Here is a 72,089-nt window from a genome sequence, read left to right as displayed (position 1 = left end):
TAACAGAAGGTTACAGGGAAGAGACAGGACCCATAGAGCCAGCTGGGAAGAGCAGCACTGAGTGTGTTTATATATTTGACTTTGTGTGCATGTGGAGCTCCAACTGTGTTTGACTGCCAGGCACTCTTGTGCTTCTAAAACACCATAATGTAAAGTTCACTAGCAAAGAGAATACCACCAACAGGATAGGACAATTATTTATTGAGGATCTTAGAAAGACTCTTTCAAGCACTGATTGGAGACATTTCCTGCACTGGTTTGGGGACGTTAAGGGAATCCGCTGTAGCTCCTGGGCACAACTCCCTTTTAAGAGCCCAACTGATAGGAATGGGAATCAAGAACTGGTTCCAGTTAAGAACCGGTTCCAATTGGTTCAATCCATTGATATCATTTACGTCTAATCTTAATGATTCCCTTATCAATGCCTTACTTCCATGTGCTTTCGAAAAACCCAGTCTCAGGAGAAGCGGTCAGCAAAGCAAAAAAAAACCCCGCAAAGTTGAGGAAGTAATAAGAAGTAAACATGGCTGACAGTCACAAAAACAGACCAAAGTGATGAAAAGTGTGGCTTCATTTCTCAGAAAACGGCATGAACAGTGTAACGTGCAACATCTTTCATTCATCATGCCATCATCATTCATTCAAAGCATGCATCTTTTTGCAAAAGATTGTACAGGACCTCAATTTATCATTTTAAGTCCAGAGATTGAAGATCCAGAGGCTAGTTATCTATTTATTGCAAGGTTTGATCTTTTAAAGAAAATGAGCAGTAGTGTTGTATTCTAAATAAAGTTCAGAGATGGAGTTTGTTTTAACTGAGACATTTCAAACAAAAAAGAGATATCTAAAAGGTTTTAGCATGTTCTCCTCCCCAATACTTGATGTTAAACATTTTTAGTTATCAAAACTGTTTATTATAGCCACTTACTGAAGTGTGCTTGTCAGTGGCTCACACTGACAGTGGCATACATCTTGTTCAGTGATCAGAGAGATAGAGACTCAATAAAATTTAAGTTTTTAACAGTGAAAACCTCTAGAGTCCACCTCTTCCAAAAGTAGAATTCACAGGAAAGAATCGATAAAGAATTTAATCGATAAGAAAATTTGATAATGGCATTGATATCAATAAAATCGCATCAATTCCCATCCCTACCTATGGATAGGGTGAAGAAAGAAATAGCGGGAAGGGGCTAGAGGGAAGGTTATGGACTATGAGAGCGAGACGGGAGGAGATAGGCAGGTTTGAATTTATAGAAACGCAGGAAGAGGCGTGGTTGAGGTGTGGTCCTGCTCCTGAAACTTTGCTATTTAGCATCCCTGAAAGGATACCATTATTACACCAGACCATAATTAAAACATGTGTGCAAAACAGGGCAAAAAAACGGCAGCTGTGAACACAGGCATAACAGTAATATGACTATATTCAAATATACCATAAGTCAACCTATTTGAAAACTTTAGGCTGAATGGATATAATTTATCAATTTCATCAATAGTCTGTTTTGATGCTATTATTTATGTATATGAGGACATTGTGCAGCTGGCTGTTAATGAAAGTGCCTGAATGACATCTGACCCATGTGGAACTGACTTAAAACCTCATGAATACTGTGTACTACTACTCAGCTAAAGCACATCAAGATGGGATTTTTGGTAGCCTGCCTTAGTGTGTATGTGGAGCTCCAGCTGAGTGTTTACATGGCTTATTCTCTCGTTTTCCCACAACACCATTACCCGATATGAAATGCCACCAATATTAGTAACTACAGAATTAATATGTATGTGCAAAGGCATTATGAGGGCAGAGCTTTGTTACAAAGTGGTTGCAGAAATGCTCACTGAAAATAAAGTCTTCTCCCTGCACCCAGGAGGCTAAACATGAGGTTTGGTTTAAAATAATCAAATTTGTGCTTCTCAAAACACTGAGAAACTACTGTTAAAATAAACAAGGAACAGCTATAGAGAAATCAGTTGTCATACAAGAGCATTGTTTGTATTTTCTTCTTATGACTTACAAAATCAGTCAACAGCATTCCTTTGTAAAATCTGTTTTTTTTTTTTCTGTAGCATTCCAGGGTACTGTCTCTGTAAATCAGAGTAAAAAAGCCACATAAAATGGATAAAAACTTCAGGGTAGGGGGAAAACTACCCTGAAGTTGGGCATTGTAAGTCCAAGCATGACACCTGGATAACTCAATCATTCTGTACATTTCTCTGCCTTTTATCTGCATGTGTTGATATAATACCAGGTCGTTTCAAATTCAAATAGTCACAGTCTATGTTGTAGTTTTGGAATTTTGGTCTACAGCAAGAAGCATGATATACTGTGCTATTTTAAGTCAACACTAACTTCAAAAATGTCAGACTTAATCTATTTCTAAGAAGAGGCAGAGACTAAAGACAGCACCACGTACAGATAAAAATAAAAAGTGGAATACTAAGAGGTGGACAGAAGGAGACAAAATAATACAACAGACACTGTAAACTCCACCACTGTGACAGTCTCACCTGCTCCACCGTCTCCCCTTCAGGTGGAGTGAAGGTCTGAAGGGACTGACCAGCAGCTTTGGCCATGTCTTTTAAGTCCTGGACCCGTCCTCCCTCTGCAATCCCAAAGCTCTGAAAAATACCAAGTCAGAGACTGGATGACTCTGGTTTCTTTAGTGATGTATGTACATATATAACTCATGTTAATGTTTAGGTGAGAATATACTAAAAGTTATAATGTAACACATGGAATAATACTAACCTTCTCTTTGAGTAAAGGCTCACACACCATCTGGAGACCAGAACGACGACTGTTGTGTTTCATTATTGTTTCAGCAGTCTGAAAACACAATACACAACTATCATTTTAAAGACACAAAATCCAGAATAAACTACACAGATTTTTGATTTTAAAAGAAAAGAGGGTGATTTTAAAATCTCTGCTGTATCAGATACAGTTATAATACTATAATCTATAGCGCTGATTGGACTAAATAATAGGCATCATATGTTGAGATAATAAACCACACTGCAAGAACTACTGACTGGAGTGTCAGGTTAATGCAGCCCAGTGCTTATGATGTATTGTATTCCTGATTCCTCATTTAACTTTATTCTAACTCTTATATCCTACCAGCTGTATTTGTCTACTTTACAAAAAATCTTGTAACATTTAATATACATCACATTTCTTCATACAGCATCAATAAACATTTAATTTCAAGATATAAAAAGTAAAACATGAGGCCTGTGCTGCTGCAATGGGTAAAATGCCATCAGTTGAACAAGTAAACTTTACTTGTTATGTTTCTTATCCAACATCACTGTACATTTTTGCTAAATTAACAACTTTTTTCTTTGCTTAGTACAAGCAGATCAGGCCTTATTTTTCAGCTGAAAAGACTTAAAACAAGATCAGTTTAGGACTTTTTAGGCTAATGTGCTACAGTGTGAGTGTGCTAGACTCTGAGTGTATAAAACGAAGGCATGCACCTGCCGGGCCCGCAGCATGTCACTAACAAACACATTGCTGAACTTGACATCCTTCAGGTAGCGGCCTGCAGCTTCGGCCTGCTGCAGCCCGATATCAGACAGGGGACAGTCGATGGCCTGGCCTGTTTGGCGCAAGTGAGAATATGAAATGAAGAAACAGGGAAAGTGAAATCCTGAGATTTTTTACTGTATTTCTTATTGTATTTCTTTCTTTAATCAAACTATTACCTTGTAACAGGCCTTCCTTATTGTACTGTGTCTCCCCACTAAAGGACATAAATGGTTAGTTAATACACAGGAGCACCAAGCACAAACACACAACTAAAAGCATTTCTGAGGGGCCAAAGTTTAACATATAACCAATATAAACATAATCATATTGTATTGGGCACATCGCCTTATTGTTGTTACAACTCATACTCATCAGTTTTCACTGCCTGCCTAGTCATCATATGGCATTGGCAAATAGTTTTGCAACTGAAAGTTTTTTTTAATCAAAACTATAATCTATAGATTTCTTTCAAGTTGAAGTTCAGGTTTTATTCTAAAAAGTATCTCTGTTTTTACAATTGCTCTGAGATGCATAAAGTGGCCACTTTTTCTTGTAATTATTTTGTATGCTTTTACTAATTTCCCTTTTAAAATCTAAACACAATTATGGAATGAAAACTATATGAATAGCATGTAAAAATAACATGGTAAAACAATGTACATGACAGTGCCAAACTACAGACAAAAGACAATAAAAAGACACAAAGAAAAGCACAACATACAACAAAACTAGATGTCAGTTCCTATTCTCATAGGTCATATCATATGAACAGTACATGTTCTTTCAGTGCTGGGGATTAATATAGTTTCAATTTCAATTGTAATTTTTGGTTCCTTATGAAAACAATGTAGGCTACTGGAAATTAAATGATTTCTATGCTCTGTGTTGCACTTGTTTTGCCCACAAGTTTCCTTTTATGGTAAAAGTTGAAGTGTTGTTACATCTTTGCCACTTAACTGTATTTTTTGTGTTTAATCTCTCTTGCATTGTGTCCAATATACCAATATTCATATCTACATACTTTAATGAACATAAGATATACTGGTAACTGTAACTGATGTGCTTTCTTGTGCAGGTCTCCAAAAAAAGATGTTTATGTCAAAGGACATCCTTGTTGAATAAAAGTAAATAACACTTATTTTCCCTCTTTTTTTAATATTGCTTGCTTCTCAACGTGTTCAGAACATGAAGATCATCCACCATACCTAACAGATCTGATTTATTTCTCAGACAGATATTATCATACATGTTCCTCTGAGCAGTAACTGTTAAATGTTCTTCAAGTCTGGTCAGATGTGGAAACCCTGCTTTTTAAAATCCTGCTCCTGACTCTTGAAAGATACAAAGTCTCCTTGAGGCTAGTGTACTTTTACCTTCAGGACATTTCAGACCCTTGATTTCAAATTAGGGCTGAACCATTTGCAAAAATAATGTAATTGCAAGTCCCCCCCCAATACTGCAATTTAATATGTGATTATTCTTAGGTCAATCGTAAGTATTTTTCAACATATTCAAGCAAAAACTTCAGAAGCAATTAGTCCATAATAGCATGAATCTGAATATGGGGGTGCAACCAGCTTTAGGCTATAAAGGAGGTGGCTGGGGTGGAGGAAGTGAGGCTAGCTATCAGCTGATCACACTTTTGTGAAGTAACGCTAGGCTTCATCAGTTTTATCTAGAATGACCTAACTATTTTTGCTTGTATTGCAAATGTGATGTCATTTGCTTTGTTTAAGGACATTAGCATTTTCATGTCACTCATTTTGATTAAGAAAAACACATAATACACAAAAAGGAGGATTTTTGTAAACCATTATGAAAAAATGACACTTGAATGTTTGCATAATGTGCATAAAATCTCTGCAGCTGCAAAAAATGATTAATCAAACCGGTATTTTGACACATTTGAAGTTAAAGAAATATTGCAACTTTTGTGATTTGTAAATTGCAGCAGGCTGTATTGTGATTTAATCTACTTTGCAATTAATTGCCCAGCCCTGTTTTAAATCTCTTAACCTCTGTTTGTAACTGTCGTACATAACTATGTTCTATTTACTAAATTTATTTTACACACTAGTGTTGCTCCAGTAATCTAATCACAGTGATAATCACAGCATCAGGCTATGCAATTGCATAATTGTAGAAAAGGCTGCAATTATTTTCATATTAAGTGGTACTTGAAAGGTTTACAAAAAAGTCTGCAGAAAGGCTTTCAAGGTTACAATAGCACAATTTTTATTTTAAGCAAAATACTGTTAAGTAAATTTCAAAACTATCATTATTCCCTGGATTTCTTTTGATAACCAATCAAGTACTCATGATGCCATTTATGCATTAAATCATGACTGCAATTGCAGACAATATAATCTAGTATAATCACAGTTACACATAATGAGGAATCGTGCAGCAGTTCTAATTTACTCCGTAATGATTCGATGTCACTGTCAATTCAGGCTGCTCCTCAGTGATCATTTGAGTATAAACAAGAGTCAGAATACATGAATGAAGAGTGTTCAAGTCAGATAAATGTTTGTAATGCAGATGCTGTAAAATCAGTGAATAATCCTGTCTAATAACTGGGATTTCAATTACAGTTAAAATGATCTGTTTGATTATTATGTTTGCACTATAATACTCCTAAGCAGCCCTAAACTCCAATGGAATCAATGGTAAGCACATCATGTAGGATAGGCGGTTTTCCATATAATCCAACAAGGGTTGCCATACCTTGTAAAATGTTTTACTTTGATTTCCCAGGTGAGTCATTTTCTCTTAAGATGTCCAGTTTTTAATCATAGTATGCCAAAGTCATAAAGAAATTTTATTTTCATTTTGATGAGATTGAGGCTGAATGATTTGGGAAGATAATCTGATTGTGATTTATTTTCCCAATATTGTAGTCAGGATTAAATAAGAAATTATTTTTTAATTTCCTCATCTTATATATTTTTCAACAGACATGTAATAAATAAGTTCATATTCTTACAAACACAATATTAGAAAAATGCTTGATTGAATATGAATTATACTTTTGTATTGATCATCATGATAACATCATAAAGTTCTGCCAACGGAGTTGATGTGTTGATAAATGCTGACCTCTAGCGGCCGTCAGCAGGCTTTACCACTGAGCAGTACAAAACAGCATGAAATGGACTGGGACAGCTGAACCAGTGTCATGAATACTTGGTTACTGGTTACGAAACTGCCCCTTTTAACTCATACTGGGACTCTTCTGTTACCTTCCTGTGTATGGGAACTATACAGCAACAGCAAACCCTACATTTCCAAAGCTAATATTGCCCTGAAACGGAGAGATAGTATGCTAACTACCTGACAGTTAAGCGTAACGTCTACGGTTAGCTATGGCTAATGTTAACAGGTACACTGAGACACTCTGACGGTTCATTCAATTGAGTAGAAGCGGCACTGACCCAAAATATTGAAGATAAAAGTCAAATTCACTTACTGTCGAACAAGGGTAACCCCAAATGTTAGCTGTTTCATACTCCGGAAGCTTAGCACGGAGGTACGAAGCATTAACGGTTCGGGACTTTAAACCCCACTGCCCTGAAGACGACTACAGACAGCGTTTGGTGCCTCGAGGCGTTAAAGGGCAGGCATATGAAGCACCGAAGAGGTAAAAAGGAATTAAACAGGATTTTGAAATAGTTTTCCTGTGACTTTATTCAATCTTTTAATACACTATGCACGGACTTACTCAAACTTCGTCGAAACTATCAGAAAAGTGGTGACAATCCTGACACAAATTTAGATTCAGGCAGAGCAGCCGCCTGATTTGCATTCCCGTGATCTCAAAATAGTCGGAATATTAAGCGCCCGTTTAAAAGGTTCTCATAAAAAAGCCTTAAGTCGGAAAAAGCTGGATAGTTAGACACATTTTAGTACATAATCCTGAATAGTTTCAAGCTTTGTGATGATGGCTTTGCGTATTTTGCGCAGTCAAGTTATTTTACATCGCTTTTTTGCTCATTTAGAGTAATTCAAAGTTGTTTTCATTAAATACTAGGTTGTAGTTTTTACTTGTTGTAAACCACAGCGACTACGACTGATTATTGACATCAGTGTAAAAAATAACGTCTCTGTTGGGCCCATATTTTTAAATAGTTAACATATTTTGGAAGAATGACTTAATAAAATTAAAATTCCGACCCACTAAGGAGAACATGAATGCGTCCAACAGTAAGTGCAATTATTACTATCCAATCAGAGCTGAGCTGGGCTTAAAACACTACTACCATAGACAACACACCTGATCAATTAACAAATTAAGCAGAACCTACCAAGTCTTCTCTTCTCCATATTTCCTATCAACTGTTTTTCCTTTTTAGGACTTTATCTCAAATATTGCACTTCTTTGCCTTTACATTATAAAGGGTTTCCACCCACATGTAGATAAAGTAGCCCAGGCTTATTGTCTCATAGAATTCCTGCATTTGTTGGCCAAATCATGCATGAACCATGCATTTTGTGAATTATGTCATCATATGTTGAAAGCAATGTCAGAACAATTCCAGGAGGAGGCTAAAAAAACCTCACGTTTTGTGTTGATTTCTAACAAGGGTGGAAAGAGTACAAGAATATTATACATACAGTGCTGTGAAAAAGTATTTGCCCCCCTCCTGATTTCTTCCTTTTTTCCATATTTGTTACAATGTTACAATGTCATTTAGCAGATGCTTTTATCCAAAGCGACGTACATTTGAGAGCAAGAACAACACAAGTAAAGAAAGGTTAGAACTTGCCTGGCATTTGAACCATCAATCTCCCAGACTACAGTCAACGGGATAACCCATTAAGCTATCCAGCATCACACTTAAATGTTTCAGATCATCAAACAAACCTCAATATTAGACAAAGTTAGCCTGAGTGAATACACAGGACCACAAACTTATAAGGAGCACAGTGAAAACGACTTAAAAATTATCGTTTCACCATGGGTACAGGACATTTACATCAAGACTGCAGGAAAAAGCTATCACCTATCACACAGGACTCTATCCACCCAGCAGTCTCTCATACCTTCCCAAAGGCAGACTTCTGAGGTGCATGAGGGCATGTACTGGCCCACTCAGGGGCAGTTTCCATCCCCAAGCAATAGGACTACTGAACGGTGTGTGTGTGCAATCTTGTTTAAGGGTGTTTTAATAGCACGTTTTTATCTCTACAGTACTATTTATTAGTATTATTATGTCATTTATTTATTTGTCTTCTATTTATTATTGCTATTGGTTTTGGAAAGGTGATGATTTAGAATGCATTTCATTGCACTGACAGTACATCGTGCTTTTAATCCATGTGACAAATAAATTGATTGGAGATAGCAGGCACTAATGATTATGTGTTTTTCTTTGTGCTCTCTTTTTTCCATTTCCTTTATTCACGTAACTACCTTTTTCCATCCTCACCCCTCTTGGTTCTCCCCTTCTACTGTTAAAGTGACACACCCCTGTTTCTGAAGCCAATGAGCTTTCACTTCCAAGGGGAGTGATTCTCAGGCTCACCTGATCAGTCACCCCAGGTGTGCAAGCCACTGCTGGCAAAGCCAGCGGTTTGAATTTTTGTATTAACATTTTTTGGATTGAACTCCTTTTTTTGTGCATGCAACTACTGCTTCACAAGATGAACTTCAAAACCTAAAGTTTCCAAACAGGACCTATATCCCTATGATCCTATTCACCTTTTCTTCTTAACCCTTTATGACCTACCATAGAACAAGTCCGCCAGAGCCTATCTTTACATTTTTACACGCTGTAGTTTTGAGTATTTAAATTACCTGTACATCAATACAACCCTTAGAACCCAAATTTTAATGATATGTATGTGATAAGTCCATAGTATGAAATTAAATAGCTCAAAAGTGCAAAAAACACTAGAAAAATAAAAAAGGTTTTTATGTTTTTTACACATTTTCCTAAATATAGAGATGTCATAGCTGTATCCCTCAAAATTGTGATTGTAAAAAAATTGCACAAGATCATTTCGAACCACAAAAGAAAAAAAAAAATATTTTGAGTATGTTCATGACTTCATTTTTGAAATACACTCATCTTTATAAACTGTGGCAAAAACGAAAATAAAATGAAATTGTGCTCAATTTGTAAAAAGACAGCATCTTTTTTTTTAAATAAACTATTTACAGCAGGGCAATCAAACCTCTAAATGTGCCAGATACTTCTGAGCATACACATGTTTGCAGAAGACCAAGGTGAAACAATAACAAGTGCGACTCAGGACCTGCAAGAAAATAACACAATTATAGCCTGGATTATTTTATTTTGTTTTTAAATGTGTGCACTTCATACTACATTTCTTCAAAAGAAGGATCTTTGTAGAAGGAAACAGTACTCTGGAACACATTAAATGAGAGATATGTTACTCTGGTTTTATATGCAAAAAGAATTATTGCTTCATCTCATTTGGTTACAACTCTACCTGCGGTTACAAATAGACATGCAAATGGGAGTGCCAGCAATCCCGTAGGTTTTAAAGGGTTAAACTCGACGCTCATATTTTTAGCTTTAAGGTGATAAAGCTGCACATAAGTTTCTCCGTCATTGCTTCATCACTCATAATGAAATCGACTGATCATGAAATGATTAGAGCTTTAAAGAAGAAAAGACATGAGAACTCATGAGCTGATGTGTTGTCACACCCTTTAAAGCAGAAGTTTATTGAACAGAGGTTGTGCAACAGACATTTGAGGTACATGATATGAGTTATAGTGGAGGGGGCAACTTAAAGGGAAATCTGCACCACTGAAACTTCCAGATATCAGAATATGTGGCAGGTCAAACCCATCACTACAATATGCAGCAGTCACAATTGACATGATTTCAAACCAAAGTGTCTCTCTCACATACAGAACCCATATTTACTGACATTCAGAGTTTTAATGTTTGTGTAAAGCAAGAACTTTGGCCATCATGGAAATGCAGTTTCCCCTCAATCTCGCTCATAAATAAGATTAGGCTGGCTGCACAGTGGACGATTTTAGGATCTTTATTTCCAAAGCCTGCTGTTTTTGGTGATGAATTAGCTCACAGAAATGCGTGATCAAATGTGACTTCAGGAGAAACTGAATATGACAGATGATCAGCTGTTAAAGGCACTTGTGTTGACACCATAATTCAAGCAGGTCTTCTTTTTTAAAAATCCACATAGCTTGAGACAGCTGTATTTGTGTCACTGCCATGTTTATGAGCTGTAAAAGTGTGCAAAATCCAGTTGGTCCCAGCCTGCTCGCTCTCATTGGCATCCTCAGTAAGAGGTACTGTGATCATATTAACACAGCAAAAATCATAGTGACACAGCAAACATGAGGACAAATAATCGGGTGCAAAACATGCCTTGAATTAGGCCATGCACCCTGATTATTATCGGGTCAAATTGGGTCCAAAAATCCAGCCTAAAATCTTCACATGTTAAGCCAGCCTGAGTCAGATGAAGCACCAACATGAACAGAAATGAACATGCCTGAACTACCTGCAGAAAAACACACTCTTAAACGTTTCATGGTTGTCGTGCCCCCCCCTCCATTACAATTCAAGTCCAAGTGGAGGCCTTACACTGTATATCCTGTTTCCCATACGCACTAAAACAGTGGGAATCATCCACAAAAATGCTAACTCGTTGCTTCTTCCGCACCCCCACTGATCCTTCCTTTCTCCTCCAGTCCAGGCTCCCTAACTGCAGAGGTATAGCTGATGGATTTGTGTGTGTTGTGTTTTTTGTCCAGTAATCCTGAGGTATAGGAAATACCACTGATGCAGAATGTGACCAAAGAAGGAGAGCAAAATAGATAAAAAAGGGGGGAAGGAGATAATCTATCTAAGAAAACTGTCAAACTGTACAAAGAACATTTCCAGTCGAGTACTCATTTCATGTTCTTCTATCACCATCTACTTCGTTTTTCTGAAGGTATCTCTTAGACAGTAAAATAATTATATTATAATACAAACGTTTATAAAATAGCAGCACACTCAAGTGACACATCACAACTATGTAATGTTATTTTTTGTATAAATGAAACAAATTCATAGCTTTTAGCAGCGCAAAAAGACAACAATAATTCAATAAAAATATTGACATTTTTTTCTTGATGTCTTCACACCTCCTCCTCTGTCCTCTCTTCACTTTGGAATACAGTATCTCTAAATCTTAGAAAAACCCTTTTGAGGGTCTGGTCGCCCCATAAAATATATCAAACACAAATTGAAAGAGGTGGTCTCTATTGATAACACATGCAACGATACATTGCAGGAAAGAAAATCACAACCATGACGTTTGGGAGAGAGCTTACATGAGGCAAACAGAGGGGGTCAGATCAAATGTTCAAAATGGGGATGTTTGGGCAAATTAGCATCAAACTGCCCAGAAAAAAACATCACTAAAACATTAAATCCCCACATTTTTCTTCAGTCTGACAAACATACACTCAGCAAAGTCACATACCATCATGAAAAAACTCAAGCATAAAGTCAAAGACACCTCGCTGTGGCAAAGCAAAGTGTCCCCTTAAAACACAAAAAGATCCGTCTCTTTATTTTTTTGTGCCGATGTCTGCCTGGCAGGTGAGCCCTCCTTTTGCCAATGAATCGAAGCAGCAAAGCTCACAGAGGGACCGACATGTTCACAGGCAGACTATCAGCTTGAACTGCACAAGCCAGCACCATAGAAAACTGACCAACCACTCCGACACGGAAGCACCGAGCTGAGGTGGTTTTCGAACTAAAGCTCTGCTCTGTCTCCAAAATGCAAACCTCGTTGCCCTCTGTGCAAATATTGGATGTTACAACCACCCTTTCTTGTAGCTCGTCGCTGCTCTGTGTGACCGTCTGTGGCTGTGATGCAGATAAATATGAAGAAAATTCAAGTAAAAACAAATATTTAATTTCTTGACATTATAAAAGAAAATCAAACAGAACCCATGGATGAGTGTGCTCCAATTCGTGTTGTGACTCTTTCGTTTTATTCATCATCAGCTTGCACTTTGTTTGATTAGGAATGTTTTTCTGTTTTAATCGGAATGTCCTCTCGTCGTAAGTTGTGGAAAGCCTTTTTTAATTCGACTCTTGCTCGACAAGGGTATGTCTGATGATTGGGAAACCAGCCCTACAAAGTAAACCAAAGAAAAGGCTAACAAGGAAAAAAAAAAAAGAAAACATCCATTCACCTCTGATCACCACCGTTTCATTTGACTTATCTCCTGGGGAGCATGTTCTCAAAGTGCTTTGCCATTGAAATCATATAGGGGAGCTAAAACTACCCTATGTGGGACTCCAGATGCATTGACAGTATATCCTCATCCTCAAACACAGTTCATCCTCACATGATGTGGCAGCGTACAGTCTTAGTTCCTCTTTTAATTCCATAAAAATGGAAACCATGAATGCTTTTTTCACATAGCCGTGACATTGTAGACACTTATTCGAAGAAATTAATGTTCATCCCACCTAAAAATGCAGATATCAAGCTTTTAATGTGATACCTTTGGGCGTCTTTTGTTTTTTAGTCATCGTCTTACAGCCACCGGCTGTAAATCCTCCACGTCTCCTACACAGCAGCACGCTCCTGCATTACTACAATCCTCTCTGTCCATCAGTGAAGTCCAAAACTCTCACCCTCTTCTATGCAACACCTTGATCCCTCCATGCAAATGAATACAGAGAAGTCCAACACCTTTTATCCTTAAGCCTGGTTTATACTTCTGCACTGAATCTACACCATGTCTCTGGGCTTGGTACAGACCTCTGTACAAACACAGAGACCTACAAGCGTAGCTTGACATGCGCCACTGCAAAAAAACTACAGACATGATGCATGCTGCAAGCCTAGAAGAAATATCTACACTTACACTGTTTGAACCAGTGGTGTCATGGGGTCTGCAGAGGTGGATAAACTCCCCCATTTTTTGAAAGCACCCTGTGTGATTAACAAAGACAGCCAAGACCATCTTTTATGTGTAGTCCACCTGACTCCTGCTGCTTCAGACAGTAAGGTTCATCATGAAATTAACAGAATTTCACCATCACCTCTGACCCTAACGCAGCTACATGACGATGCATTTTGAGTGACCTATTCCATATTCCTCAGCTGTGTCGTAGTAATGCATTACAAAGTAATGCACTTGGGTACTTAAGATTACTTGGTCATCCTCAGAGGAGGGGTTTAGAAGTTGAAAACTCAATGGAGACTTTAAAAAAGTGGGTATACCTGCTTAAACACACTACACCTCTGGTGTGCACTCGAGAGCAGGGGTTCTCAACCTTTTCAGCCCACGACCCCCAAAATAAAGGTGCCAGAGACTGGGGACCCCTGCTGTACCTGAAGGTGTTTGGAGACAGCCTTGCACAGTTAAGAGTAGTCATTTGCAGACAAGGCTGCCCATGAGGGGGGATAAATGAGAGAGCTTTCTGGCACCCAGCCAAACTGTGGGCCCATGGAGATCAGCAAAATCATGGTCCATTGTAAAGTTAAGCTGTGGCATCCATAAATTATATTTAACCTGAAAAAATAATCACTCTTATCAAAGAAACAAATAGGGTTTAATCATTTGTGCAGTAAATTGCCTTCTTAAAAATGTAAATCCCTTTTGTTAAAAAATAAAAATGGATTAGAAATTGCTAAACTGGGTTAATAATGGCAAAATAGTTTTGAAGTAGCAAAAATGGGTTAGAAGTAGCAAAATTTAGATAAAAATGGCAACCCCCCCCCCCCTCAAAAAATGGCAAAAATGGGCAGAAATAGTGGTGAAAAGGAGTTAAAAAGTGTTTGATTTGGCTTTAACTGGGCAAAAATGGGTGGAAATTAGGAGAAATAGGATGAAAAATTGATATAAACTGGCAAAAAAGGGTTAACTGAGAAAGAAAAAATATATAGATATTGGCAGAAATTGGTTAAACTGGTAAAAATGGGCATATTAGATAGTGAAATGTGGTTAAAATGGGACAAATATAGAAGGTGTAGAAATTGGCAAAAAGGGGTTAACAGTGGCAATTATGGGCCAACAGAAGCAACATTAGGCTTAACCGGCAAGAATTGGTTTAGAAGTGGCAAAAACAGGCAGAAAAAAAGTGGTGGAAAGGGCTTAAAATGGACAAAAATAGGTGTTAAATGGTACAAATGTGTTAAAATTGGAGGGTAAAACGTTAAAAGGGTTTAAAATTTGGCAAAATTGGTGTAAAGTAAAAAAGTGTAATTTTAAAAATATTCGTAGTTTTTTCAGGGATTCTGGAGACCCCGTCTCAGTGTCTCATGACCCCCAAGGGGGTCCCGACCCCAAGCTTGAGCACAGGTAGGGGTCCAGAGATGCCTTCCAAAAAACAAAAAATCATGTTAAAATCATTTTAAAATGATGTGTTTTACCTTGCGTTGTAAAATAATATGTGTAAAATTAGTTCAATTGAGAATAAAAGCATTGCCATCAGGTGAGATTTATGCTAAAACCAAAGTTTTAAAAAACCCTCATAAGTCTGCATGTGCACAGCTGTGTGCAGCTTCTCGTAAAAGCCTGCTCTAGTTCTTAACTGCTCTAGCGTCAGGGCCCACTACTGCCTATTTGCAACCCTAATTTCTTACATTTTTTTTAGCATAACTAATTGTTTTTAATTGATGGAAGCATAACATAGGAGCATGCCCTTCAAAATAAAAGCATCATAAGCTTTTTGCTATCATATTTTTTCCAGCCACAAATCAGTGACTTACTAAAAACGGCTTTGCGACCCACCGTTGGGGCCTGAACAACTAGAAGAGAACCAAAGCTCTCAAGCACTGGATCTTGATGTGGAAGCCGGGGCGCCCAAGAGGGTCACAAAACTCCAGATTGGAGGTCAAGAGATGCTCTCCAAGAGATTAAAAAACCCACTTCAAATTATTTAAAATGATATATTCAGCCTATTGCTTCAAGGAAATATAGATAAAATGAGTTGAATTTCACATAAAACCAATTCATATGTAAGTTTGGCAGCAGTAATGTAGGTGTCTGCTGCTCTTTCAAGATGCACACAGACTTTATAACAATAAATAACTATATAGAGTAAAACTATCAGTCTGTTGCATCCGTTGTATTTCTGCAAGTGCTGAGAAAGGCCTGTTAGAGAGCATGCATGGCAATGGGCAACAGTATGCCATCCCCATTCTCTGGCATCATTATTTAGAGGGTTCTCTACACTGAGAAGGTGACCAGTTTGTAACATCAAATCCAAAAATGTCACATGTTGATGTGCATCTCCTCATCCATGTTTCTACGTGGCTGAATAAGTGCAAGCTGCATCAGCTGCATGATCCATCTCCACATCTGTCTCTTCTCCCTCTTCTTTGCATTGATTGCAATCTAATTAATTGCTGCTAAATATTTACCAGCTGCAGAATAATGCGTTTGGTTCCAGTGCTGATAGTCTCCTCTGCACATGCAAGCAAACAGAGCAGATAACTAGCACAGAAATCACCCTGCCTACTTGTGTTCAAGTTTTGCAGAAGTATAAACCAGGCTTAACTTTCTTCAAGACATCGCCCTCTCCTCTCCCATGCCACACGGACTGCACATGTAAGAGGTCATTACCACTCCATCCAGACTCAAAGCAGCCTTTCACAACTCAGGAAACACCACGCCATAACAAAGTGTGAAAGAATGAAGTATCTGTAATATTTCACGAACAGAATGGCAGTAATAAACACGCACCTGGCATCACGTTTGAGTCTGAGGCGTCCCACCGCAGGCTCTTAAAGGTAAAGGGCTCTGAGTGAGTATCCTCCTCCTCCTCTAAGTCTTTTCCTGTCTCTTGTACATGACTTGAACTGTGATGCTTTGTTAATGCAGGAAGGCAGTGATATAGCATAGATGCCGCATTATACTGATGGACAAAGTGTGTAGCCTCGGCTCGCTCCTTAGCCTCTCTGTAAAAGTCTACGGCTCGACTTTTCTCAAGTGCTCAACGCCGTAGAATGCACACTGCTTATAGATACAGGATCACGTACAGCATTCACACAATCACACACACATGAACGCACGCACTAGCATACAAACTGACACACAAGCAGCCTGACAAAAGGAGCTTATTGATCTTTTCTACTCATTTCCAAAATCTGTCCAATAATAAAATTAATAATAATAGTTATTACTAATACTACTTATAATTATTATCATTCTGACTTTCCCTGGAAATGGGTCCCATCGATTTTTAGCACAACAATCTCACGGCTTCCTCTGTCTGTCTCATTTTTGACACGAATGTGGACTTTTCCACGGTCGAACACCTCGACCATGCATTTAAAAGCGATAATACTCAAATCAAACAAAACAGAGAAAACATAACTGTGATCCATGTATGCAGTTTCTGACTGGACTCCACGTCTCCTACCATAACAGCCTCGTGATCAAGCTATGGTTAAAATATAACTTAAAGATCATACTATACAATCAAAGGCAGAATGCAAATATGATTGGCTTCCCTTCTGTATATCCAAGGCACCACAGAGCTTCTTCTTGTATCAAATTTGATGCTATTAGACGAGACCGTCTCAGAAAATCGATTTCATTCATGGCCTGGTGTTTTTTTTTAAACAGAAAATCTACAAAAAAACTAGCAAGCATTGTTCTTTTTCTTGTAAAGGGCTTGTGTTTTTAACATTTTTTGTTCTTTTGTTGTTTTTTTCTGCTTTTCAGCTAATTGAGTTTTTTTTTTCATTATGATTTTTTATCTTTTGTAAATCTTGTGCAATGATGCCCTCTAGTGGTTCACAAGTTGACATCGCGGACGTCTGTTGGGGTGGAGGACTGATCCAGCTCGTCCAGGCCTTTGCCGCTGGGGCCTCTCTGTGTCTGCTGTTGCTGCTGCTGCTGCCGGCCCTCGCGAAGGCTGCTCACCAACACGCGCTCGATCTGCTCCTGGCACTCTTTGAGAACATCCTGGAATGCAAAAACACAGGGAAGGACATGTAAGAATCTGAGGGCTTCAGTCTGGGAATAAGGGGGGAAAGTGCTGAAAATTTTAGGAAAATATTTTGCAGGCTGCCTCTAAAATCTTCATACATGAGCAGCAGGAGACTTCCCCTCCAGACAGATGTGATATAAGAGGGATGCAGAAAAGGTTGAAGAAGGTGTGCTATTATGATGATCTTTATATCAATGCACCGTCATTCAACATACCCTATCATCTAAAGCAGCGTTACTCAACTCTGCTCAACCACAGAGCCAAATTGTTCAAAAATACTTTCGCAAGAGCCAAAAATGAAAAAAAAAGTGAGAAATGGTCAAAAATGGGTTAAAGTGGCAATAAATTAAGTTAAAAGGTGGCAAAATGGTCAGAAAGCAGCAAAAAATGGTAAAAAGGAGCAAAGTAGGCATAAAATGCCCAAAAATTAGGTGAAAAGTGACAGAAAGTGGAGAAAAAGTGGCAAAATTTGGGCTATAAGTGACACAATAATGATTTACAGGTGGCATAAATGGTCAAAGAAGGGCAAAAACATGACAAAGAAATGAGTGAAAAATGACTAAAATGGGCAACAGGCAGCAAAAGGTGGGTGAAAAGTGGCAAAAATAGCAAAAAAAAACAAACAAACAAAAAAAACAGGATATAAGAGTCAAACACTGAGGAAAAAGAGGCAAAACCTGGACAAAAGTGGCAAAAAAAGCAGCGAGAAGGTGGGCTTAAGGCAATAAAATGGATTACAAGTGGCAAAAAATTGCAAATAAGGGCAATAAAAATATACAGACAAAAAATAAAGGTTGACAATTAAAGCCAACTGTAAAGGTGTGGGACGCAAACTGATTACCGCGACTTGCAATGGATAATTTCTGAGGTCAGAGTTTTCTTTTTTTAAGGGTTTCTTGGGGAGTAATATTTCAAATTAAGACATAAAAGACCCACAAATCATCACAAAAGAACCACGTTGAGTACCACTGATCTAAAGAGTGGCGAGGAGCATGCCTTTTCAAGAATATGGGAGAATAAATTTCTGTTTTTATTTCATTTTCTTAATTTTGCATCTCATAGTTATGACACCCAGTTACTGTTTTGACTTTTTATTTCATATTTTGACCTTTTCAATTCACAATTTTATCTTTTTTTATCTTATTTTTTTACCTTCTACATGCTCAATTTTACATTTTTAAATAATAGTTTGACCTTTTAAACTCACGATTTGGATTTTTTTTCTCATGTTTTGACCTTTTTAACTCCTTACTGTGACCTTTATCTCATAATTTGACCTTTTGTATCCTCAATTTTAAACTTCAACTTATACTTTCATCTTTAAACCTCAAAATCTTAATTTTTTTTCTCATGCTTTGGCATTTTAAACCGATGATTTTCACTTATTTGCCTTTATAAAACATTATCTTTACTTTAAATGCCATGTTTGGATCTTTTCAGCTAATAGGTTTGAATTCTTATCTCAGATTTTGAGCCTTTAAAGCTATTATTTTGATTTTTTTTTTTAAATCTCGGAATCATTTATCATCAGTGCTTAGGTTTTTCCCCCATAATTCATTGCTGGTGAGAGGTTGACAGTTAATAGTTCAATAGTGACCCCATTCGGCCCTCAGGTTGGACTGAAATTCAGGGTTCAGCACCTGCTGTGATTAAGTTTGACATACCTGCTCTAAGGGTAGAAGTAGCACCCGTTTCAGACTGGGTGCAAAACATGCACCCAGTCTGAAACGGGTGCTACTTTTTAGTACGCTTGTGATTTAACAAGTAACTTTTAAAAGTAATGCTTTCCAGCATTGATTTCAAATCACAATCTGAAAAACTCTGCTCAATCCATGAGAATCAGGGGCCCCTGGAGTAGCAGCACAGGGGCCCCTGGTGTTGCAGTACAGGGGCTCCTGAAGTAGCAGCACAGGGGCCCCTGGTGTTGCAGTACAGGGGCCCCTGGTGTTGCAGTACAGTGGCTCCTGGAGTAGCAGTACAGGGGCCCCTGGTGTTGAAGCACAGGGGCCCCCTGGGCAGCCTGGGTCAGAGGGTTTTAAATGACCAGTGATTCTCTAGCTACCCCTGTGTGGACACAGACCAGACCCCAGCATTACATCAGCCCACCAGGGTTGTGCACTGAACACCACCCCTATAGTGATTGTGCGCACACACACATGTGCACCACCACACACCACCTCACACACCTCCGCCATTCCCAAACACACACAAAACCCAAACAGAAGTCGCCTTGACAACAGCGGCTGAAAACACAGGTAGTACTAAAGCTATGTTAATTACATCCACCTCCTGTGGGAACACAAAGGTGGTGCTTTTTTAACGAGAGCCAGTCTGTGTGCCTGCCTGCCTGCCTGCGGGGGATCCATCTGAGACCGGGCCGGCTCGCCTTTCACCATCAAAGGCCGCCGCAGCAACCTGAGAATCCACCTGGGAGAGGAGCCTCTCAACAGCGCTGAGCCCTCATATCCTCCCCTGATGGAGGGTTGACAGAGGGGACAGAGCGGCTCACAGGGGAGGGGGGAGATGTGGGGGAGGAGAAGGGGAGGGGTGCTAAATGAGGTGTTAGCAAGAGCATCAGAGGGAGGTCAAACTGTTTTTTGGAGAGGAACAGTGTTGGAGATTCTTAGAAGTCAGAGCTACGGTGGCCTTGAAGGTCAAGTACAATAACTTTTCTCGAATGCATGTGTTACTTTGTTAGGGATGTTCTGTGTGTTTGAAGTTTAACTGAATGTTCTTGTGTTTCATTTAATATTTTGTGCCAGGTTTCATTATTTTTGAAGAAATATATTTTTTTTAAAGATTTCTGTGCCACAGGAAATGTTGGATGTAATGGGGAAGCTCTGATTGAGTCCCATTTCTATCCTTCAAGTTCCTGATTGGTATTAATGGCTTTCACATACTATGGGAGACAATACCAGATATTTCTACTACAAGCTTTTTTAAGTGCTTGTTATAAATCAAAAGTAAGAAAGAGGCCACTGAGATTAAAGTTAGGATTCTGAGATTATAGTCAGATTTTTTGGGATTTAAGTCAAAATTCTGAGGGAAAGAGAGTCTGAGTTCACAGATTTAAATTCAATGGATAAAAAGATAGAATTAGGGTTTTTATCTCAGAATTCAGAGATTAAAGCAGAAATTATGAGATTAAAGTTTAAATGCTGAGATTAGAGTCAGAATTTGGATGACAAGAAAGTCAAAACTCCAAAATTAAAGTCAAACTTCTGTGAAATAAAGTGAGAATTCTGTCAGAAGATAAATGTTAAATGTTATATTCAGAGGATCAAGAATTGGTAATTTGACTTAAATCTCAGAAATCTGAGATTAAAGTTGAAATTGTGAGATTAAAGTCAGATTTCAGAGGGGAGAAGGGTCATACTCCTAAGATTTCAATCAGAAAATGGAAAAGAAAGACAGAATTCTGAGATTAAACTCTGAATTCTGAGGGAAAGGAGTCAGAAGTCTGACTTTTTCCCCAAGATCTTACTTAAATAGCACATTTCTGACTTTTTTCAGAATCTCACCCTATGAAAAAAAGAAGTTGCCAAATATCTCTTTCAGTGGCCCTTCTTCCATGCAAAGGACAGTAATTGATTGAAACATTAATTCATGATATTAAATTGTTGTCATAAATGTCAAATCTTGCTGATGATACAGAAAGCATTCTCTGAGATTTCCCATCATTCATGGTTCTGAGAGTTCCTCTTTGTCACTGATGCCAATTAAAATGGGGTGAAGTGAAACTTTCCCATAAATGTGCTTAAGTAGAAGTTAAATACTGATTTTATAAACCACTCTTAAAAGAACAAGTGCACAAAACTCTCCTTAACGACAGTAACTGGAGTAAAAGTAAGTAGTTCCTTTCCGCCCTGAACAAAACAAACAAATGTGATAGTTCCTGTGTGAAGGGCCAGCGGAGGCCCCTCACTGCTCTCTGGTGGTGAAATATGACAACACAAGTGAAGCTGAACTTTCCTCCTTCAGCTCCACACACGCACGCACATGCTTAACCCCCCCTGCCTCTAAGCACCAGGCGTCTGTGGGAAACATGACTGAGAGCGCCCCATGGCCGGAGGGATGGGTGAAAGTGTAGCGCTTATGGAGCGGGGAAACATTCTTTAGAAATTTACAGCTAATTTAAACCTGATGGGCCACAGTTTGAGCCTGTGTTAGAGCTGCTGGTGCCGCTGGGCCTCGATGAAAAGAGAGCTGAGACCTCGCTGGCATCAGAATTGCTCTTCAGGAGCTGCACACGGGTGAGCGGCAAAAGGTCACGGTGTCAAAGGCCAAACAGCATGACATATTACAGGGTGAGACATGTACGTGTTGTCACAGGGAAAATACACGTTTCTGACATCCAACCCAGCTTTCCAGGCAGATAATTTGTTGAAAGTCTTTGCATGTGGACACTTTTATGGAGGATTTTTTTTTACAGGTGGAATCTCTTTTAAGAAATCCTTTGCAATAAAAGACACAGACAGAATAACTCCACCAGTCTGCAAGAAGTAACTCCTGCCTTAAAATCTCTTATTTAGACTTTAGAGAGTCGACCGATAATTAGCTCAGGGAGTTTGTTAGGTCACAATCCATAAAGATTGATTTGACGTTGACTGATCTGGGCTGGGTGCCTCTGGGAGAGCGTTTCCCCTCGACGTGGAGGAAACCCGACCAGCGTCTGTCCCTTAATCTCCTCCAGAGGTTTGCCGCGAACATGGGCGTGTGCACGCTCACAAACACAAAACGTTCCCACCAACATGTGCTCCATTGGTCATAAAATCTCAAATCCTGTGAGAAAATTAAGTAGAGCAAAGAACATGTAGAGGAACTGCCTGTGTCTTACCACAAGAATGCACGCCTTCACTTCTTAAAAGGCATGCTCCTCCCCCGACTCTGCTGCTCTAAAGAGCACTGATTCAGAGCCCATGCCAGGACCCACGGGCTTCATTCTAGAAACTTTAATGACTTCAATGTGTGACTACTGGAAACACCAACACTGCTTTCAGAGAAGCTTAAAGGTACTGGGATTCTGAGGGGGCCAACAATACTCAGGGCGCTCACATGCAGCTGGAAAAAGTTGCTGCTCAAAAGATGCTCCCTGACAAGCATGCTTTGGTTTTCAAGGGAGCGGATGACTAGAAACTCCCACATGGACAGATACATTCATGGCAATGCTTATTGAACACAATTAAAATAGTTCAAAGCAATAGCATGAGTCTGAATGAGGGTGCAACAATGCTATGAAGGAGGTGGCTGGGGTGGAGGAGGTTAAGCTTTGCAAACAGCAGCAGCATGGTACGTCAGCATTAATGCAAGCAGGGATTAGTGAGAAGTACGTCAACTTTAAATGGCCCATTGTGTTGAGAGAAAGAGCTGTGATTGGCTGTGGGAGCTAGGAGGCTCTGCCAACATCTCAGGTGACCACACAGATGACTAGCACGCTTACATTTGACAAAGGCTTTTATTTCTCTCTAGCGTCAGTTAGTTTTAGAGCTGAAAAATCTGCTCAGAGGAGAGATAGAACTTAACACCTTCAACAAGAAGCTGGTGGTGCAGGTGCAAGCAAGAGCACAGTGCTCAAAGGCTCTTAATAGAAACTGTGTGACAGTGAAGTGAAGTAGGCTAAAAGATCTGAAAAGCAACACATCATGGCACCAACCAAAAATAAAGCCAACAAAGACAATTCTGAGGCTTTGGGACCAGCTAACCATGGTTAGAGCCATTATCCACAGACAGGGAAAACTTGAGACAGTGGTGAACCTTCCCATAAGTGGCCTCGCAAACTTTGGACTTAAATCTGATTGAGATGCAAGACCTTAGACAGGCAGCTCACGCTCAAAAACTTTGCAATGTAGTGGAATTTGAACAATCCTGGAAAGAAGAGTGGGCCAAAACTCCTCCACAGTAGCCGTTTTTACACAGAGATTCCACAATAAAGGTGAAAAAGAATGCCCGTCTCTGTTCCGCAACGAGCAATTCACACAAAGGTGTAACAGAACCGTGCACGCCTGTGCTTACACACACACCCCGGCGTCCCGTAATCAGATGGCAGCCACTGCCTGGGCTGCTGCTTTCAATAAAACTTGAAACTCTGGTTTTGGTTCAAAACTGTATTTTCTAAATGATATACGAGGAAAATAACATGAACATTCATTTTGATCGATTAGATCCAAAAGACTTTTTTTACTCCATGTTTTTGAGTTGGAGGTCCGACTTTAAGCAGTGTCACAGCGCACGTATTTACGTCGGAGAGTACCAAACACACTTGAAAACACCATGGAACTTTTCAGACGCTGCTGTGAGCGGAGATGTGTCTCCTCTCCTGTACAGAGTGTGATCAGCTCTCTAACCCTGCAGTCACCAGTTAATCCAAATTATTCTTTGTTTTGTCTCCCTGTTGTTTTCTACAATGAAATGCCGCTCGATTAAACAGCGCTGGTTTTTAAATCTCCCATTTATGGAGACAGCAGAGCACACTTGCAGTTGCGGAGTGCCGTGACGCCCTTTCACACTCGTTGTGGTAAAGCCTGTTACGGCTCTGATACTACCTCTCGATCTGGATCAGAGGTGGGGCGAGATCAACCCCCCCATTGTGGAACGGTCGCTTTCATACAGAATGGCATTGCAGAACGAAGGTGTAACAGACACAGAAAAGAGAGGCAGAGTGAAAGTAGCTACAGATGCAAAAGACTTGTTGTCAGTCATAACAAATGCTTGCTTGCAGTTTTTTTTCTGCCAAGGCCAGAATACCAGTTAGTAGGTTTAGGGGGCAGGGCAGGGTTTTTTTCCCTTAATAAATGAATGGCATGTCGCCACCTAGTGTAGAAAAGCCCAATTTGAGTCAATAAATCAATCCTGTCCCAGTGCTTGTTTACTGGAGTAAGGGCATAGTCTGGTCAGAACATCCAGACAAGGCTATAACTGTGCCTCAGCTTAAATTTGCATGTGGCTATGACTGAAAAATGGATGATTAGAGATGGAGCACTACTGAAACGTCTACTTATGCAGCCTTAACTGACAAAAACACCATACTGCCTCCTTTCACCGCCTCAAACATGCACCGAACTGCAACAATCTGACTTTTCTGGCAAATCCTGGCATGCACATTTTGTGACACTGGCAGTAGGGGGGGAAGTCGTGCAGACAGACAAACCCAAAAGGAAGAAATGTGTGAAGCCATGGAATGCGTTTTAACTGCTGACTACACCACACAAGACTGTGTTAGCTACTTGGTGGTCAGACAGCTGAAACAAACACACATGGACAACACACACTTCTGATCCGAGGGAATCTTAACAGAAAATATCCGGAGGCTGGCACCGGAAATACAGGGTCACCACATGACTGAACTGTTCACAAGTTACAGTAAAAAAAAGACCATTTCGTCTCAGAGAGACACCACAAGGCTGCTAATAAACAGGACCTTTGCTGAAAGATGCATCTGTGTTTCAGCTTCTTTAACTACTATCAAAACCAAATATCACATTTCCATTCATACTGCAGCTCATGTGAGAACTTCTCAATGGAAACCAAAAAAAGAGGAATGAGAGCATTAAGAGAGGAAGAAAGGGGAAAATGTGTTTCCGTTGTCTCCGTGTTTGACCTGCGGTGAAAAAAAAAGGATGAATGAGAGACTGAGAGAGAGTCAAAACGATAAAATCTAGGAAGTGGTGGTCTTTAAGCTTTGCACTTCTCTAACCTCTGTTTCCTGATTTAATCGTTCAAAATTAAAGGGGAAGCTCTGAACACGTAGCCTTCATCTTCTCACTATTAGCCTGAATTTCATGTTTGTGCAAAGCTTCCTGCTTTCTTTCTCGACAAGAAGCTAAAGTAAAGACATGAATCATAATAAAACGGGGAAAGCAACAGGAGAGATGAAAACAGATATTAAGGCATGCAAAATCTAAAGAGAGAAATCAAGAAGTATTTATTCACATCTTTAATAGAATGCAGCTGTGAACAGGTGATTCTTCAGCCTTAACTTTAAAGGGATACTTCAAAATTTAGGCAAATTCGCCCATTGCCATAATCCCTATAGTCTTACTAATAGGTTCGTTACCTTTAGCTGTCCGTGCAAGCTATTTTTAGATTGGCAGTGCCGAGTTAGGAGCTGCTCTGCCAACGCAATGGATTCTTATGGTATCCCAGCTTTCCCTCATCAAACTCAACAAATACACAATCCAACAACTCCAAAACACTCTCGTGGACAAGTTGTGACCTGCACATTCACCGCGCTGTGAAATAATAACGTACAATTATGTAACATTACGACACATGAAGCAAATCCTCAGAACTATTTCTTGAGTAAACCACTGGGCAGAGCGACACAGTGCAGCAGCCATGTCTGGAGTGTAGTTCCGGCTTTGCGTTTAAAACATCTCAGTCTCGTAATGTTCCATGATTATTTCATTGCCAAAATGTTGAAGTATCACTTTAAAAAAGTCAACTTTTAGCAGACCTGCTTTTCTCTGGGAGTTGTTTCTGATCAGCTGTACTGAGTATGAAGCATTTCCTTTTTTACTGTAGCTACAACTGTGCAAATTTAGTTTTTATGCACTTTAAGATACGCTTGGGTAAGATGTGACCAAAATTATTATTTACAAAATTCAATCTTCATTTTTCATTCTATTTATTTTATTTTTATTCAAGAGAAAAAGACACTTCTACTACCTCAGGTTATGTTCAAATACAGCTCTCTTGTTGTGTTTTTATGCACTTTTTGATGTGTTTTTGTCATGTTGCCAAATTTAAAAAGCAGAATATGAATAAAAAGTGCATATTTGTCATCAAATTGATCTGTATTGGTTCCAAATTTGACATTATCAGCTGCCTACTGGGCGCAGAACACATCCGGCCTGGCTACTGAGTAATTGAGTAGCCCTGATTTAGATTATCCAAACCTTCACTCAATTATTGCCAGTGACTTTTAAAAATAAATTTACCTTGAAATGCACATCCTGACTGCTTATATCAGACTCCTCAGAGAAACAGCAGCTAAAAACACACTGTGGCAACTGTCAGCATAAATGCTGTGGCTTCATTGTTATCACTGCTTCTGTTTCGACATTTAGTCTTTCACACAAAAAGAGGAAACTCAGCTCATTGGCTGCGTCGTTCACCCCACCTTCTTTTCCCAAAAGCTGAACCACTTTATACGTCAATCCAACACCCAAGGGTCACCTCAACCTCAGCTCGGACTGCAGTCATCAGGGCGGTGGTATGAACCTGAGTCTACATGTGTACACACTGTGCTTGGTTTTGGCTGGCAGTGTAAAGGCCGAGCAATATGGTGGGGCAGCACCTCTCAGCCAGGCTGAGCGAAGAGCCAGGCAAAATATGAAGGCAAAACAAGCTTCACCAGCCTCTGCTGCTGCTGCTGCTGCCAACAGCACCATGGCCAACGCCACCCCCTGGCACCCTGCTGGCATCCATGGTATCCAGAAGCTGTGGTTTTCCAGTGGAAATGTGATAGGGCCAAGTCACCATGTTGGGCTGCTGGAAGAATGTGTGCAGCCTCACATTCACCTGGTGTGGCCAAGAGGGGCTGGATGTTAGGGACAGCAGACATGGCTGCATGGAGAGCTTGTGTTTACTTCAGTGTGGGTCACACTTTACTCAGTCTGGGTTCACAGTTTTTAAAACTTTTTAAAAATGAATTTATGGTCCGTGTTTGTTCTGCTTGCCATTTTTGATTTTATTTCTAAGGACTGTTTGACTGTCTTAAAATCATCACCCATCCCTAGTTAGAACTTGAGCGGCTTTATGAGGTTTTCTCTGGAGTACGAGAGTCTTTAGTCTTCCACCACAGCCTCTCATATATGTTGAATTAGGAAAGGTGCCCTGCTCCTGCCTCGTGTGTTTACTGCGAGCCATGGCTTGTCTGAATCCAGGAATGTGAGGAGTTGATCATAGAGACACAGAGCGACTTAATTCCCTCAAGTCTGAGACCTTGCAGCCTAAACACACTGAGGCCCTGTGCTGCTGAGGTCAGCTATTTGTTTTTCCTCAGCTGCTGAGCGAGACTTCACACTGCTCGCACCAGAGGGAGCCATGCTTTCCAGCAGCGAAGCATTATGGGCCATAGGAGGAGACGAGAGAGGGCCGATTGTCAGGAAGAAGCATGACACCGCCCCCGGTGTCCTTTTCACACTTTAACAGCTTTCTTCCAACTCCTCCTCCAAACGTCGCCTCCTTTTGGGACAGAATTCAACATTTCAGAGGCTCAGGAGGCTCCCTGCCTTGTTTGATCCGCTCCCTGTGCAGTGAGCACACATGAACTCTATATGTTCATGTTTGAATTAGGTCTGCCATTAAAATGTGTTTTAAACATGTTTGGTATCAGGGGAAGTGGAAGTGCACTGGGTTGCTCCAGCTCTGCAGAAGTTTAGCCGAAGCTTAGTTTGAATGTCTTATCTTTTTAGGATAGAGTTCAAGCTCTAGATCAGCAGTTCCCAGCTTTTTTTTCCCATTGAGCCTCCCTTCACATGTCTAGGAAGAGCTGACCCCCCACGACCCACACGAAAGAACAAAGTGACTTATCGTTTAAAAAAATTAACATCAATTTGAATCGTTTTCATCATTTAAAGCCACGTGCTATTACCAAAAGACTTTTGTATGAACCATTCATGTGTTTTATCATGATTTTAGATAGTTTGAAGGACCTTAGTTTTAACTACCTCAGGGCAGACAGACACTCGCGCCCCCCCCCCGAAATCTCTAGCGCCCCCCCAAGGGTGTCCCGGACCCCAGGTTGGGCACCAAGACTACACCTAGCTCCTAGTGCACTGATCATCAGATGGTGGCCCAAGGGCCAGATCAGGCTCCCAAAAGCTTCCTGTCTGGCCCCAAGAAGATCTTTAAACTCAGAGAAGGAGAAAAAGAAAATGTTCTAGTTTTAAGGTTATCTTTTGGCTTTAAATGTCTGCAGATTTTAAGATTAATTTAAAGATAGTTTTAAAATGACTTCACATTTGATCTGTTTTTACAGGGTTCACTTGTCAGCCATTATCAATAAATGTTAAAAAAGGGGTTAAGACTGGAAGAAATGTTGCAAAAATGGCCAGATAAAGTGGTGAAAAGGGGGTTAGAGAGAGAATGGGAGAAAAGTGTCAAAATGGGACGTGGAGTGGCACAAAGGGATAAAAATTGGCAGAAAAAGTGGTGAAAAGAGGTCAATATGTTGAAAAAATTGGTGAAAGAAAAAAAGGGGCAAAAAGTTTCAAAAATGGGTTAAAAGTGGCAAAAGTGGTGTGAAATAAAGAAATGAAAATTGATAAAAGAGTGGCAAAAAGGGGCTAAAACATGCAAGAAAAGTGGTTTATAAGGGGTTTAAGAATATCAAAAACTGGATTAATGAGGCAAAAAGGGGAAAAGGTATCCAAAATTGATTAAAAGCTTCAAAAATATAGCAAAAATGGCCTGGCAAAGTAGTGAAAAGGGCTTAGAGAGTGGCACAAAGGGGGAATAATTGGCAGGAAAATTGCAAAAAGGTGTTAAAGAGTGGCAAAAATTGCTGAAAGGTGGCAAAAATTGGTTTTAAAGTGGCAAAAATAAGTTAACATTGGTGTGACCCAGTCCTAAGGGTGGGCCTGTCTCCTTGTGGCCTGCTGCTTTGGAGATAATAGGGAATGATCTCAATTGCAATGCCAAAAAAATCCTGTGTTTTGAAAGAAAATAGAAATGATAGTACAATAATATGTTAATCAGAACTACATATTTATTTGAATTTTGTTTATTTGAAAGTTTGGCCCCCAGAGTCTTAGTCAAGATTAAATCTGGCCCTTGTGCAAATGTGCCTGATGACCCCTGTCCTAGTGGATGTGAAGTCCTCTGTAAAATATGGTAATGGTGATCAGTGGGACGACTGGGACAGAAGCAGAGGGTTTACCTGCTGTGTTCTCTGCCATATTTAATGCTTTAGAAACTTTGTGTAGTTCTCAAGCTTTTATTTTCCATGAAGGGAGACATTTTAACTTGGTTGACCACTGAAAAAAACTAGAAATGTGCTTCATGCTACCTGTAAACCATCTGCAATATCAGAGACTGATGCAGATTTCATCTAATGAAGACATTTCTGCTCTCAGTTTCAGGCTCATTTTTCATTTTCTAGATATTCTCATGACACATACTGCCTGTAAAAACCCACAAGTATGGCTCTGTGGTGAGCAAAATCCTAGATAGGAAGCCAAATTTAAGTGAGATATTTCGGTTTTTAGGTCTGCTGCAAACGAACAACCTCATAAAACATGTGGCACTTTTTACAAAGGACTTTTATGAGGAATATGTTCCTCACAGTAGCAACTCATGTATAAAAAAATCTGTTTGCAGTGACAGACAGTACAACAGCTTGTTTAACTAACAGATGAGTTAACTGGCATTTAACTGGAAATGCAAACTGACTAAAGACATGAAAAGCCTCTGACTTCAGCAGCAAATGTTTCAGCCTTGAATCACAGAAGAGTTGAAAAGATTACGCATGCATAAATACCACTTAAGTCCTATCTGCTGTTGACTAAGATACTAACATTTACTCCTACTCATTCACATATTACTCAGAAACATCCCCAGAAACTTTCCAGGCACAAGTGTGACGCTCTGAGGTGAATCCAGACCAAAAGGCCACGCTGGACTTTAACCAGTCTACAGAAATAAGTCAAATATAATAGAGTGTTGAGGGTGTGACGGAGGAATTTCAAACAAACTCACCACTTCTGTGTTTGTGATTTTGGCCAGCAGGTCTGTAAGGCTGTCGCCCCACTGTGACTGGTCAGCTGAGTCCAGCTGCAGGCCGCAGATCGCTGCCCCCACACTTCCTGTGGCGATCATGGAGGGAGGGTACATGGCGAATCTGAAATCTGTTGAAAAAAGATGAAAGTAGTTGAGTCACGGTGCTTTAACTTTCATTATTATAGCAGTGTTTTTGACCCCAAAGGGTTGCCATGGGGGAGGTCAGAGAGGAAACAGGTGCAAAAATATGGGTGTAAATGAAAAAATTACAGAATTCATTACAATGATATCAGATCATTTTTTATGCTATTTATCACTACATACCAAAATCTAAGCGTTCTTTCTGCTAACCCTTTATGTTTACTTTAGGAATGTCAAGCCCAGTGACTGACAGTGGCCTAAATGACTACCATATGAGCCATATATCTATCAGCTTAATCAAACAATACGACTTGTATTATTGGTAACGCACCACACACATTTTCCAAATTTCTGAAAGGCAGCAAATGGACAAAATTATCCTTTCTCCCATGGCTACAGGCAGTTTCTACCGGGTTTCTATCCATCGGCAAAGAAGTGGACTCCCATATGTTTGGCATTAGGAGGTATCATCTGAATATTTGGAGATATATGGACATCATTCACATACAATACTGTGCAGAGCTTTAAGGCGTGTTTTGGCCAAAATTTTGCAGCTGAATTAAGGTGTAGATGTGGCAAGTGAGCTGCCAGAGGGCAACATTGGGTAGGAGGGAGGATTGGCACCACCCTGGTCGTGCTCTGGATGTCCCAAGGGCCTGAAAACCACTGGTGGTCCCTGGGTGTATCACCGGGGGTCAAAAAGCCCGGACAAAGACATGCCGTCCAGCTTGACCTTGGCTGCTACGTGACTGGTGTGGTGCTAGACTCTCTTACATCAGTCATAATTGGATTTAGGGCTGGGCAATTCATCAAAAATTAGATTAAATCACAATACGGCCTCCTGCAATTTTCAAATCACACAAGTTGCAATGTTTTTTTAACCTGAAATTTGAGTCAAAATACTTGTTTAAAACTTAGTGTTTGCAGCAGAGATGTTATGCATAACATGTCATGCAAACACTGAAGATAGTCCACAAAAAAATCCTACTTTCTTCATTTATGTACATTTTTCTGATTAAATTAAGAGTCAAAATCATTACAATTTGATATTTTTTAAAATTATTCAGCGTTTGTTTAATCTAATATTGTGTTGTTTATAATATATAATTATTCATTGGTTGTGTTTGTTGGAAAGCAGATAAGATGAGGAACTTGAGGAATAATCACATATCAAATCACAATCTCAATTTTGAGGAAAAAAAATCGCAATCGGATTATTTCTCCAAATTGTTCAGCCCCAATTGGATTGAAGGGGTTAAGCTGCTTTTATGCAAGAAACTAGGACCATGTGGTTTAGATGATAAACCTTTCACTGTCCAGATACTTGCACATCTGTTAGGTCTAGTTTGGCATAAAAACAATTAATATAAAAATGGACGCAGTATGGACTTCCATGAATGAAGAGCATAAATGAGCCTTTAAAACAATAAAAAATTAAAGATTTATCGAGCTTTAAAAACTGCTGGGAATGTTTGAGGCTATACAAGTACAAAACCAAGAATGAAAGTAGAAATTTAGTTTCAAAATTCTACGTAATGAACCTTTAAGAGTCAGTGTCTGGATTTAACTAATCCAGTGATGTATTAAGATTTACACTTAATTTTTCCTTCACCAGGTAAAGTTTCTTAGCACATTACATAACTTTGGTGTAAAAAAAACCCAGAAGCATCTCTTGCAGAGATAATATGATTTGGTAATCTAGTAGTCAGCTAATACATAATCCCTCTATTGCAGCGGGCCTGAACGCAGCGCTCACTAATGACCAGGGGCCTGGATAATGAGGGTTCACTTGGCTTGTAAAGGAGCTGAAAAGCAACCACCCTCACCCGCTCCCCAGCCCAGCCCCCCTTCCCCCAGCCCGGCCCCTTTTCTTCCATCTCCTGAGTAAATCGTGTGCTTGCTGAAAAAAGCCCCATAGCGCTTGGAAAGGGAGGAATAAAGAGGCTCAGTGCCTCTGCCAATGCTCACTGCTGTAGGTCCTTTTTCCACGTGTGGTCACAGGCGTGCGTCTCAAAGACCAATAACCTTGTTAGCTCCCCTCACTGTCATTCATAATGCAAATGAGACAGCTTGTGAACGGGCCAGAAGCCCGAAAAGGCAAGGCAACTGGCATACAGGGACAGAGAGAGAGCGAGAGGCGAGGGAGAGTGAGGGAGACAGACAGACAGAGAGAGAGACACACACATACACAAGCTCACTCCTTTCTCTATTCTCTCTTTATGTCTTGCTCAACTTCTACCTTTCTTTTTGGACAACACATGGCCTGCTTAGATGGGGCCAGTGAATGGCACACATGCCCCACTCTTTGTTGCTACAACAGGCAGCGGTTTGCATTGGCGGCCCTCCTATCTTTTAGCATATTAATAGAGTGGCGGGCCTGCAAGAGGGAAGGCAGAAGAGTGTGACTCCATTGTCCAGAGTCATCACCTCATTTCACCCAATTGAGAGACACAGCATCCATCCCGTCTCTGCTGATACCAATTCAACCAGACAGGCTGGACAAAGAATGTGGCTGGACGGGGGGACGGGGGGTCAGTAGGGGGAGGAAGATGAGGAAGGAGGGATAGATGTAGGGCTGGGTGATAGGGACAGAAAGTCATATCAGGATCACCATTTGTAGCGCAGTGGTCCACAGCCTTTTATCCTTGGAGAGGGAAAAAAGCAGAGACCCCCAAAACCAACCCCTCTAGAAAAGTGATACATACAAACAGGTCTATGCATGTTTTCTGTACCAAAAGGACTTTGTCTACACCCTTGGTTCTCAACAATGGGTTGCAAAGCCATTTTCAGTAGGTTCCTGAAACAAATGTGACTAAATGTCTCTAATGTGCTTTTATTTTGAAGGCATGTCTCCATCACTTTGTTTCATCACATATTTTGCCCCACTTCCCCACTAAAACTTCTGGTTATGATCGAAAAACTAAAATAATTTGATTCACGATTTTTCGTTCAGGAGGTGGTGGTTCCTGATGCTAGGCCAGTTGAGAATCACTGGTGTAAACTATTTAATCAGTGTATTATCAACATTTTTAAACATATACGCCTAAATTTGACAACTCTGAGAATATAAAGCCTTGCCCCTTCTTGAGATCTTTGGGACCCCACCTATGAGGTCCTGGTCCAAAGGTTGGGAACAAATGTTTTGGCAAATTAACAACAAGAATAGAAGTCCTAGACACCCAAAATTGGGCTTCTTTTGGTCTAAATTGCACGAATACGATAACCTGACACGCCAGATGTATTTGTTTCACACATCCATCTGGGAAAGCTTCAACAGGAAATCAGGTGTCTAGGATGTCTATTGTTATTGCTGTGGTGTCATTTGATCTTAAGTTATAATTAGGGCTTTCAAAATATTACATAATATCAGCATTAATTTTTAAAATTCTGTAGTTAATTGCAATTCATTTTCCATTGTGTTTAATTTTGATTAGATTGTTTGGCATCTAAAACAGTTTCTCTGTTTTATTTCTGTTCTGTCTTATACTAAGAGGAACTGACTTCATGTTTGGATACATCTGTGCCTTTATTTTGAAGGGAAATAAGGAACTTCAGGTTGTAAGATCATAATATAACCTTACCCATGGAAAAAATGAACTTGTTATGGATTACAAAGGAAATAAAGGAGCAATTGAGAAAAAAGTGACCAGCAAAAATGTGATGAAAGAAACAACAAATCATGCAATAAATGCATAAAAAATTAAGCACCTTAATTGCATTGGGATTCATGCATTATTGTTGACAGCCCTGCTAGATTCTAAATGCTTCTAAATTACTTAAAATAAGTACAGTAATATTGTTATATTTGGACAACACATTTCAACAACATAATTATGTCCATATAAACTTTATACTTGAACTCAATATTCATCAGAAACTCTATCAATATATCTTAAAATGGGATGCATTGCCCAGCCCTAGATGGACGGTATGGCAACAAGGCAACAAGTAGAAAAGAAGGGGAAGGTGGTCGGCTCGCTGGGAGAGGAGAGGGGGTGGACAACTCCGCTGCACATCACTCTCAAGTCTGTGTCCAGACTCTTGTGAGGTTTTGGAAGAAGAAAAGAGTCGCCCTCCAGCGACCCTCACCTCCTGTCTCCAACCTCCCCCCTCCCACAAGTATGCCTCTGTTCCCGGGCCACCCTATGGGCTGGAGGAGTGGGCAGCGGGGGCATAGAAACAGCCTGCACATTAACATATTGCCATATTCAATTGCAAAGCAAACGATGGCTCTGAAGGAGATTTTTCTTCCTTCTTTTTTTTTATGTGGAATCAAAGAGGTAGGCCCTTTGATAGCTGTAAAGGCAGCCCCTCACTGCCTTTTTAACATGCACAGCCAGGCGCTTTCTCATCTTGTGGGCTCAGTGTTGACAAATAAATGAACTTATTATACACCCCTGTGTTAGCCGCTGGGCCTCTGCCAAGGGGCGATTTATTAAAGGCTACCTCGAGCCAAGAGGAAAGAGCACACAAAGCCCCTCAGCATTACATCACTGCTGTAAGAGCACAACTTTCTAAGGGGGGTAAAAGGACAAAGGCATACATGGATTTACTGTACGTGTGGAGTGAGCGCAGACTGACAGGCAAGGAGGCAGACACCAAGGAGACACAGGAGGGAAACAATGCACTGATGCCTGCATGCTTTAAGATGCAGACAGAGATGGGACACGGACGCACACACAGAATCACACAAACAGCACAGACGTAGGTTTGTGGGAGAGCTGAGTGGCGGGCAGTGGGCAGCAAGCTGATTTTTCGCACTCAAGACAAGACAGGTCTGTAGCAGAACAAGGACGCGCGCGTGCAGCCGATGCAGGCTGACACTCGGGCCTGGTGGCTGCTGCATGTGGGGGGAAGAATGGCCGTATTTTAGGAGCCCCTCATTGATATTCATGCTGAGGATAAACAGTGTATGTAGCTGAGTGGGGACGCCTGCGATGGAAAGCTCCCTGTGAGCAGCGGCTGGCTGGCCTGGCCCGCACGCCTCTCACCCCCTTCAATGGCCCTTTCTCCTCCCTGCGCCCCCTCATCTCCATTCCTCCGTGCTCCTACCCCCTGAAACTTCATCCTCAGGCCTCTGGTCACACAGTCTGCTGCCCTACACGGCCCACTCCTCCTGGGTGGCTGCAATGCACAGTATGCACATTAAACTTGTAAATTAATTAAAGTTGGAAAGTTGAACAACAGCCAACACAAGAGAGAAAAAACACCAAAAACTCTCCTTCTCACCCTCTCCTCTCTTTCCAGCGCAATAAATCAGGCTCTTGTATTCTATACATGTACCGCTTATTGACCTTGTTTATTAAGGGAGCAGCATTACGAGGAGCCGGGGCCTGTTGACTGATTAAGGCCATAAATAAACATCATTTTGGGATTGGCATGACAGTATGTTTCACCACTAATGCAACACAGTCTGGTAGTCAAAACAAGGTCTGTGGAGACTACCCAGACTGTACACGTTATGTAGAGACGGATACACTAAAACAACTGAACAGGAGGAGTTTTTCCACATGTAACACAGCAGGAAGTCACTGATTAAGGGCCCCAGTACCATGCCGATACACAGTAATCCCTCCTCTCCAGTGCCATTTAAATGCACTCACTGCTTTTGTTCCAGCTGAGTCTGAGCATGGCAACGTCACCTCAATGCATCGTAGAACAACTTACCTGTAGCTTTATTTACAAGAAGTACTGTGTCAGAGTCAATACAGTGGAGAACAGCAGAGGGAACAACAACTTGAAAGACTTTGTGGCCTTTTGAGTCGTTTTGGTCAATCCAACACTCAAGAGGAACGGTCAGTTATGCAATATGTTCATGTTGTCTGCGCAGGCTTGTGCTCATGCATGAGCAACTGCGCCATGCTGATGTCCATCTTTTCCAAACATACCAGGGTTAAGGACATGTTGAAGGAAAGGAGACAAGATGAGATGATAGGGTATGGTACTGTCCAGTACAATAACCTCCAATTTCCACATACAGCGACCATGCTGCGATCCGCCGGCGAATCACACTGCAGAGCACATCGCTCCCTCTCTGGTCTATCAGAGCATTTCCAAAGCCGGCGCTCCAGTCTAGTAGCGGCGTGTCCCTGAAGCGCCACTCTGCTGCGCTCATTCGAAATACGCTGCAGGTCTATTTTCAGCATAAGCTGCTGCCAAACTGTGTCGATCAGAAAGCTCCAAAAAAGGAAGTCACAAGCGTAGCATATCTGGTTTTTCAAAATAATGCACAGACTCCAGATCACAAATCATCACTATATCAACATTATGTCTCATCCTGCAGTGAGAGTAAAGGGTCACCGAGAGGTCAGAGGGTCAAGGCGTCATTGAAGGGGAAAAGTTCACTTTTGAAGCCAACGATTTTTACATAAAACCACAGATCCTTTAAGCAAACATTAACCTTTTAACTTCCTAATATAATCACCCAATGGAAAAGCAATAATACCATGGACTTATACCAGAAAGGATGATAAATCAACCCCAAAAGGTAAAATCGTCTGCTGTTGACATACTATTTCTGTGTGAACTCGCAGTTCTCCCAGGATTTCTGCCTGCCAATGAGGGCTGCACGCTGTGGCGCAGCGCTATAGACATGCTTCCAGTGGGCGAGGTTGCTCTCCTTCGGTCGGAGCAAACCTGCAGCGCTTCAAATGATCTAATATCATTGCATTCAATATGTGATATGATACAAAACCCTATGATCGACATGGTCAATACTTTACACAACATAACAACATTACTTTACATAACAACATTATTTGATATAATATGAAACTATACAATGGGGGGGGGGGGGGGTATTCCTGCCTCTGCTCAGACTAAATGCATCCTACTCTGGTGGTCTAATCTCAGCATTCACTTTGAGATTGAAACGTTGATGACCCACAACCAAAATTCGACATTTATGTGCTCAAACTACGGTCCGATTGTCACAATAAGAGTTCTCACACTGACGGGTGAAATCAGGATCTACCAGGCTCTGTGCAAGGATTACAACTTTGTCTGGGCCTATTATTACAGAAGTTTCAACCATTTCCCCTTATCATTAATATCTTAAATAAAATGCTGGAGATGTCTGAAACAATTAGCCTATGATAGAAATGATTTTATGTTTACATAACATTTAATCAGTCATATTAATTTATTAGCGCTTGTAAAGCATGCAGTAGTTATCGCCCAAACCAAAAATATGATGTGTATATGATCACTACTCTCTGACACTACTCAAACTGTCATATATGTTTGGGAAAGTATGCCTTACTTAGTGCCAGTGAGCCCTATGATAACCTAATACCACTATTTGTCATATTCCACTTGCTCTTCTTCCAGACCGTCACTCTGGAAACAAACAGAAAACAGAACCTGGAGAGGCTGAGTCATGCGCCCTCTCAGACACCAAGTAATTTTATCTTATTTGCCAAAAACAGAATTCCTCATTCATTATAGCATCCGGTGACATCCCTCTTACACCATCATCTCAGATGTAGCAGCTGCAGCCTCTCAGAGGGGGCGACATTAGCAATGAAATCCTCTCAGATTTGAGTCAGATAAAGGTAGGATCCAGAAAAATCCACTTCTTACCTACTAAAGAGCATGTATGGGCAGCTTTGCTTGTCCTTGCTTTAAGTTAAGAAAATCCCTTCTTGTTGTCTGTTCATGCTGATATGATTTAGACAAGAAAGGAGTCAAGCAGAAGCAATTACAGATTCTGATCAGGGCAAAAAAAGTTCAGGTCACATTCGCTTCGCCTAAAATCCAGCATCTTAGTCTTCGTGGTTAACGTGTCCTCCAAGGTAAGCGTGTAAGCTTAAAAACATTTTGCCTGCTGAATCAAATCTTTGTCTTTATGCGTCCGCTGTGACTCAGCTGGCCCCGGTATCTAAAGTGTGGTGCCGATTACACCGGCGAGGTGAGGAGGGGGAAAACTCAGGACATGCCACTTGATGATTCACTCAGTGTGTCACATTTTTGGGAGCATACTTTCAGGAAAACTTCCTCCTGCTTCCCATGTTGACGCTGCAGCCTGACCGGACATGACTCCTCACATCGAGAGGATAATTTGATGGAGGAGGTGGGCAATTTGTCGGAGTTCTGACTCATCAAACATGAAGGGGGTTTTCATGTAAACAAACACCAGTAAAGACCATCTCACTGACCACATCTGAGATGAATCATTCATCCCTAGTACGAGGAGTCGGGCCTGGAGGGGATACTCCATGCTGCAGTGAGGAGAGGAGATGAAGCTGCATGGAGCATTCCTGCCTCTGGTACTAGTGAGACTGAACAGCTTCAATGACATGAGTCATTTGAGGATTTTTGACTGCTGAATGAAAATGGGCAGGTTTGCATACAGCCTGTTTCTTCCTGTGTACACAAAAAGCCTCAAGAATTTGAGGCACAAAGCTTGGACACTGGTGGAGGAAACAGAGAAATCTCAGAACTGACCGGAGTCACTTGGGCTCTGGTACAGCTTTGCATAGTTTTGCCATTCATCTTCAATGTAAAAAGAGTAAAATATACCAAATAAATAGTATGAATGTATGATATTTTCCTCCATTAAGGGTCTAAAACAGCATAGAAACATTCCAGAAAGATGCACCTAAAAAGTGCTACAGACAAGAGGATTTTAGACCGTTTTTTGGGCCTCATTAACCCCCCAAGGACTGAAGATGCAGCCCAATCCAAGCCTTGTCACAGCTGATTATTTGTACAAATAATCCTTAAGTATGCATTGTCAAAACAATTATTTTACAGCCCCAGACTGAAATCAGATCCTGCTCGAGACTGAATCGTAAAAAACAAACATCTGTGATATTTATGATTCCATATCAGGCTTCCTGCTGCAGACACTGAGCCAATGAGACGAGCAGACCAAAAAGTATCACCAACTGGATGTTGCATACTTTTACAGCAAACATAGACACATATTTGCAACTGAGCAAGGCATGACCAATCAATCAGCCCAACCCGAGATGAAAGGAATATTCCAGTTCATTAAATTATGGTAACAACATGAGTGCCCTTTTAAAGTCTCATGCACATATCACTATAAGTTGTTTGAAGATGATGTCACGTCACAGCAAAGTGCACCAGATGGGGGGCAGGAAGTGATTTCTATATGACAGGAGTTATGTCCTCAACTCCTCATTGGACTCTCTATGATGGAGTTGTTTGGCTTTCATTGACCACTAATAGGTTAAACGGTGGCATATCCTTATTTATAAGGCTACACTCAATGTGCTCCCCTCATACCTGTGTGATTTCATTCATGTGAAAAGTGCTGGGAGCTACAGCCTTCACACTGAGACTCAGTCACAGGACATACTTCAGCTATCTGTCCCTTAAGTCTGGGTTAAAATGGCTGAAGGCGTTTCAGATGAGCTGCTCCTGCAGCCTGGAATCGGCTGCAAGTAGACTTTCCGTCTTAGGCCCCGCCCACAAGGAGACGAATTCAGGAAACTGCGTTTTGGGTGACTGTAAACGATACTTTTTGAAAACGGGTCCCAGAGTGCACAAATCCGTAAAGGACCACAGTTTCGTGTCCGTGTGGACGGCCAACAGCATCTTTCGTGAAACGATTACGTCACACACAGTATAGCTCTGTTAAGACGCCTGCAGGGGTCCAGCTAAACAACAATGGCAGATTACAGGGTTGTGTTCGTGCTGCAGAAGCTACTGAGCTTGTTATGGCTTTAACAGCAAAATCTGATGCTCCTCTACCACCACCGAGAACAGCATACACCAGATGGCAACTAGAAGAAAGTTCGTGTCAATTTTCTGGGATCTTCTTCTCTTTTGGTACATTTCCTCGGCAGCAGTACAGCACCACGTACAGGCTTGACATATGCACTACAGCGTTTTCAGTCGTTTTGTAGTGGTTTCATGCTTACTCGGATATTTCCTGTGGAAAACTTTCTCAAAACAAGCGGCAATATATCGTTTTCGTCTCCTTGTGTATGGGGCCTTAAATCTTTCTTGAGCAGGACTGAAGGCATTGAGGAAGATGCATCAGGTTGCAGATGCTTTGACTGATGATTTTCTGATCTGTGACCCAGGATTTGGTTGATCCATGATTGTAATTTCTCTGTTTTTATGTTTGCATCTTTGTTAAATGTGCTGCTGCCTGTCTTGGCCAAGAAACTCCTATAAAAAGATTCCTAGTCTCAGTGAGGTTTCCTGGTTAAATAAATTTAAATAATTGATCATAAAAAATAATGGAGCTGCAAATAACCTTTAGGGCCAACAGCCACCCCACGACTATTGTTCTCTGTTGCTTTTTTTTTCTTACAAAGTTAGGTTTGATCCCATGATTTTCCTTGTGATCTCATGTCTGTGGAACAATAGCCACTCTGAAATCTTTACAACAGATGGTAGGGGTGGTCTTCAATCATCTAGAGCAGCGGTTCTCAAATGGTGTGGCAAAGCACACTAGTGTGCATTAAGGCAAGTTGAGGTGTGCCGTGGGAGTTTGTACAATACGTTATTACTACAACTTTATGGCAAGTACTGTAACCAGGCCTGCGCACAGATCTGGACCCCTGAAAAACCCCCAAGAATGGGCCCTCCCCAGTTGGGATTTATTGGTAAAATCAGTGTATGTGAGTTGGATCAGTAGTGTTAGTGCTAGCATCCTGGCTAACAGTTACCTCATTAAGAGCTGAAAAGCATGACAAGCTATTATTGGGTTGAAATTGGTGTTGAAATCACTAATTTCATTCTATTTTTAACCAAGTTAAACAATTTTTCTACCCATTTTTGCCACTTCTTTTGCCAACTTAAACTAGTTTGCTGATTTTTTTTTTTATTTTTATTTTTTATTTTTTTTTATTTTTGCCACTTTTTGGTCACTTTTTGGCACATTTAACCCATTTTTGCTCACTTTTTGCCCAATTTCAAACTATGATTTGGCCATTTTTTGCCATTTTTCCCATCACTTTTAACCCTTTTTACCACCTTTTAGCAACTTTAACCCTTTTTTGCCACTTTTCTGCCACTTGTGATCTATTTTGCAACCTTTTTGACACTTTCAACCCATTTATGCCACCTTTATGCCAATTTTTGCCCACTTTTGCCTTTGTTTGACTACTTTTTTTGCCCAATTTTGCTTTTTTGATCACTTTTTACCAACTTTTAACATCATATAATTTTTTAAGGCCACTTGTAACACATTTTTGCCACCTTTAGTCCACTTCTGCCATCTCCCTGATTCCCCACTTGGCTGGGCCCCAGAAAGCTCTCCCCTTTATTTCCCCTTTTAGGCCACCTTGACTGTAACATTATTTAAAAAGTCTATTTTGTATCAATTTAAATATGGTGTGCCTTGAGTTGTTGGCTTAACCTTAGGTGTGCCTTGGGCGAAAAAGGTTTGAAAACCACTGATCTAGTGTATGCATAAGAAGGAATACAGTGTTAAAAATCAGTTAAAACTCTCCCTAAGTTTTAGAAATATGCTAAGATTATAGAATTGTTTAGTGAGTTTGTCTCATAAATTACTCCACATAGACATGAGGAACAAAAATAATCACATACTGATCTCAGATAGAAGAGCGAGCACTCCAACACTTAAAGCTCCGGTTATTTACATCCAGACTTGTAGCAAAGTCGTCATTGTGTCCTCCAGGACAATTGACTCTTTCTTGGACAGCAGCGCTGGCCCTGGTCCAGAATTTTCTTTTGATCGACTTCTATGACTATTGTCACCATTTCATCCATACCATTACAGAGAGGGCTATTGGAGTTGGTATAAAAAAATAGACCATAATCCCTGCCAATATGGCGAGAAGACGGAGCTCAATAACTGCAGCAGACAGGTTGGGGTGCATCTGTCTGCCCCATGCACCCCGTCCATTCTCCCACTTTACCTCAATTGAATAAGAATAGAAGAGGAAGCTCGGAGTGCTTGGTGTCTGTGTGCAGGAATGGAGGTTCATAATCTCCCTTAATGAGCTTGTTTCTGGGCTATTATCCGGCGGGCTGCCTGAGGGAAACGCTGGTGTTTCCTATCAAGTGGCCCCGCAGCGCTGACCCTCGCATGGCTCTGCATATGAAATGTAAGGGCCAAGCCTTTTGTCTCCTTTCTCCCAGCCTCTAGCTGAGCTCCCGAGCCATTTGCATAGTCCTGAAAGGACCAGCCAATGTTATTAATTAATACAGAGCCAGCCTGCGCCACCTGACAAAATCCCACCGAGTGGCCCGAACGGAACTGTTTCATCAAAAGAGAGGAGCCATTAGGAATGAGAGGCCTTATTCTCCACTTCTCCTCTTCTCTCTCTTGTTCCCTTGAAAACAGAGAGCCGTGGTTTTATGCATGTTTTCTTTTTCAGAATAGGGGCGGCAGCGGTGGGAGTAGTGGTGGGTGCTGGCTTGAATGAGACTGTATGAAATAGGAAGGCCACAGGTGACCCGTTGTCAACTGTCTTGCAAATGTAAATCCTCCTGAGAGACCTCCTCCTTCTGCTGCGTCTTTACCTTCTCAGCTCGGAGGATGTCTCGAGGAGGATTCTCACCAGATAACCCAAAGATTTACGGCTGGGAACGTTCCACAAATGGGGTTTCGAATTCCCAGAGATCTTCAGATGCACCAAATTGTTGACTCACTCTCGCTCGCTCTCTCTCTTTCTGTGTTGCCCTCTCTCTCTGTTTGCCTGGATACAAGTCTGAGGAGAACATACACAGATAAATGACCTGTTGCTAATCCAGAGCTATCTGCAGAAAGTCTCAGCCCTGAAACGCAACGCCAGGAGGACGACTCCAGGAGGCTCGTAAATTAAATTCCACTGCCTCACTGAAACAATTAAGGACAAAGTGCATGCTAGTCAGTCTTTCACAATGCTGCTTTGGGAGTTCTTCTGATCACTGACACATTCAGTGCTTTAACATGCAGAAAAAGTTGAGAAAGTCCAGCATGTGAATCTGACTAAAACTGAACTTTAAAATGTATGTAAACACGTCAGTCCAGCTGATTCATCTTGCATGCATACATCTCAATCAGAATCTGCCATCACAGTCTGAGCCTCTGTAGTGGGCTGATTTTTACAGCTGGCAGCGGTCACTCCGGTTTCAGAGCTGAAATGTCCATAAGGTCTGATTTAGGGTTAGGTAAGCATCCTTGGGTTTAAGCGTCCTTGGGTTTCTTGAAAGGCGCTATATAAATTCAAGATATTATTATTACTATTATTATTATTATTATTATTATTATTATTATTATTATTATTATTTAAATAGCTCTGTTCGCTTTATATTTTCTTTAATGTAGTAAAAAATAACTAGAAAGCACAAAAAATGTATAGGAGTCCTGTCCTGGCATTTGAAACAGCTGTAGTCCAGGAATTTACACCCTCAAAAAGAGACTGATATTTCCACTGCCACTGATGCAAAATCTCTGCTGTTGACAAAGCTGAAACCTGAAGTCCTGTCCATCTTGACTCTGATTGGTCAGCGAGAGTAAAGCGACACTGCTTTGGACACAGGCCCTTAGTGCTAACCTTAGTCATATTTGAACCAAAAGTATTTCTAATTAAAAGAAACAAATTGCACAAATTCATGCTAAAAGTTGGAAAAGTGGGTTGGAACTAGCAAGCAAAATGTAAAGCCTTGCCTTCACTATTATTTCCATGATCTCTGGTATCAAAAATGTCAAACTTGATGTCCTTCAGGGTTATTTTAAACCAAAAGGCAGTCTTAGCCAAGTTGCAGAAATATGTTGGCAACATTTAGGTTAGGGAAGATGGCTTTCCTCAATCCTCTATTATTCCATTGACCTGTGGTATCAAACGAGCAGAGACTGACAGATCTTCAGGTTATTTTTCACAAGAAGAGCATGCTAGGTAGAGATTTGCATTCAAAACTGCACAAATTTGTTGGCAACATTTGGAAAAGTGGGTTGGAACTGGAAAGTAAAGTAGAAAACCCTGTCTCCTCCTCCATGATCTGTGGTATCAAATAGTGACAAAAGTTAATGATTTTTAGTCATATTTTAGAAACAGAGCTGGTCAAATTGCACAAAAATGTTGGCAACATTTAGAAAAGTGGGTGAAATTGGTGAGAGAAATGAGAAACTCTTCACTCTACCATTATTTTTTATCATCTGTGGTATAAGAATGCTCAGAAACCTAATTATATTTAGGTTATTTTTGACAAAAACAGTCAGGATAAATTTTAAGTTGCATAAATATGTTGACAACATTTGGAAAAGTGGGTTGGAACTGGCAAGCAAAGTGGAAAACTCTGCCTCCTCCTTCATGATCTGTAGTATCAAAATATGACAAAAGTTAATGATCGTCAGTCATTTTTTTTTAACAGAAAGAGCAAGAGAACCGGTGAAATTGCAAAAAAATGTTGACAACATTTAGAAAAGTGGTGGAACTGGTGAGAAAGTGAGGAACTCTTTACATTATTCTAATCATCAGTGGTATAGAAATGCTCAGAACCTTAATGATATTTAGGTTATTTCTGACAAAAACAGTCAGGATATATTTCAAATTGCACAATTATGTTGGCAACATTTTGAAAAGTAGGTGAAACTGTCAAGAAAAAAAAGAAAAATCCTTGTCCTATTCTTTGGGTGGGCATATCGCCGCCTAACATGGTAGAGTCCACCTGCTTCAGCCAATAAGTGATTCATGCTTGTCTGCTAGGACAAAGACAGCAGTCCAGTTCTGCCGCTATAACCATAGCTTGACTTAACCATGCATGTAAACGTTCTGCCTGTCACTTCACACGTTAATCTATGAGCACAAAATAAAGGCTGACAGACGTAAGATCAGAGAGGGAGAGCGTGAAGGAAAGACTGACACAGAAAAATGTAGGAAAAAAACAGGCGTTTCCTTCCAAAACTTTGCAAACTTGTGTTGGAAACTTTTCTCCCCCTATCATATCCATTGCACAAACAGTGCGAGGAATTCCATCACTTTTTGTTGTAAATACCTGTCACCTCCCTTTGAATCTATTCATCTAAGCATACACACACTCCTCTGAATGATGTCAGCACAACGAGCTGTTTCCCATGAGGGGGTGTAGTTAGCATTCCTGTTTGAGGCCTGCAGAAAAGGAAGCCGCTGCTGTGGGGGTTACCCACAAAGTGAGAAAGAAAGGAGTGTCAAACAGCCTCTCAGTGGGTGAATTGTGTAATTTCCTTGTTTATGTTAAGGTAAATCCTTTGAGACGTTTAGGATAAGTATCCCTGTCCTGTTCAGGGTTGGGCAACACACTGAGTTTATATACTTTCCAATGAGACAGCATGAGACCATATATTATAATCAATAAACTTTATGTTGCATTTAAATCAATTTATATAGTTCTTATTCCATCTGGGAATTCATGAGGAAATGTTGAATGATTTGATATAAAAATTGATGCCAGGCCTAATACTCAATAAACAGACTTACATAAAGAACCACAAACAATAAAATGCTTACTGACCAAATAATCTATTTAAAATACTCTAAACCAGAAATTTCATTTTATCTAATTTATCTAATTCAAGAGCATTTATATTACTGGTAAAAATCAAACCATGTAGGTACAAATATAACTGTCTTAGACACCAGTTAGTGAGTATGTTATGGTTAAAATAATCAAATATTGAAGCCAAGCTCCTGCTGACTAAATTGCACGACATGTTGGCAACATTTTGGACCGTGGGTGGAACTGATAAAGAAGCAGGGAAACCATCACTCTTCTATTACATTCAGGATCAAAAAGTACAGAAACACAGTGGTCGTCAGGGAAATTTTCAACTAGAGGAAAGAAAGGCCATCTAAATTGCGCAAAAATGTTGGCAACAATTGAAAACTAGATGGAACTTGTGCAAAAAAGGGAATTTCTTGCTCTTTTGTAACTTTTGTGATATGATGTATCAAAAGTGTAGAAATTTAGTGATCTGCGCTCAATTTTTTTAACCTTAAGGGAGAGAAAGCACATCAAAGTTGCGCAAAAATGTTGGCAACATTTTGGAAAAGTGGTTTCATAACTGAGGGGAAAGAGGGGATTCCTCTCTCTTCTAATGCTTTGTGATCCATAGTATCAAAAAGTGCAGAAACTTCAAATTCTTCTTTCATATTTTTACCAAAAGAGAAAGTGAGCCGTATAAATTGCACAAATATGTTGGCAACATTTGAAAGTGCATGAAACTGGCAATAAGAGAGTTGAATTCTTCACTCTTCTATTGTGTTTAGTATCACAAAGTGCAACATTGCTTTTAACCAATACAGACAGAGTACCATCAAAATTGCAAATATGTTGGCAACATTGGGGGAAAAAAAAGTGGAACTGGTGACAAAATGAACCTTTGCCCTTGTATTATTACAACAGCCGTGGTATCAAGAAACAATGACTTAATGATCCTCACTCCTATTTTTTTTTTTCACCAAAACAGAGTTCCATCCAAATTGGTCAACAATGTCCTCACTTTTCTGTTATTTTAAGCAACAGCAGTTTTAAGAATCGCAAAATTTAAAGCCCTCTGTATTTTTCTTTTTTGGACCTATAGAGAGAAAGCACTGCCTAAATTACACAAAAATGTTGCAAACATGAGGAAAAGAAGTTGAAACTGGTGAGGAAAGAGAGGAAACCTTACTCAATTATGAGCTATGGTGTCAAAGATGTAAGAAACTTAATGACCATTGATTATAATCAGCCAATCAAGAAAGAGTACTGTCCAAATTGCACAAATATGTTGGCAACATTTGAAAAAGTTGTTGGTAGTAGCAAGGAAAGAGGGGAACTGTTGTTATTATTTATTATTTTGATAATCTGTGGTTTCAGAAAGTGCAGAAACTTAATGATCCTCAGCCATTTTACTTCAACCAAAGGAAGCAGAGGACTACCAAAATTGGTCAAATATGTTGGCAACATTTGGAAAAGTTGTTTGAAGAAATGTGGAAAGAGAGAAACCCTTGTTTTCCTTTATCATTTTAATTATCTGTCGTTTAAAAAGTGAATAATTTATCAATCAACAGATCTGAGTGAAAGAGCACTCTATAAATTGCACAAATATGTTGGCAACATTTGATAACCTGGGTGGAATGGGCAACGCAAGAGGGTAATACCACCAGTTAGGAGCCGAGGATTGAAATGTTTTTTTGTAACTTTAGCTTTGTTTTTTGCTATTTGGACAGTGTGTAGAAGTTCATCAGCTATTTTTATGATTAAAAATGAAAGACTGCCCAAAATTGGATGTCTAGGACTCTTTCTGTTGCAGCGGTATCAAAGAGATTTTACAGTTTGATTTTTAATAGAATCATATCAAGGTTTAAAACTGCAATGGTTACTTTTCCTTTCTTTCTATGGAGCCATACCACCTTTCACCTAAAAAAAAAAATATCCAGGTGTGATTTTATTTGTCCTGTTTGCAGCTCTGAACATGGAGTGTGGTGACTCAAACAGGAGAAACCTGCCTTGAAGAGAATCCCAACATGGGAAAGCTATCATGTCCTCCAGCTGTAGGGTGGGGAGGCGTGAGAAGTTAAGGGGGGAGAGAAAGAGGGAAGGAAGGCAGCGGGGAAAGAGATATGAAAACATGACATGCCTTAGAATTGGCAGTGCAAAAACAATACACTCCTCTGGCTTTCCCTCACTCCCCCGCTCCCTCCTGCATCTTCTCCTGTCTCGACTTCACTGTCTCTTCAGATCATGTTGAAGGCTCCCTGTCCCTCCCACCACTCAATGCATGTTTGATCTCAAGGGAACAATTCACCTCAAGAGCACAGAGACAATGGCCTGCATGCCTCCTCCCCTGTCCGTTCCTCTTCTCGACCCTGTGCGACATGGGAATGCCCCCTCAACCAGGCACAGTCTGCTTTGAAGTGTTACTGGATGCTCTGGAAGTTACTGATAGGCTTTTAAAAACATGACCACATACCATCCCAGGAGAAGACAAATGATGGATGTCAGACCTCAGAGTCCAATGCTGAAATGACTCTATTGACACATGCGTTCTTAAGATGGACCATTTTAGGCCCAAGTTTGGGCGATGTCGGGTCTATTGCTTGCTGTGACGGATTCTTTTTCTGAATCATCCTCAAACTTCTGGTGTCGATATGATACTTTCACTGCTCCTGATTTAGACACAGGCTCTCTAATCTTAAAATCAACCATGTTTGATATCCAGCATTCCAGACCGGGCTACCTTTGACACCTGCAGCAGCCACTGAGAGCAAGCAGAAGCACCACCGACTGAATGTGGTGTGCTTTCACACCTCACAAACATGGCGGCTCACGTAAACACATCAGTGCCACAAGCTGAGGGGAATACTGAAAAGAGGATCAGCTTTTGGACCCTTTTTGATGTCTCCTGCAAGACATACCACAAGAAGGCTGACAACAATCATCCTCCATGTTTGTTTTTCTCCTGAAGACACGTTTGACCATGCAAGTTTCTGTGACAATGTTGACACAAACAGCATCTGGTTGAGCCATCTAGTCAGGGCATTAATGTTAAAAACCAGTTGAAACTGTTGTTATTTCCCTTAAAAACAGATTAAGATGTTAAAATGGTCTCATGTGTCGCCAGCCAGGGGCAGAATATTTTCCCATTGGAGGTAATAAATCTCAGTTAAGTTCCAGCGGGCTGTGACTGGCCCACAGCACACCTTTGAACACAGAGCTGTTGCCGCATGTTATTGAAAGACAAGACAGAAATAAAGAGGAACATGCAGTCACAGATATTTTGCAATATGAGAAAGTATGTTGATGCAAGCTATTATTGCTTGGCAGCTTCTCCATGATGACTGTCACTTGCAACACCAAAAAGTAAAAGAGAGATACTGGTCGTAAAGTCCTGACATTGCTCTCTGCATGATCATGTTTGGATGCGCTTAATCATCGGGATATTGAATGGGTCGCTCCCATAGAGTCCTACCTGTGGCGCACAGGGCGATGAAGGTTTGGACATGTTTGCGTATAAGTGCCAGCTTATCCTTGGGCAGCGGCAGCCTCCTCACAATGTGCTCGATGAAGTCGTTCGGTGTAACTGCTGCCAAGTTCCACTTCAACTTCCCCAACACCACCAGTTCCCATTCCTGGAGAGAGAGAAAGAGATGAATATGAGACATTAAGACAGAATGCTTATGTACATGTTATAGCGCATTATGATTCCAGATTTCAACTTTGATGCAATGAAAGTAAAAATCAAATCAGAACCAGCTCTGACGCCACAGCGACATGGGGTGATGCTACGTGCTGACTTTGATATATTCCTGATATCTCAGCTGAAAATCACAGGATATTTAAACATGGCGGGTCCCGTGCTGTTTAGTATCTGTTGAGTGTTTACCCCACTTTTTGGCACAGATAGGAAGGATTGGGAACCCTACAGAAAGGTGTCAAAAAAGTGGGGCCGTACGGGTCAGTTCTTTCCAACTTTTGCAACACAGAAACACACAAAAAAAAGCGGCCGGGCCATACTGAACTGAACCAGACTGCTCGGTGGAAACCACCTATAAGTTCTAGGCACCTTATATTCAGAACTTTCTTGCTGGTAGTTTCCAATTTAGAAGGCAAACTATTTCCCATAGTCTAGATTGCATGCTGGCTGTGTTGTTTTCCTCTGCTGTTCATCTGCCCATCCCAAAAATGCCAAAAGGAACTAAAAGACATCAGGGTTTGCCAACCTGCAAATTTGAAAAAGGCCCACTCCTGTTTGTGGTAGCTCTAAAATAAAATAACTAGATCTTTAATTTTTCAAAAGCTTCTGCATGTTTCGATATTCTTAGTAAATGTAAAACAAGTACTGTGTCCTTTCAAAACAGTATCATAAAGCGAGCGTTTGGGAACTTTGATAAAAATTGAAGCCACGGCTTGTACAAAAAGATGGATATCAAAACAGCTAAACCGAAGCCAAAAGATTTGAAGCTCTCCCAATGATGGGCTGCACTTTCAGTCATAAGTCCGACCTCTTCCATGTTAACAGGTGGGATATATGTCCAACAGCGCAAACAAAATAAAGCCCAAAAAGTGTTTCTATAACCTGATGTCAGACATTTCAATCATTTCCTGTAGTCTGGATGTATTTCTTAGTGATCACTTCTCTGACAAATGGACATATCATTAGTTAATTGACACTATAAGAAGCAGGGTTGTTCCAATTCCGATACCGGTATCAGAAATACGTCTTATGGTATTGGCATCGGCGAGTACACAAGTTTTATGCACTGATTGGTTTAGCTTTATATTTTGCCTCGTTTAGCCATGCTAAATGTTACTATAAACTGGAAATCAATTCTTCTTTGCTGTTGGAAAACACTGCATGAATGGGCTACAGTCTATGGGGCTAGGAAAGGGGGAAAGGAGCAGAAAATGGTGTCTGTGTGACAGTATTTCTTTGAATGTGACCCTTAAAATGCCTACCAGACCTGCGCTGTCATACACGACAAGACTTGACACAGCTTATCAATAGTTAAATAACTTTTGAACCATAAATCGTTGCCTCTTACTTGTTTTTCCTGTTAAAACTAGCTATTGTGCTTTGACACTATTGGTGTCTATGATTCCCTTGCGGCAGCATTTTCAGCAAGCCTGGAACTCGTGTGACTTTTGGGGACTTCAATGATTAAATCCACACCAGTAAACCCGATATCGAACACCTTTCTATCCATTTTATTTGAGCTATGATCATCTATTACAGCTCGCTCACATGCTAAAGTGAATGCTAACAGTATTATTGGTCACCCTTTGTGAGGGTCTGTCAGCCAATTGCAGGCTGTTCTGTAATCATGTCCTGCTGCCTGAATAGAGCATAATGGGGAGACAGAGAGTCTGTGATGCAGCCCCCTGTTTTATTCTTATTTTAAAATTTTGCAGTAATCACTAATCAGGAAAACTACTTTAGGGTCACAGAGATGCTGTACATTATGATTCTATTTGCTGAGTCAAATATAGGTCTAAAATAATTTGCTAGTCTGCACAGTCAGTCCAGAAAGTTCATGCTGGTATCGGATCAGTACTCAGTACTCAACCCAACACCTTGGTATTGGGAAGGAAAAATGGTATCAGAACATCACTTATAAAAAGGCAAAAATGCCATGATGGATAGCTCAGGTGACAAATGTGGCTCCTGCAACGCTGTGTGCATCAGATTATTAGAGCAGTCTTCTGTGGACTGCATCCACCTGAGATCTTTAACATTATGCCAGTATGCACTGCATGTAAGTTCTACTTCTGGGGGCTCCCAATCAAAACAATAACAGAAGATGAAGTCCAGGGTAGTGGGGAATAGTTTCCTGCTCATCCACTGCACAAATGAACTCCAAACTGACCATGTAGTCAAGGTTAAAGGGGTAACCCAGGGCTATTTCATTGGTAAGTCCGTATGGAATCGAGCTAATACAGTGTGTTTTTCACTTCTTCTCTTTATCTTTTGCCCTTACCCTTGGGAGGCAGGGGTAGGGCTGGCCACCTAAGGGGAGGAGGGATGATAAATGTGTGTGCTGTTGTATTTTGTTGTACTATGTTCTGTTTAACTTGTTTTTCACAATATCAATGCACAAATTAATAAGCAGTGTTTAAAATAAAAGATGGAAGGGAAAAGCTTGGGTGCACTGAACATGAATGAGACACAGCAACAGAACGGCAGCTTCCAGGAGAAGTTCTCACTTCTTTATGAAGCTTTTTTGGATGAAATATCTCATGTGATAAACATGCAATACCTGGCATGGCCGACAAGACACGTCCAGTGGTTTTTAGTGCGGGCAGCACCCATAAATTCACTTTTAGAGCGCTTCAATACATACTAGGTTACAACAGACTTCAGTATCTCTCTGTAAAGGTGGTTTTTGATAGCTCCATGTGTGTTTTCCTTCCATTCTGCTGACACTACCAGCAGCTTTAGATTGGAAAACTTCACCCTTAAATAGAAAAATCAGATCTGTTTCTCTTCTGCCATTGCTAAATCATAAGTCCCGCCCTTCTTCATTTTGATTGGAAGTGATATTGACAAGCAAACGGTTCCAAATACTGAACTGTTTTCAAGAGAGAGTGTAAGTGCAGCAACAAAATAATGCTGCTATTGTGGGCGTTTTTGCACTCAGGATGTCAAAACATTAGGGCCTTCTTTGGCTTTGAAAACTGCCTGAAATGTCTGGGATAATGCAAGTATTTGATAAAAAAAACATTGCAAACAAAGATTTGGTCATTTTAGAAATTGATTTAGATAATAAACTGCAAAGAAAAAAGTTTGTCCTCTGCACAGATTCTTGCTCAAAATTGCGACATGTTAGCGCATGTCACTGACTTCATGTTTGTACACCCAGAAACATTTAGACGCGTTGTCCATCTTTACATTCAATCACTTGCTGCAGCAGGCTACGCACTTGCTTCATTTGAACTGTTCAGCCAGCGACGGTGCAGCTTAAAGCGATCTCCTGTGCAGGCCCCTGGCCCCGTACATTAGCATGTGTGGAGGTTAAGCATTATTGTTATTGCATTAGTCTCTGCTTCGCTGAGCCTGGGACGGAGAAACACCAGCAGCACCACCAGGTGACCTCACAGCACTGTCTCCCTCCCCGTCTGCCTGTCTGGCATCTGGGGACTTTCCTAAAGAGGCCCACCAGAGGTTCAGCTCTGTGTGTGAGCATGTGTGTGTGTGTGTGAGAGAGAGATTGTGGAGTGAAAATGGATCAGAGGGCTGTTCCTGTTGGACGTAATCAGCCATAAATCTGTTTTACATTAAAACTTTAACAGATGTCATTACTTAATCTTATTTCTCCACTTATTATGTAAACTAGAAAAAGTCTTTTCTGTGTGTTGCAACAGGTAATGGGATTATTTCTTAGCTGCCAAATCAATTAAAGCCCTTTGATTTTATATTAAATCTGATTGGCAAAGATGTGATTTTAACTAAATCATATTTCTGACACTCAGGAATAAAATACTGCCTTTAACTGCATGTGTGTTTTAAAACAGCCCTATCTGCAAAAGTGATGACACATGTTCATCTAAATGGGAGTATGTGAGGAAGACTAGGAGTGGTACCGTTCTCTTTTCTCTTTGACTGTTCTGTTACTTTCACTTCCTTGAGGAGGAGGTGATTAACGGAAGAGTTGGTGACTAATTTGGGAAAAAATGTCGTGGTTTGGTTCCGGACTGAAGCCTTGTGACTGGGACTACGGATGCTCTTCATTTTCCCTTTCACAGAGCAAAGAGAGAGAGAGAGGGAGTCAGAGCACATGGACTCAGTCATGAGACAATTCAACATGGCTGCCGCTGCTACCAGCTTGTAATAGTTTAATCACAGCCTCCTTTGATTAGCTTTGTTATGCTTTCTGATCTCTTGCATGTAAGGGGCATTAATAAGAGAGTGAGAAGGATATATCTGTTAACCAAGTCACACCAAAACAACAAAAGCAGAACATGGTTTGAGTTTAAATCCAGAGTTAGCAATATGGTGGGAAATAAAGAATAAAACTACTCTGATCAAAAGTTTGAGGTATGTTTTCTGATTGAGCTCTTGCAGTAAGTATCTAACAGAATCTATAATTTAAACAGATGCAAATTATTGCATTAGCATATCTTCAGTTCTTCCTGCCACTCTCTTGAATGCAGCAAAAAACCTGCAAACATTAATGATGTTTGTATCACACTGACCACTGAGTGAGAGATGCATCAGTTTTGCATGTTTGAAACTACTTTATTCTCTTTCTTCTTGCAAGTATTTTCCTTACCACTCATGCATCAATAACAGAAATATGTTTAACAACATGTAGCATTGGTAAAAAGGTGAAACACTGGACTCTGGTGCTGCATTTGTCATCTTCTGCCACCTCAGTCCTTCTATGCTACCATCCAATGGTGACAGTCTCCCGCTATGAAGTGCACACATAAAAAGAAGATTCCATGAGCAGATTTTGCTTGAAATTTTCCTGAAATATTCCATATGCATGTGTGAAATCTATGTGTGGGATTAAGTATAAGTATTTTAAGTCTGAGTGGCATCACCCATAGGTTCCTGAATCTGTCTTGTGCAGCCAAACCATTGCAGCAGCCATATTGAAAAAGCAGCTTTGAGCTAACTTTCTGTCAAACTACAAAACAAAGAGACGGAGCTGAGGGGAGCCTTACGCCTCCTGATCATACACAACTAATATCCTTAAACCAAAAAGAGACATGTTATCAAATAGATTCACCCCCTGTGCCATGATGTCTTGCAGACATGAACTATACCAACTCAAACCAGACTGTAAACATGTGTCTTCCTGATGTAAAAATGCTGTTTCTTGCTTCTGAAGTCAGCCTCTAATTGCAGTTTTTGCACTTGCACTATGCATTGGCTTCATTTTTCAACATTGCTAAGGGACAACATCTCCACTGGCTGGCAGTTGGCCGGAAAACTTGTTGCATTACCATTCAATTTAGGCATGTGGATGCTAAGTGGTTAAGCTAGGTGTGAAAGCGCCTTGATACAGACTCACCATGCTTTGATATCCGGTAACTCAGACTGCATATGAAAGGGGTTTGGGGTGTCTGGTGAGGACAGTCACCTATGCCTATCCATACATCAAAGACCACCTAGCATAATCTAAGGCAGTGGTTTTTCTAACTTTTTCTGCCTCCTAAGCATGCTAGAGATCAAGGCAAAATGTCAGTGCACATCATATTCATATCAATGCAAAAAAGCCTCTTTAACATACAAGGCAACATTTTTAATAGGTGAGAAGTAGCAGCAATAGCGTATGATTGGACAACTTCTCACGGCACACCTAGACCTGCCTCAAGGCTAGGATTGTTTGGGCTTTTTCCAACACGAATGTTCGATATTTTTCGAAGGATGCTAGTCCCTTAACGATGCCTGAGTCCCACTTTTAAGAGAAAAAGTGTCAAAACTCTGCAGGCAAATAAAAGCTGTCTCTACATGATAAAGAGAAATATCTTAAAAAGATGCAAATGGAACGTGTAAGTAAAGGAAGGGGTGCAAACAAAATGTGTAAACTGGAATTGCATCAGAGACAAAGTAAATGCGTGACCTTCATTTGTAATGGCCTGGGGTCCCATCAGAGGTGGTGGGTACTGAAAGGAAGCACCAAATCTGTGTTGTAATTCGGTACAGCAGATATCAGACCTGCCAGAACTGGTACAACGGCTGGCCCCAGATACCGATTCTCATCCCAACTCAAGGTGCACTGGTGTGGCACACCCCTTGGGAGCTGCTGATCTACGGTAGTGCACCAGTAAGTGAAAAAGTGTGGCTTATTTCTGTCCATGCAGCCTCAGTGGTCACCTGTCGCCTGTCATAGAATCTAACCACATTTATTCACTATAAAGCACATCACTTTTTCCTTAGAAAGCATGGATATGACAACATCGGGAGAAAAGCTGTTAAAGAGGCAATACTATCCTCTTAACACATGGCTAATTAGCCCTTAGGCTTACCTGCACACACCTAGCCGCAAGCTAAGAGGCTAGCAGATAACATTTTTTTCAGCTTTTCTCCCTCAATGTGTCATAAACATGCTTCTATAAGAAACAGAGATGAACTGTTTGGTAAATTGATATTGTCCAGTGCAGTTAACACTGAAATTGCAGCCCAATTAGAGCTGCACAATCTGGTGGGATTGGGATTATACTGGGCAGTTTGGAATTTTAATTGCAATGTAACACATAAATAGTATGATGAGTCTACTTGCATGGTTATTAAGGAAAATGCAGAGTATATTAATAGTTTTAAACATACTGATAAAAGGAGTTCTTCAGTAAAAATACATTAACATTACAAAAATATAAAAGATTTTCCTATTTTGAAAATAAAGGTACTTCTACAAAGAGCAATAATCGCACTATTATGAACTTTAAAGGGTACATATTTTGCAAAAATCACTTTTGCAGGCTTTTCAAACAAAAAAATGTGCCCCCGGCCTGTCCACAATCCCCCTAAAGACTCCAAGGCCCCCTCCCCCCCTTTCTCCACCTTTCAGAAAATGTGTATTGAAACAAGCTGTACCTAGATTTTCGCCTCATGATGCCAGGTTCGGTTGGCCCTACCAGCTTGGAAGAGATTAGGAGAACCACATCAATTAAGCCACACCCATTTCTGGAGAGGGGCGGAGTCAGACAGCTCAGTAACATTTAAAGCCACAGACACAGAAATGGCTTTGGCCTGCAACAATCCAATACTGGAGTGTTTTGTCAACAACAAACTTCACAGGCATGTTTTGGGGGCCTCTGAGACCAATAGAAACTTGTATTAAATATGTCCCCTTTTAGGCCTTTCTGTAGGCATAGAAAAATAATAACAGCCTTTTTGCAATTATGTAATTGCACAGCCTGATATTGCAATTACAATTAGATTAATTGTGCAGCACTAAACTCAATGCAAAATGACACGTGACAGACGGATGTAACTTAACTGTAGGCCTGAAAGTCATGGCAATGATGCACAGGCTGTTATTTACATAAAAGGAGGGCACTGATTGCATGTCATCACCGGAGACATATTTTTAATTCAGCAGGGTCTAAGAGCTTCGAGCCTTGCAACACATTAACTGTGCTGACAGGGTGGCAGGCAGGCAGGCAGGCACCCACTTCCTTCTGCTATACTGCCTTCCTCTGGTCACACCTTCTCTGTAACATTGCGGTTCTCTTTACAAGAAATTGTTACCAAAGACGAGGACAAAAAACGATCACATGCCCCGAGCAGCTGATCTCTGTTTCCTGTATCTGTATGTCAGCCAAAATACTGCCTTATACAGAAACGAGAGAGATGAGGCCCCGGCAAACCAGTTCAAGGACTGAGGGCTTTGTCTCTCACTGAACATAAAGGTAGACACGCTCAGTTTACTCAGAAATGTTCTAGAAAGTGCTGCTCTATGTCTTTATAACACAAACTCTGTCTACTTGTCACAACTACAGAGCTAAAACCTCCACTGATGGGAACAAAAAGCTCAAAGAAATGGCAGAAAATGAGCAAAAAAACAACAAAAAGCAGCAGCAGAAAGTTAAATCTCCTGCAGACCTTGAAGCTGCAAGGCAGGCCTGCAACTATGAGCCACGTCTGATTCTGAATATGTGGCCTCTTTCACAACATGGGTGGGATTGGCTGTTGTTTACCGAGGAATGTTTATGTAGCACCACAGAGCAGTGGGGAAACACTTATCTGATGGGAAAGCGACTTAATTAATTGGTTTGAAGGCTGCTGGTATTATCGTGCCAAAGACGCCTTATCAAACGCACACAGAGAGGAATTATTTCCACTCAAAACGACACTAAACCATCTCTTTTATAAATACTTTGCAGAAAAAGGGATGCAGGAGACAGAAATAGAGCAGCATGACATAATATCAGAAATGTGTGCATCCATGGTTATTTTTGGATGAACTGTAAAAGGCAAACTTGAATTTCTCTGCCTCTCTCGCTGACAGGAACAGAGTCAGAGCTTTGGCTGGGGTTCAAGCTGACCTCGTTGCTCTGTGCAAATATCTGCCACCAGATGGCGATGGAGACCGCCGCACAGAGCGCACTGAGCCCACGGGGTCTCTTGTACAGTAAAGGGAGCCCTTGTGGGACAATTCACCAAGAGGATTTTAGCTTTTTGTGCACCTTTTGATGAGTGCAGAGTGGAGGCAGGAGGGCAGATCAGTGAAGAGGAAAGCCTCTCACTATAAAGACGGCATGCTTTTTAATCTCAGAGAATAGAATATTTAAAACGGTAGAATAATGGAAATAAAACCACGTTTTCCGAGGCAGAGAAAGTGGAAAAAAGCAGCCAAAATACACGTGAAAGTTGATGATGACTGTATGAATCCTCAGATGTGCCACTGTAGGGGAGACCAGGGTTGGTTATCACACTTTTTACTCACTTTTTCTGTTTTTTTTTCTTCCTAATAATCTGCACATCCCACTCGGATTATTCCTATTTTAGTGAGCAGCTTAGGGTCTTGTGGTGAAATGTGTGTCAGTTTTATTCTTTTGATTTATTCTAACAGCAAGTAAATAACCCTCAAAGCCACTTTGACCCACTGGCTGCACAAAAATAAAAAAATATCACATTTCCTTACATTTTCCATGGGTGCTCCACAAAATTTCTAGATGGAAATTAGCACAACATCAGGTTAAATATTTAATATGAACTTGAGGAAACAGAGCCCTGTAGTTTGGCTATAATAAGCCATGCAACAATAATGATGACCATCCAAAATGGTGCCAAAAAGGTGCCGCATGTACCGAATTCAGATTTCAGTGCTTCATTTCCCTATTTGACCCCCACCCATTCAAATGAAAGGCATGACATTGTTGTTTGCTCTGCGGTCTAATCATACCCAGAAAAGTTGCAAAAACTGGCTCATTTGCATTATCATTCGCCTCTGATGCAACACCAGTGTATGGGTTTTCTTTGAAATTTGCCCAACTGTGTGTTATTGCTACAACCTTCCATCAAATAAAAATACAGCAGGATGCACTAAAGAGGCTGTTTTGCGTTGATAAGAATGAGTTGAGATTTCAGCTTGGTCTTAGGCGTGCTTAGGGGCAGGAAAAAGGCGGACAACACCTGTTGATGGGGGTCGGTCTTTGCATCCACAGTAACAGGGATGATGTACCACACCAGCTTCATAGAGAGTCTGCATTAAGGTTCCTCCACACCTAGTCTAACCACTTAGCATCCATGTGCCCAAGATGGATGCTAATGCACATTCACTTTGTTCTTTTTGTGTTCTTTCTGCACAGTTTAGATGCTATTCTGAATTATTTACAACACCAGGACAGCTTTAATTCACCTGCTGACTTTTGGCACACTTTTTTGTCTTTATTCAGGCACCTTTACAGCAGCTGCTGCTTTGAAAAGCAACCCAAACTATACCCAACCCTACGCGACAACCAACCCCAGTCTCCCCTACGTCTGTTGCACCAACTGTTGCTTACCAGCAGCTCCTGTGGTCTGATGGAGTTATCTGTGTAGATGCAAAGCTTCTCTGCTGTTAATGGACGAGTCTCTTTCAATTTGGATGCAAGAAACATGCAGACTGCTCCCAGCAGCTGCAGGTTACACTTTTTGGTGGGCACCACTGCTAAAAATCTGTCTAAGTAGTTCATGGCCAAGGGAAAAACTTCTTCCTCGCACTTCTGCTCCTCACAAACCTGCAGAGAGAGAGAGAGAGAGAGGGGGAGAGAGAGAGAGGGAGCAGACAATGCAGCAATGTTCAGAGTTTGGATTCAGTCACCCACCCTGCAGTGACCTGACGTATTTTCCAGAACATGAAATGTATATAAAAGTTTTTATGAGCGAAGGAAACAAAAGTGGAATCACATAAAGAGCACGTATAAATTCAGTGACACAGAGAGAGTTGGTGCCAGGCCAAGAATCTGCGCCCAGCCCTGATCTGTTGCGACATCATCGCTTACATTAATTACAAATCGATTATTAAACAAAAAAAAGGAATAAATGCCAGATAAAAAGTGTCAATAGAGCCACATTCCTGCAGTTCATTCACCAAGAAATGCAATCTAACAATCAGGCGAGCCAAAAAACACCCCGACAGCGCAGCACGCGGAAACGCACGTTTTTTACTCATTCGTCATATTTTCATAAAATAATTAAAAATATAAATAAATTATCTGGGCTCGTTTTCTTCACGTGATAATGTTCTTGGGTCTTTACCACATCATATCCGACAATTCGGATGGAAATCCACGCAGGATAAATATAAATAAAATGTCAAAATCGAAGAGGAGTAGCGAGAGCTCGCTCCGATGTGCGTCACCGCCGATCTGATATAATTATTTGAAAAATTAATAAAAAATACACAAAGCGAGGAACCTACACAATATGCACATGAAAATAAAGCTCAAAGCCTCAGCTTTCTTTACAAGTGGATATTGATCGGAAATATTAGACTAGGCGTGATAAATCGAACATAATTCCAGAGAGAGGCTTCGCGAGCTGACGCACAGATAAGGCCCTCGTCTCTTCCGACATTTTAAACAGAAACCTAAAATGTTTGCAGCGCTTTATGTCAACATTTTTATATTCTGCAGACACCAGAGAAGCTCCTCTGTAATTCCCGAAGGCTTTTAGCTGCTGTTATTGCCTTTATGACACTGTTAAGCCCTCTTAAAAGCACGAGCGCTCCCGTAAAAACCAACATGGCGATAGAAAAGCGCAGGGCAAGCATTGCATTGGGGAGTGCATACGTGTGCATGGAAATATTCCGGCTATCTAAAATAATAACATTAAATAAGCTGTGAGCAGCTCGTGCAGACAACATGTGGCACATATAGGAGCAATTCTCCATGTGGCTGATATTTAAGCAACAAGTTTTACAAACATGGTCATGATCGGACTTTAAAATCGGGAGGAAATGACAGAAAAGGCAACATTTGGTAAATAAGGGGAATAAAGGGTCGGAAATGACAGCATGGAGTGTGATCAAGAGTCTGAAATTGCAAAGAGAGCTCAGGAAAGCTTTAAGAAAGAAATAAGAGGCTTTAAAGTCGAGCACGGAAATACTGAGACTTGTCAGCACTCGGTGTTTCTTTCTGTAATACCTCCAACATCCAAGTCGCCACCATCCTCCTCATAAAGGGCTGAATATCTTTCTGGACTCCTTTGAAATAAGAATACTGGGGTAGAAATCTCTCCTCTATGGTCAACAAGCTCTGCAGGACTCTGTCATCGCACAGGAGGTTTGGATCGGGACGAGCTCGTATGATGGTGTCCATTTCGAGGCAGAGCAGCTCCATGGTGCTGGTGCTTTAAGTCAAAAAAGTAGGAAATCTCTCTCGGAAAGCGTCAAAGCGGCGTTAAAGCGCAAAAAAGGCACAAAAAGGGATGGCAGGGAAAGTGTTTGAGAGGCATAAAAGTGAGACTGCAGGGCTCCGTCAGAGTGTTCCTGCCTCTCCTCGCTGAGAACTTTTTCCTCTCTCCCCAAAGCGAGCCTCTACTTTCATCCGCCTCGTTAGATCAGGCGAATTTCAAGCCTGCCCTGCATGCGCACTGACGCAGTTCACTTGGTTACCTCTGTGGAGAGCAGACGCAACATGCTGCACTGCTGTCCCTCTTTATTTGGCCTGGCATGCATGTCAGCTCTCAGAAAACTGGTTTCAGAGCAAAATGTTAAAGGCATGCATTTGTCCTAGGGCTGGGCGACAGGGACCGAAACAACAGCGATATTTGAGCACTTACAGGGTATTTATGTCCTAATATTGTTGCCTTTAAAGCTGTAAAAGTTACAAACTTTCATGTGATTCATGCAAAGAACAAACCATATTGGATATTTTTGATACCATAGCAACAAAAACAGAACTTCAGGCTCCAAATATTGGACAGAAACTCCTTTCTGTCGAAAATGTCCAAAAACAGTAGCAACATTTCTGTCTGTTGAGATTGGGAATTATTTTCTATATCAAATATTTATCAATTTAATGACAAAAGCTTTAGGATCTTCAGTCAAATTTTTACAAAAATATCTGAATTGCACAAATACGTTGTTGCCAACATATTATTGCAATTCAATCAGCCATATAACCTGTCTTTCAGTTATAAATATTCATAAAGATCATGGACTTTCTGCACTTTTAACCACAGATTATTAAAATAATAAAGATGACAACTGGTGTTATCCACTTTTCCAAATGTTGACAACATTTTTGTGCTTAGATTGCCCATTTTTTTCTCTTTAGGTTAAAAAATATGACTGATGATCATAAACTTCCTTCACTTATTTAACAATCAATACTGAAATAATATGACAGCAAAGCTTTATCCCTCCCATGATCCATGCCCCCTCCTTTTCCAAATGTTGCCAACATATTTGTGCAATTTGGACAATGTTGTCTTTTTTGATTGAAAAAATATGACTGAAGATCATTACGTCTCTCCACTTCTTGATACAATCAATCATTCAAATAATACATGAGCAATGGATTACTCCTTTCCTCACCAGTGCCCTCCCTTCTTTTACAAATGTTGCCAACATATTTGTGCAATTTGACAGTACTATCTCTCCACTGGTAACAAAAAATATGAATGAAGATCAATAGAATACTGAAATGTTTGATACCACAGATTATATGAATTATAAAGAAGAACAAGAGTCTCCTCAGCAGTTCCAACAACTTTTCCAAATGTTGCCAACTTATTTCTGCAATTAGCATGGCACCCTGTTAATTTTTGACCAAAAATATGACCGAAGATAATAAAGTTATATTCTTTAATGTAATTTATGTAAAAATCAAACCATATTGGATATTTTTGATACCATAGCAACAAAAACAGAACTTCAGGCTCCAAATATTGGACAGAAACTCCTTTCTGTCGAAAATGTCCAAAAATAGTAGCAACATTTCTGTCTGTTGAGATTGTGAATTATTTTCTATATCAAATCTTTATCAATTTAATGACAAAAGCTTTAGGATCTTCAGTCAAATTTTAACAGAAATATCTGAATTGCACAAATACATTGTTGCCAATGTATTTGTGCAATTCAATCAGCCATATAACCTCTGTTTCAGTTATAAATATTTATAAAGATCATGGACTTTCTGCACGTTTTAGCCACAGATTATTAAAATAATAAAGACCATTAAGGGTTCTGTTCTAACAACTGGTGTAATCCACTTTTCCAGATGTTGACAACATTTTTGTGCTTAGACTGCGCATTTTTTCTCTTTAGGTTAAAAAATATGACTGAGGATCATAAACGTCCTTCACCTATTCAACAATCAATACTGAAATAATATGACAGCAAAGCTTTATCCCTCTCCTGATCCATGGCCCCTCCTTTTCCAAATGTTGCCAACATATTTTATGCAATTTGTCATCTTTTTTTGATTGAAAAAATATGACTGAAGATCATTACGTCTCTCCACTTCTTGATACAATCAATCATTCAAATAATACATGAGCAATGGATTACTCCTTTCCTCACCAGTGCCCTCCCTTCTTTTACAAATGTTGCCAACATATTTGTGCAATTTGACAGTACTATCTCTCCACTGGTAACAAAAAAATATGAATGAAGATCAATAGAATACTGAAATGTTTGATACCACAGATTATATGAATTATAAAAAGGAACAAAAGTCTCCTCAGCAGTTCCAACAACTTTTTTCAAATGTTGCCAACTTTTTTCTGCAATTTGACAGTACTATCTTTCAAATTGGTAAAAAAAAAAATCAATGAAGATCAATAGAATACTGAAATGTTTGATACCAAAGATTATACAAAGTATAAAGAAGAACAAGAGTTTCCTCAGCAGTTCAAACAACTTTCCCCAATGTTGCCAACATTTTTGTACAATTCAACAGAACTCTGTGTCTTTTGGTTAAAATTATGATTGAAAACTATGAAGTTTCGCAGTACATGACACCTCAGAATATTAAAACAATAAAGAACAATTGTTTCCCTTATTCTTGGCACTTCCACAAACTTTTCCAAATGTTGCCAACTTATTTCTGCAATTTGCATGGCACCCTGTCTATTTTTGACAAAAAATATAACTGAAGATAATAAAGTCTCTGCACTTCTTCATACAACAGATTTTCAAAATAATACATGAGCAAGGTTTTAATCCTTTCCCCATCAGTCCCATTTCTTTCCCTAATGTTGCCAACATTTTTGTGCAATTCAACAGAACTCTGTGTCTTTTGATTAAAATTATGATTGAAAATTATGCAGTTTTGCAGTACATGAAACCTCAGAATATTAAAATAATAAAGACCAAGTGTCTCCCTTATCCTTGGCACTTCCAACAACTTTTCCAAATGTTGCCAACTGATTTCCGCAACTTGCATGGCACCCTGCCAATTTTTGATCAATAATATGACTAAAGATCATAAAGTCTCTACATTTCTTCATACAACAAATTTTCAAAATAATACATGAGCAAGGGCTCATTCCTTTCCTCACCAGTCCGATTTCTTTCCCAATGTTGCCAACATTTTTGTGCAATTCAACAGAAATCTGTGTCTTTTGATTAAAATTATGATTGAAAATGATGAAGTATCTCAGTACATGAAACATCAGAGTATTAAAATAATAAAGACCAAGTGTCTCCCTTATCCTTGGCACTTCCAACGACTTTTCCAAATGTTGCCAACTGATTTCTGCAATTTGGATGGTACCTTGTGTATTTTGGATAAATAAATATAACTGCAGATCAATAAGTTTGGATTTTTTTATACTACTGATGCTTAAGTCACAGTAGAGCGAGGAATTCCCTTCTCTCCTTTCTAGTTCAACTGACTTTCCAAATGTTGCCAACATATCTTTGCAATTAAGACAGATTTTTCTGTTTGGGTTAAAATATGGCGTAAGAATCTGACGTTTCTGCATGTTTGATATCATAGATCATCAGAGTAATAGAAGAGCAAGGAATTCCTGCTTTCTCAGCCAGTTCTTCCCTCTTTTTCCAAATGTTGCCAACATTTTTGTGCAATTTAGACAGATTTTTCTGTTTGGGTTAAAATATGACTTAAGAATTTGACGTTTCTGCATGTTTTATATCATAGATCATCAAAGTAATAGAAGGGCAAGGAATTCCTACTTTTTCTGATGGTTTTTCTCTCTTTTCCAAACGTTGGCAATGTTTTCCTGCAATTTAGACAGCAATTTCACTCTCTTTTGGTTAAAATACGACTAAAGATCTTGATTTTGATACCAAAGATCATAAAAGTTTTAAAGGAATAAGGAATTACCTTTATCTTTAATACTCTGGTGTATAAAGAAAAAAAAATGGCTGCCATAAAACCAGAATGATAAACTTTGTTATGATTTTAGAAAAAATAAATATTACTGAAACCTTCTGATATTACAGTGATGAAAACAGATATTTTATTAGTTTTATTTTTATTGTATTAGTACAGTTATTTTTCCATTTTTATTCTTAAAGAAAAGCCTTCATACTGCCTTAATTGCACATAAACATTGGCAACATTTCTGTCTGCTGAGGTTCTTAATAATTTTCTACACTTTTAAACACAATGGCTTCTAAATGAGCCTGTGTAGTTTTAATAATCACTTGTATAATAAAATTACAGAGGCTTTATGATCTCCCATCATATTTCCAACCAAAAACAGAGAGACATCACTATATATATTGCACAAATGAATTGCCAACATTTAAAAAATGGATGGAGCTACCTTTCCAAATATATCCAATGTATTTGTGCAATTTAGTTTGTCTGCATTTTCTGACAATTAAACAATAAATTACCCCAAACACAAATGTAACATTATCTGTTAATTTTTAATCAATTATATAAACGCTCCTAAATTAAATAAAATACATTTGATTATAATTCCCCGTCTGGCTTAAACTTTTCAAACAAATTATCTTCAGATCCTCATAAACATGGATGGTATTGACATGACTGATTATGTTTTTCCAAATATCCAAAATTGAAACATTATTCATGTATCTTAAAGACTTTCCCAGCCCTAGTTTGTCTCAACTGTTGCTGCATGACAACAGTGAGAACGCAGATAAAAGTGCATCCATCTTAAATGAAGTTTATTCATTTTATGAATTTTTAGTCGGGTTGTCAAGATCCAGCAGGATCCACATCGTCCCTTTCAGCACACTTTGGCTAAACCACATCAGCGTCTCCCTGCAGCCACAGCGACGTAAAAGAATTCCTCCACTGCTCCTTAAAGTCTCATTTCACTTTAAAAACCTCAGACAGCTCAGTGGACAAATGCGACCAAATATATTCACCTTTTAACCGTTCCTTTTTTTCCCCTTTTTCAATCCATAATAAGTTTTTTTCCCCATGGTTGAGCTCATATTCTAATCTCCGATCTACCAGGTCTGTATCCAAACAGGAAGTCAATATCTTCATCAGAAAATAAAAACAGTTTTGAGAGCAAAGTAGTGGAATTTTAAAATGTGATAAAAAAGGTCAAAATTTAAACTTCCTTATCTTTTGACAGCCCTAACTTTTGACTGTTTCTTTAGACAGAATTTGTGAAATATTTGCACATTTTAAAGCGGTGGTTCTCGACAGTTCTGGCCTCAGGACTCGCCACAACCATCTTAATAAGAAATCACAACCCAGAATTCCAAAACACGTCCAACCAATCAAACAGATTAAACTGTGATCTAACAAAGACAGGACAGCACAAACATGTTTAAAGCGCTGAAGTGGACACAGGTCCACACAGTTTATTTTACTCTGATTCCTTTACTGCTATGCCATTTTCTGTTTGTTTTCTAAAGACTGCAAAAAAAAAAGTCAGAATTAAAAGAAACCAGCTTTAACCCACGATAAAAACAGCTCTGTGTCCCATGTTTGGATCCTGACCCACCTGTTGAGAACCACTGTTTAAAAGTCTGCAATTAATACAGATTTAAAAGACTGATCAGTCTGGTTAATGTGCTTAAAAGAATGATTTTCTTTGTCTTGTGCATGGTGTCTAAGTTCATCAGAGCAGTGTAAAAAGACAAAATAATACTTTGCATATAATGTACAGTGCTTCACAAATTTATCAGACCACCTGTCATATTTGTCTCAGAGACCATCCAGCATCATGAAGTGCTTTAATGCAGACTCTTTCATTTTCACTGAGCTCTCCACATTTTTCCATGTTGAACGGGAATGAGGGATTTCAAACTGAATTCACCCAAATTTGAGCCGGCTCACTGGGCTTCTCTGAGAAGTCAGAAATGAATCAAGCATAACATTCAACCACTAAATCTAAATTTTCTGTTCAGATATGCAAGTAAATAACTATAAGTTGACATATTAATCAAGAATTATTAATGTGCTTTACCAATTTTTTCAGCTTTTTTGTAAATCAGTAAATTTGAAAAATCATGGATAACAATAATAATGATATTTTAGCATTAAAAATATCATTTTGGTTAAAGAGCTTCTACATATTGGTGTATTAACCATTGCAGGAACATTAAAAAATGATTTTGGTAATTACCAATGCTGTTAATTTAGGGCAGCTGTGGCATAAACCTTACTTTGGTTAGGGTTAGGGGGGTCTAATAAATTTGTTAAGCACTGTAAATCGGGCGTTCTCAACTGGTGGGTCAGGACCCAAACATGGGTCACAGAGCTGATTACAGAGGGTCCTAAGTCTGTACAATAAAAGCCCAGTGCTGACACATCGGTGTGTGTTTCATTTGACTTTGTTTCGCTGTGGTAACATGCACATTTTGATACGTTTTTTCTCATGCTCTTGACTTATTTATCTTGGAATGACAAAGCTGTTTTCCCCCATAATGATGAGTCACTTCTTTGAAATCTCTGGAAAACTACCAGGAAATGGACTAAAAAATGCTTGCATGCCAGTCCTCCCAGGGCTTCTTTAACTTTTCACACATTTTTAAATCCTGATGTCAAATTTGCAGCACTTTTCATTGAAATCAATTTATATGGTTGAAAACTTTTGTAAGTTTTGGCCACATGGGCACTGAAGTCATGCCTTCCACTTCCTTGTGCGCACAGCTTTGGCATTAAAGTAGTCAAAGACGCAGAGATAATTAGCTACATGAGCTCCATCTGAAGAGAAATAGGATGTTGAGCTTGTATCAGAAGTGACTAAAAATGTGTTTTTCTTGTCAAGGCAGCCTGATGGAGAGCTCAGCAGCAGCAGGACGCACACCAACCATCAGCATGTGGCCACAAACACATGCATGTTAACTTATAGGGCCGAGAGCGCGCACGGACACGCGCACACTGCAGAAGCACACACCCATTTTTTTACAAACAGACGAATGTGATGGTGCACGAACGCGCGCACGCGCTCCCGCTAACTTTTTTTTATTTTTTTTTTTTTATTGCAGCCACAGCCTGTGGTTTAAGAGAGATAGCTTTCTAGGAAATCTGAAGCAGCGATGAATTTTTTTTCTTCACACAGTCAAAGATAGAGGCTCTGCTTAAACTTAATAATCAGGCAACAATTCTGCTGTTAAACTTCTCCACACCAGGTTTGTGAAAGTGGGGAAAAAAACACGCAGGTGGAAACGAGGCTGAGTAAAAGTCATTGAGCAGATAATTAAAAAAATGACTGCCAAAAGATTAGGGCTCACGTACAGTCACAAAGAGAATCTGCATGTGTAAATATGTTAATCCCCCTCCATATTCTTAGTCAACTTCAAAGACGGAGCTGTGAATGGAACGAGACTGGAGCGCGTCAAGGGAAGACTGGAGCTTTGGAGCTGTTAATTTCCATCCCAGGCTCGCAGCCTGTATAGAAATGCTTGTGAGAAAAGTGGGGGAAATGTCTCTTTAAAGTTTTTTTTTTTCGTCTCCAGTCTAAGTTGTTTCCTCCTCCCTGTGTGTCTATTTGCATAGCCAATGGTTCCTCAGCAGCTCGAGCAGAGGCTGCGCGATTGTTACTGGGCAGACTTTACCTTCCTCTCTCTCTCTCTCTCTCTCTCTCTCTTCACTGCTGTGGTCATTTATCAGTCTCAGCCCTTAAAGAAAGTCGCTGCTGCTCATCACAGACTTTTATGTGACACCAAACAAAACTCAAGTTTGGATGAAGTCACTCCAGAGTGGCTCCTGCTCTCTTTAAATCAGGGGTTTTCAAAGTGTGTGAGAGTGAGCCTCCCCAAAGACAAAATTATTCATTCAGTGAACCCCCACCCACATGAAGATTCAGATTAAAAAAACTTAATCATACTTTCAAACATTTATGTCTAATTTTAAATATTTTTTACATTTTTATATCTTTGATATTTTGGTCTGACAATGTTCTTAAGCATCCGTCTTTATCAGGTAATCAGTTATTTGGTTTCAGTACTGAATTTCTTGCCAATACTACCTGATTATTCTGCTCTGATAATCTTTAAAGCAGCATTACTCAACTAAAGAGCCAAGCTGTTAAAAAATACCTTTGCAAGAGCCTCAATCTTTGTGGTAAAAAGCGGTGAAAACAGCTTAAAGTAGCAATAAAAATAAGTTAAAGATGGCAAAAATGGTCAAAAAACAGGAACAATGGGGATATAAAGTGAAAAAGATGGGTGATAAGTCACAAAAAATGAGTAACAGGTGGCAATAAATTGACCAAAAGTGGCAAAAACAAGGCAAAAAAAAGATAACAAAAAATGAGTAAAAAGCAGTCAAGAGTGACAAAAATAGGCACAAAGTAGGAAAGAAGTGGTATTTAATGACAAAAGGTAGCTTAAATGGATGAAGTGTCAAAAAATAGTATAAAGGGGCAAAATAGTTTCCCCTCTTTAAGGTTTTCTGGAGGAATAATATTTAAAATTCAGATATAAAAGAGCCACAAATAATCACAAATCACACACTGAGTATCACTGCCTTAAAGTAATGATAAGTCTATTCCTTTAGCTCCATGTACAGCAGAAGTTAGCAAAGCAAATCACTTTTTTCTGGTTTATGGTTCTGCGCCTCCCCTGAAGTTCTGTGGCGCCCCCCCCCAGGGGAGGCCCACCTCACACTTTAAAAACCGCTGCTTTAAATCAATACATTCCCATGAGCAGTGGGAAAAATACTTTTCTTTTGCCATTTTCCTTTATCATTGAAACCATGACAACAAAATGTGACCTATTAGAAAAGCAGAGCCACCGTTCAGTTAATTAATCTGTGAAATATAAACAGTGTTAAAAGTGCTATCTCAAAATACTGCGAGAACTAGTTGCATGATTTTAAAGAGTTTTGACCACTTATGCATGGGTGATTTTACCATTAGGGGATAAAAATAGGCATTTTCAGAGTGCATTGTGCACCAAGACCTCAATGCACATGCAAAAATGTGTATCAGAAGTGAGGTGTACAGCGCTTCACAAATTTATCAGACCACCTGTCATGTTTGTCTCAGAGACCATCCAGCATCATGAAGTGCTTTAATGCCGACTCTTTCATTTTCAGTCAGCTCTCCATGTTTTACCATTTTCAACAGGAATGAGGAATTTCAAACTGAATTCACCCAAATTTGAGCCAGCTCACTGGGCTTCTCTGAGAAGTCAGAAATGAATCAAGCATAACATTCAAACACTAAAACTCATTTTTCTGTTCAGGAATGCAAGTAAATAACTATAATTTGACATATTAATCAAGAAATATTAATGTGCTTTACTATTTTTTTCAGTTTTTATTTTGTAAATCAGTACATTTAAAAATTCATAGATAACAATAATAATTATATTTTAGCATTAAAAATATCATTTGGGTTAAAGAGCTTCTACATATTGGTGAATTAACCATTGCAGAAACATCATAAATGATTTTGGTAATTACCAATGCTGTTGATTTAGGGCAGCTGTGGCATAAACCTTACTTTGGGTGGTGGTCTAATAAGTTTGTTAAGCACTGTACATCAAACAGGATCTCAGTAGCTAAGATGAATATTTTGATAATAAATAATGAGCCCGGAGCGCAGAGAACAGTATTGAAATAATAAGATTTAAAAAAAATCTTGATGATCCAAGCCCCCAAAAGCTTCACTGTGTCTTCGAATCAAACAAATTATACTAAAGCAGTTCTGTAACTGATCAAATAGTGGATTGCAGTGTGGTAAAATGGAAAAAAATGAATGAAATAGCTCAATTAGTGGCAGAGAAACTGATGACACAACTGCAGGGGAGGGTTTATTTGGTTGACTAAAACTATGACTAACACTATTCATCGACAGCCTTTTTTTCCATGACAAAAACTAGACTAAGACTAACAAAAACAGATTTGTCATGACTAAAACTGACAAAAACTAAGTTTAGTTTTTGTGAAAATGATTAAAACTAGACTAAAATGTAATTTAGTTTTTATCAGACATTCAAAATCCATGATATTTCTCCACTGTGGGTAAATCTGTCAAAAACAATGCATCTGTATCTATTCTGCCTCTCAGCTGTAGAAAGCAGGAACCTCAGGTTTGACAGGGTGCAGAGAACACACTACCATGGTTTGGCAGCAGATTTAGGCAAGAAAATAAATGCTGGGACTACAAGTAAAGACTAAAATGTGAGGACTTTTAATGGACTAAAACCAAACTAAAACTAAAATGCATTTCAACACTAAATTAAAACAGCTGCCAAAATGAACACTGCTGCAGGGCACATACCGTTTATTCTACAAAGTACACCTTATTAAGAGAAACTTTAGATGATTTAGGAGCATGGACTTTCAGTCCTGTTGTTACTCAAACATGAGCGAGCTCGCCTCGCTCTCATTAGGTATTTCCTGGAGTTATGCATCAAACCAAACCTAAAAGCATAAATTCTCTCATCAGCTTCTGAATTTTATTGATTAAACAAACTGTAAATAGTAAGTCTACTATACCTGGTGATCATGACTACAGATTTGGGTAACGTTTGGAAAGTACCTATTGTTGAGGTTTATAACCATGAGGAAGCTGGATAGCAACGATCAATGAATTATGGAGAAGCAGTGGGATCAAATAAGAACACACTTCCTCCTTCCTCTTCCAATATGTGAACTGAATCACTGTGTTTGACACGCTTGTGTTGCCTATTGGTGTAAGACTATCTTTTTATGACCATTTTGCTTTTTTTAACTTGTTCGAAACACATTTCAAACTTCTGTAAAAATGTCTCTGATATGCCATTATTTTTTTTAAAGTACTCGGTGTTTGTCTCTTGGTTCACCATGTTTTGCTTCCTCTTTATTTGCACCACTTTTAGCCTCTGTCTGGCACTTTGGGCAGATCAGGCAGGTTTTAAACGTGCCATATAAATAGATTTCACTTGACTAGTGACGGGACTTTGTCAGTGTTAAAGACAGACAAGAATAAAGCAGGAATCACTCCACTACTGCTTGCAAAGATGCAAAGGAGCTGCGCTGAACTCCAGTGACTTCTTTGGATTTGCCTGTGAGAAAGAATCCAT

The 72,089-nt window shown here is 39.9% G+C and overlaps 2 protein-coding genes across 3 annotated transcripts in view; both read right to left on the bottom strand.

Moving 5' to 3' along the window:
* Window positions 1–7,264, bottom strand: part of tigara (TP53 induced glycolysis regulatory phosphatase a) — a 10,792-nt gene extending 3,528 nt beyond the window's left edge. Inside the window, exons 1-5 of one of the 2 annotated variants that reach the window (XM_041795599.1) lie at window positions 7,002–7,264; window positions 3,709–3,746; window positions 3,481–3,602; window positions 2,750–2,827; window positions 2,509–2,619 (exon numbers count right to left, since the gene is read on the bottom strand). In XM_041795599.1, the coding sequence (XP_041651533.1) occupies window positions 2,509–2,619; window positions 2,750–2,827; window positions 3,481–3,602; window positions 3,709–3,746; window positions 7,002–7,072 (420 nt within the window). In that variant the 5' untranslated portion in view covers window positions 7,073–7,264. The remainder of the gene's footprint in view (window positions 1–2,508; window positions 2,620–2,749; window positions 2,828–3,480; window positions 3,603–3,708; window positions 3,747–7,001) is intronic. The other variant, XM_041795600.1, reaches the window with a different exon arrangement.
* A 7,164-nt stretch (window positions 7,265–14,428) lies between these two features.
* ccnd2a (cyclin D2, a) lies at window positions 14,429–61,296 on the bottom strand. Its single transcript, XM_041795864.1, has 5 exons — window positions 60,817–61,296; window positions 59,194–59,409; window positions 49,208–49,367; window positions 30,187–30,335; window positions 14,429–17,462 (listed from the first exon to the last, which is right to left on the bottom strand). The coding sequence occupies exons 1-5, from the start codon at window positions 61,009–61,011 to the stop codon at window positions 17,292–17,294; spliced, it is 891 nt and encodes a 296-aa protein (XP_041651798.1). The 5' UTR covers window positions 61,012–61,296; the 3' UTR covers window positions 14,429–17,291.
* Window positions 61,297–72,089: the final 10,793 nt, after the last annotated feature.

This window comes from Cheilinus undulatus, linkage group 9 (assembly GCF_018320785.1).
Source record: "Cheilinus undulatus linkage group 9, ASM1832078v1, whole genome shotgun sequence".
NCBI lineage: Eukaryota > Metazoa > Chordata > Actinopteri > Labriformes > Labridae > Cheilinus > Cheilinus undulatus.
The sequence above is the reverse complement of the archived record's forward strand: the minus strand, read 5'-3'. Positions and strand labels throughout refer to the sequence as shown.

Coding starts and splice junctions, on each gene's coding strand:
- ccnd2a (XM_041795864.1), bottom strand. CDS start 61,011: ATGGAGCTGCTCTGCCTCGAAATGGACACCATCATACGAGCTCGTCCC. Junction 49,368..59,193: donor TCAGACCACAGGAGCTGCTG/GTAAGCAACAGT, acceptor CTCTCTCTCCAG/GAATGGGAACTGGTGGTGTT. Junction 17,463..30,186: donor AAATCACAAACACAGAAGTG/GTGAGTTTGTTT, acceptor TTTGCATTCCAG/GATGTTCTCAAAGAGTGCCA.